This window comes from Chionomys nivalis, chromosome 16 (assembly GCF_950005125.1).
Source record: "Chionomys nivalis chromosome 16, mChiNiv1.1, whole genome shotgun sequence".
NCBI lineage: Eukaryota > Metazoa > Chordata > Mammalia > Rodentia > Cricetidae > Chionomys > Chionomys nivalis.
The window spans coordinates 38420915-38493003 of record NC_080101.1 but is presented as its reverse complement, the minus strand read 5'-3'; positions in this window follow the sequence as shown (position 1 = coordinate 38493003).

The following is a 72089-nucleotide window of genomic DNA, read 5'->3' as shown; positions in this document are numbered from 1 at the left end:
GTTCACACAAATTGAAAAACTGGTGCTAATACGATGCCACTGAAATTTTCTAGCACAGCAAAATTCTGCCCTTTATTGTTTACACATGTGTCAAAGCTATTTAGTAGCCAGGTAGCATTTCTTTGAATACCAAGTTATCCACAAACAGGTCAGGCTAACATATAATCAAATTATTTTAACAATTGTGCTGGAAAGTTGAAAACATATATAAAAAGACAAATACTTTAAAAGTCTGACATTCTCATTAACCAACGTCATAACATTGAAAACGCACATTGTTTATAAAATGTTGTTAATTTTATGACCCTAAAAAGTCAATTAAAACATAAGATATCATTGCTTTAGAAAATATGCTTTTTTTTTTTTAAAAAAAAGTAAGAATTAGTTCTAGAAACAAAGGAAGAAGTAAACATCTTCAGAGTATTTCCTTAGAGCTTTACCCAGGGAGCTCCTGGAGGAACCCAGAGCCTTTGTGTTTTCCTTCCTGAGTGGAGCTCAGCAAAGCACTGTCATCTTCAAGGTGTGCTTGTTTGAGTTATCTGGAGCTGAGTTATGAGAGCAACTCCATCATTCAAGTGTTATTGCTCTTTCTCTCTGCCTCTTCATTCCCCGTCTCAGCCTCTGCTAAGGTACTTCAGTGATTATAATGAAGTGAATCCAAATTAATAGTTTGAGGTGACTAAGAAACCTGACATGCACATGAAATACTCTTTTGCATTTCCGTGACTGAAGAATCATCCTAAAGTATTTAGGTGTCTTTTAGAAATTCTCACTTGGCTGTGATTTTCTATATTTAACTGGTTTTACCAAGAGAGTTTTAAAATGAGAAAATGAATCCCAAATGAGGTTATGACAAAATATTTCTGATATTTGATTTAACTGATGATTTAAAACTTACTGAATATGTAAGGAAGTTTATCAATAAAATGTTAACAGTGCTCATGCTTTCATTTACACACCCAAACTATACGATGCTTTCTGTGACTATAAAACATGGAAAAACCCATGACAAGAGTATAAAATACCACTTCCCAGGTCACTCTTAACTGGTAAAAAGTATCACACTAGTTTTATGGAAATTTACTGAAGATATTAAATCATGTAAATTATAGTTTCTAACTTTTAAGGATTAAATTAGAATAAAAAGTAATTAGTCTAGTATTTTATGGGTTAAATAAATATCATTGCAATATTTATTCCTCAGCTGTTGTGAAACCTTAGAAGATGGGCATGATTAATGTGGAGGTTACCATATTGCTTCTACAATGGTAAAGAATAGATCCGATAGTAACTTGGCCATGTAAGCCATCAGGCTTGCCAAAACACTAATGCTAAAACAGTAAGCACACTCGCACATGGGCACAATTGACAACTCTTTGCCTTCCTGAAGAGTATTGCTTCTATAGAGGGGACTGAAATCTGTAGTAGAAAATGTGTGCCCACCACATAGAAAACAAGAGTGAAAGAGTGTTGATGAAAGAGTCTTCTCTCTTAAATTGTCCCTTCAGATAAATTTCCTACCATAGTGGAGGAGAAACAACCCAAACCAAGTGATAAGACTGAAGTTGTATTTTAAATAAGTAATAATAATTAATAATAATAATACGAAACAGATGCATATATCTCTTAAGAATGACTTTATTTAAACTTTACAGATCTGAGAATTTTGTGTCTGATATCAGACTGCACTTCAGATAAACTGAAGAATATTTTGAACTTGGCCCTTTTCCTGGACTCACCTAGTGGGAAGATTTTAAAATTGGGTATGGAATTTTACTCTCCAACGACATTCCTAGATTTCAAGTGCCAAGATAGTTTTTAGTCGACTTGAACAAAGCAAAATCAGCTGAGAAGAAGGAGCTTCAATTAAGACTTTTTCACCATAAAACGACTATAGGCTAGTCTATGGGGCATTTTCTTGATTAATGATAGCTGTGGGGGGGGGGGTCTAGCTGACTGAGGGAAACACTACTCCTGGTAAGGTATTCCTGGGTGATACAGAAAATTAGGTTGGGAAAGACACAATTGAGTAAGTCAGTAAGAAGTACTCCTCAATGGCCTGTTTTAGTCGCTGCCTCCAGGTTCCTGCTTTGAGTCCTTGCCCAGACTTTTCTCAGTGACAGCCTAGATCCTATGAGGTAAAAGATACAGTTTAATCCCAAGTTTCTTTTGGTCATGGTCTTTATCAAAGCATAGAAAGCAAACTAACACAAAACTTGGTACTAGGAATGGGGTATTGTGTTAGGCTGCCCATGTTATGTTGAGGAAAATTTGCGGAAGTGTTTGGTATTTGGGTGCTCAGAGATTAATGAAATATTGTTGGAGCTTGAAGCTAAGAAAGCTGAGTGCAATGCAGAGAATGTAGGTCTTGTTTGTGACCTTTCATGTAGAGTTAAAGATTGTACCAGCACCATTTGTGTGCTGGTCTGAATGAAGAACCTATGGTTTCTGGTCAGCTGGGACAGAAGTGTCAGTTCTGATTCTCAATGGAGCCTCACCACTGAAGTGTAAAGCTTTGTTTTACTGGGACAAGGAATACTGGTCAACTGAGGGTGAGACATCAACTGTGATAAAAAAAAAAAAAGTTAAAAATCATTGAGATGAAATCTTTTAGGATAATTCAGAGTCAGTCAGCATTAAGATGATGAAGTCCAGTGAAGAAAATGGTTACATTTCATACTGGAAGCTGAAATATTTAATTCTTAAGAGACTGGCAATGTTACTAGTAATGGCAGCATGAGAAATGCTGGACTGAGGGAATCGCGGAGAGAGTAGTTGAAGCTTGTCACCATGATAAATCAGGAAAACTGCTGGTGAAGTTGTAGCCTCGGTTGCAGTGCAGACAGTAAGTAAAAGGGATCATGGAAAGAGACTAAATTTTAGCATCAGGCAACAGATTCAGTATCCCTGATGTCCAGGAGACCATTGCTGAAGGTGCAGCCTGTAGAGATCCCAATATAGTGAGGATGACAAAATCATGAGATGACCACTGTGGCCAATTGCAGGTGTAGGGTTTCCCAGTCAGAACCTACAAGACAAGTTACCTGTACTGGGAATGGCGGAGTCAGAGACTGGAACTGGCCAAACCCTTTAGAACAAAAACATTGTGAGTGAATCCCAGACTTTAGACATAGAGTTATATGATTGTTTTTAAACTGCTGGATAGTGGTTTTACATTCATTTGATTGTAAGTGCACCCTGGTTCCTCCTCTTAGGAATGAAAAAGTATGTAACTTATATCTACTTTCAAGAGATAACTGTTGAGAGACTTTAAAATAGACATTGACTTTTATAAACAGACTGAATTACACTGTGATATTGTATGACATGTTTATAGCATGAGACCTTGGGGTTAAACAGAAACAAAGGGCTATGTTTTAATGAAAGTGTATTGTGTGCCAATTTAACAAGAGGCCAGTTGTATTGGGATTTTCATTTGTTTATTTGTTTTCCTTTCTGTTTTGTTAACTTTACAGAAACCAGGGTTATCTTGGAATTGGGAACTTGAATAGAAAATCAATCTCACATTGGCCTATAAACAAATTTCTAGGGTATTTTCTTAATTGAATACTTTATGAGAAACTAGCTCATTTGGGCATTGCCACCTCTAAACAGATGACCAGATTAACCAAGCCATGGGTATAAGTTAGTAAGCTTGTTCCCTCATGGCCTCTGCTTCAGTTTCTGGCTCCAATTCCTGCCTTGAATTCCTCCCCCAATTTGCTTTCATTATATACTTTAAACTATGCAATGAAATAAACCCTTACGTTCCCACATTGCTTTTGGTCATAATTTGTATCACAGCAACACAGAGCAGATTATTGTGAATATCTTTACATGACAGGTTGTGCTGGCTCATGAATGGAGAATGATGGAATCAAAGACTTCATGACCTTCCCACAGTCCTGCCTGTTCTTCCACTGAGGAATCCAAGATTTATTTTGGAGCAAAAAAAATGAGATGGGGAATTCTCAGAGTTATATAATTTCAGATGTTAAGTGGGAAATATTTCAAGACTTTGTGTATGTTGCAAAAATTTCATATATGCAGATATGTGTATCTACCCAGGGGGTAGTATTAGGTGTATTCTATATTTTTCTAATGATACCAAAACACAAACATGAGACATTTTACACTGAACTGAGTTGCAAAATTTAGAATATTCAAAATATATAGAAAAGGGTCAATGATGTTCTCATTTTTTTAATGTAAATATTGCTCAATTTTTTTCATCAAGGAAATGGAATTAATCTCCTGTCAAAGAATATTAAGTCATTTTAATAGAAAAATCTTTGAATATGTAGTTGGGGTTTGGTCATTTTACACAGATCAAAAAATTCAAAGAATCATGTCAAGTACCAAAAAGCCCCTTTGTAGTACATCCTAATAGTGTTCATTATATACATCATGCTTGCCTTTGCACACCTCAGTTCTCACATGTCACAGCCTTCATTGTAAATACACCAATTCCCAATTTACATTTTTATTTGTTTATCAAACACATTGCAGCACAACAAAAAATCTGTGAGAAAAACTGTGTGCCCCCTTACGACTCTTTGGCTCTAACCAAAGTCTCCTTGGGACCTTTTATCCAAAGCTGGCTCCTTAAATGAGTTTCTCCTCTAACTTACTCTTCAACTTCTATTGTTGCCTGCTTTGTGACCATTTTCTTATTTGTTTTCCAAATTCTAATGGCACCAAGAACAGAGAAAAGAAAAGAAATCTATTAGGATCTGTACTAGATATACATGGTACAATATAAACAGCCAATAACAAAGGAAAACAAAACCACTAATTTGCATGGTTCAGTTGTCAACAAAACTAAAATCTCCTGAAATGTTCAATGTACTCAAACATGCAATAAAGACAAATTTGGCTAGGAAACACGGTGGTATCATAAACACATAAACTTAAAACATTCAGAGCTGATGGAAATAGCTAATGAGAAAATTGATCTGTTTGCATGGTAGGGAAGTTGGAAATAATTAAGTTCCCATTATACAAATCAAGGCTTCATAATTGGATTTGACACAAATACAGGTATGGTACCATTGCATTGGGACAGTAGGTTGTAAAAGTAATTTAAGTTGAAAATTTAAGTTCTGTTAAGGAATGAATTCATCAATCTAATAACACTGGGAGTATTTTCATGGTAAAGAAAAGAAATATTGCCAATTTCCAGGGAGCAGTGAGGTCATGGTCCTTAAATATTAATCTACCACTGTGTTGCTAGTACAAGGAAATTCCTTACAGCATTCTAAATCTTACCCTTCTAACCACAGATAAGTGTAGCTACTACACCTCATGAATGAAGCTTTTCTTTACAGCAAGTGGAGACAACCACAAAAACTACAACTAGACACAATGCAAAGATTAACGGATAATGGGGATTCCAGACCCATCAGAGACATCGACATCACAGCTCCTATTTATGCATCTGGCTCAGGGAACATCTGGGAAGAGGGCAAGCAAAGATTGTTAGATTCGAGCCAGAAGAAAATCTGGAGTAAGCCAGTCTCTCTTAGAAATGACTGCTTAAACAAAATTGGGACACTGTCAATGTCAATCAATGTGCATGTGAACATGAAGGGTGGAATTTTTTTCCACCCTTATATAAAGAGATACGGTAACTAACGAGTGCTTGGAGAAGGAGATGAGCTCTTTCAATAGTTTTCGTAGAAAGAATGGTCAGATCTGAAATCGTATACAGACAAATCCCAAATGCAGACCTAGTGGGTTTTATTTATATACCACCCCCAAACACACCCTTCCCACACATGTGGATGCTCGCTTACTCTCGTGGGGGGTGTCTGTTGGGGGAAGTATGTGAAAGAGGCAGTCCACTTCAGAGCAAGGGGGTACATGGAAGCAGTTACAGGAAGAAAAGAGATGCAAAAATAACACAATTCTATTTTAATTCAAAGTCGCATCGTAAAAGTCAATAATAGATTTTCTGATATAAAAGTTTGAAGTAGACTTGGGAGGAAAAGTAAAAAATAAACTTTAAATCTAAGCGTATTGCTCTACTGGAATAAATATAAGCAACAAACTACCAAGATACAGATAAAAATTGAAGTGTCATTTTTATCGTTTTATTTCAGAAGAGTTACAGCATATTTACTGAGTGCTAATTTACCATAAGCAGAGAAGCAAGAGGCTAGCACTTCCTGCGTATCTGAGATGGAAAGTTACTTGCGTCAGTACCTTCCAGTTTTGTTTTCCTTATTAGATGAGAAATTTAAAACGGTTCCACGGGAACATGGGATGAATGACTATGGTGACGGTATGTTCCAAGTTGTAGAGCTGGACTTAAGAGCAAAAGAAAAAAGTATCTTTGTTTGGCTTTATTTTTTATAAAAAGATATAATATTGTATCACTTGCTATGATTTATTCCTTGGCAATTAAAAATGATAACAGAGACGTTTCTTTAGAATTATGCTCCAATTATGTAGCAAATAAAACTTTGAACCTTGTCAGTAGAGGGCGCTGCAGAGGCATTAGAGAATGAAATGATTGATTATCCAGTAACCAAAATGAAACTTTTTTTGGTCTTGTCTTTACTCCTGCCTCACAGAAAACCAGTACTGTTTGAGGGAGTTAGGATAGGGGTAGGTGCGGGTGGACAATTTTTTTGTGATGGCAAACCCACAATGCCCTGTCCCTAGTACCACCTTCTCAGAACTTTCTGTGGCAACAATCCTTTCCAACAATCCTTCCCACTGATCATTTGCTACAAATGTGTGACTACATACCTGCTGTAGCCAAACTGTGCTCCAGGGTCTCTCCTTGTGACTCTTCAGAATGACTAAGAAGAGCTTTGAGCCTCCATCTAGATGGTGGCTCTATGCAGTTGTCTGATCTAACCTCAGACCTAGGAAACTCTTCTTTGCCTGTCCCATGGCAGACGTTAACCAGATCAAACTTGAGGTACCCAGGAGAAAATCTGGGCCACTCATTTGTCTGTTGTCATATCTTCTTCAATAAAGTTGAAGTTGGCCTTTGCAGTAGAACTCCATTCAAAGCCAGTACTTTCTCTCTAGCCCAGGGCTCGCTTTCCTTTATTTTAGCAAACGAATATGCCAGAGCTCACTAAATTGAGTCATGGGATCTCAACCCTTATTTGATACACATGAAGGATCATCCATCAATGAAGTCTATTAATAAGTCACAGGTGAGGACTCTTGCCGACACCCCCCCCCACCCCCCATAGGTACCAACTGCCCAGCAGGCGTCAACTTCCAGACGCACAGAGAAAAACATTAAACATATTATTTACATAAAAAATCTGGGCACATCAAATGATTCATATCTGAGAATGATGGAAATATTTCTTAAGCTAAAATTCCCAGAAGTCAGTCAAATACCAACCTCGAAAGCAGGCTTTACCACGGAAAGCAACTGAAGTACAATACGCTAACTGCAACTGTCATCTGCATGTTTTCCACATTTCAAGAATTTTCCATATTAAATTCCTCATGTCACCATTATTGCCTGATTTCTGTCTTTCAATTGTGCTTATACCAATATGGCACATTAGTTATTTTTAGAGGGTGCACATTAAATATTCTCGATGTAAGTAAACTAACTTTTAATCTTCTCAGGAAGTATTTTAGAAATTCTCCTGCATAATTCTGAATATTATCAGAAGGTAGCCTCATGACACTAAATAACAATTCAGCTTAGAGAATTTAGGAAAAGAGATCTGGACAGCTGGTAGCTAGGTTTATGTCTAAACCCAAAAGTCATTTTAGACTAAAGCAAGTAAAAAAAGGAACAAGTGTGAAATCTGCAAAACATGTTCTTGTTTTTATGTGAAAAACTTTTCTTTGAACTATTTTGCTATATTTTGAATATTCAAATATTTTAAAATATTCATTAAGGAAAGGATTGGCTACTTTAAAATTCTATGAGCTTAAAAATGAGAAATGGGAAAATGCTAAAACCGGAGAAAGGAGAAGCAAAATGTATTTCACACATGTCCTAAGAGGCAGGTGGGGAATTGAAAAGGCAATACCATCATCAGGAAATGCATTCTGGGTGCTTTCTGATAATGCAAAGCCGCCATCCAGCCTGGGCAGACCCAGGCTGCTTAGCTGGCCTTTGAGTTTTATTTATTTTGTGCCAGCAAATGCTAAAAAGCAAAACTGGGTCGAAAAGGCCATTTTTGTCTGTGAATTTCAGATTTCTTTAATTCTTTCAGTTCTTGGAAAGCAAAACAGAGGAATTCCTGACTAAAGGCTTCTGGTAAGTAGCTGTGAAGAGTTACGATCCCTTCCTAACAGGATGAAGAGGGACCTGGTAAAGCCTCTCTGCTATTGCAGAGCAGATGAAAGGTAGCATCATTCTACCATCGAAATTCCCCCCGGGGATGAAGCCCTGTTTGGACTTTGCTGGCAGAGAATCTAACAGTTTTGGAAAGTGAATACCCTGTCCTCAAAAGCATTCCAACCTTACTTTATATCAAGGAGGAACTGACGATAGGAAAGATTGTTTTAAGTGTAGGAAGCAGCTAGCGACTCTGTTAGCAGAAAGCTGGTAGAAGCAGTGCCCATTTCATACATGCACCTTACTGCTGTCTTTCTAGAACCCTTGATCATATCAGAGAGAATATGCATTAGAGATTTTGATTCCTAGCTCAGAGAAACAGATTACTGCTGAAACATGCAACTCTGCAGACTGGTTATGTTAAAATTATTGAACGCCTGAAATGTCAGAGAAGGCCTACATACCAGACTTCAGAACCTGTCTTTATTGCTATGTATTGCATAAACATTTTAGAGCTCATTTTAATTATTACAGTTCCAGATTTTCAGACTTATAATCTGCAAGGAAAGAACACAATATGTTTGAGAGTTTTTGCTTGACTATTGAAACTTGATCCATGAGGTCTGATGCATGAAATGCTAAGCAGCATACTTAGTGAGTGTCCTTATCTTACCTTACTACAACCAGCACCTTTTATAGTCTGGATAAGGAACATCTTGTTAGTTTATAGTTATAATCTAACTGTAGCTTTAAGGGAAGGTCACCTGTAGACTTTACAGCCACGGCTTTCATGGTTTAGGGTATTGCAGCTTCCTTTTGTGGTGATTGTATACTGTCACTTTGCATTTAGTGACATTTAATTCATTGAAAATCGTCCTCTCAAACCTTTCTTACGTTGGCAGTTATCACCAATGTGAACTGAGGTGTGCCCCTTATTGTTAGGCTTATCTTTGTACAATAAACATTATCTTCCTATATACAATGCGTGCCTTTCTCACAATTAATGTAGATTTTGCTCTATACTTAGGCAAATATAAACAAGAGAATTCTATATAAGTATATGTAAAGCATATCTTTCTAAAGAAAGGCATATTACATTCACAGCTTACCTCCTCTAAAATGAGCTTTGTTATGTATCTTTCTTTTTATGGTATTACTTTACCTTTTCTTCCTTCTAGACTCTTTAGTACTTTCTTATATTTTCAATCATTCCTCTCTAATGAAAGGTTAAACATTGAACATGATATATGTCACCAATCTCTAAAGTACCATACTCTTTGCATTCCTAAAAGTTAATATCAATTAAATAATGCATGTCCACACTGTTTTAGCCAATTTCACGGCATGCGGAACTACTAACTTATATTTCACACCGACATCTGTATAGACAGGCACGTCTCTTACTATTCATATGGAGAAAATTTTTGCATATAAATGCATGACTTACTTTTTCTCTCTTCTTTTTATTTATTAGATTTTGATTCACTTTAAACCTAAATCCTAATGTTTTAGCTCTGCTAGACTGTTTATATATTTATAGGTTCAATAAAGAAGCTATCTTTGTTCATTGAAAAAATATTATTTTTAGATGAAAGATACGTCACTGGGTTTTGTAAGATATTTTCCAGCTTGTTGATAACATAACCATTTTTTTCTAACATTTTTATTGATTCTTTTTGGATTTATCAACAGGCATCCCAATCCCATTCATCCTCCCCCGATTCCCTTGCCTTTGCCATCTGTCCTCTGCCCTTGTAAATTCCTCCCAAAACAAAAACAAATTTAAAAATGTAGCCAATAAAACAGAACAAAAAAATCTTGGACTGGAATCTGTAGGGTGACTCAGTGAGTTCCTCACTTGAACTATTCCTGGATATCTCGTGGTTGTTCTGTATCATGGAGACCCTGGAGTTTTGGATCTGCCAATCCAGCCCCTTTACTATGAACTCCAGCAGTTCATAGTTGAGGTGAATGCTGGGGCGGGCAAACTCATAGCCATATTTCTGGGGATGGATGATAGCTGGATTTGTCAGTTCTCCAGCTTTCCCTCGTTTTCACCCCTGGGTGAGCTCTCCAGCACTGTCCCGGCTCTCCTTTACCCACTCCAACATATAACAGATGAGGGGTAGGACCAGATCTCCATCTCCAATGCACTTTCACGGGACAGGGTAGGGGGAGGCCATCGTGCTTCCATCCACAGGGTCAGATCTCCTATGCAGCACAGGCTAGATGCAGGTACTGATCTTCTACGTGCTGCAGCCAGTGAGGGGCAGGGCCAGCTTTTGCTCTCTGTGACTCCAGGATTTTACCTAGTAAATTCCTAGCATAAAATACATTTATCAGAGTACAGGAATCATACTACTCATGAGGTCTCCAGAATTCAGTCATCATAAATCTTAAATTCTGTATTTCTGATAAACATCAATCCGTTTTCCATTTTCCCCATTTCAGGTAACTGCTCATAAGCTAACCTCAACAGCATACACATGAAGAAAGAGTGAAGGAAGGCATAGAGAAGGCAGAAATGCAGGATGGCTGGAAGGCTGGCAGGTAAACAGGAAGGAAGGAAGAAAGGAAGGAAGGAAGGACTGTGCCGCGCACCGCGTCCCCGTGTCTGCCTTGTGTGCGCTGGCACCCAGTTCGGGAGCTTCGGGCAAGAGAGCTGGAGGTTAAAATACACAAACACACACAGACAGAGAGACAGCGACACCGGTCATCCTTGAATTCTCCAAGAATGCCCTCTTTGTTGTGTTCAGGGGTAGATTATATAGAGATGGCCACGCCCCAACCAAACACATCAGAAACCACTCTCCTGCCATCAGGAACTCCTGAAGGTCTCGTGCTCAGAGCAGCTGAAGGGACTCAGATCAGGGGAGAACAAGTTGTTTACAAGAAATTCAGGATCTGGGGTCTCACTGCTCCCAACAGGACTGAAAGAAGGAAAGAATGAAGGAAGAAAGGAACAGGAAAGGGAAGAGTAATAAAGAGAGACATCTATCTAATTATCTATTAAATTTACAGAACATATTCAGGCTCGACTGGAAGTTGAGCTCAGGCTTGAACAACACTCATCACTGATTCACACTATTAGACCCAACCAAGCATTTTATTGTTTTTGATGCAGATTCATTTGGTCATCTAAAACTACAACTTCAATTATTATGCTTCTAATAGAAAACAACTTCTTAAAATAATTTACTATATGGTAAAACAATATGTAAATGAAAAGAATAGTCATATTGTTCCGATCATTATTATATTGTTACTGGATTGTACAGTGCAGGTAGAGGACAGCAACAGGCACTTACAGCCTACCAATGAAACAAAAGACACAGAGAAACATTATTTGGAAGTATTTGAGAAAAATATCCTTGTTAACTTCATCTTTCACAATTTATTAAAGGTTGATAAATGCATTTTACAATAAATTCATTCAAAATACTCATCAAGCGTTTACCACTAAGATGTTTGGAGTGATACTAAAATTAATAAATTAATAAATCTTGAGCCCATGAAACTTATAATTTGTTTGACAGCTTCTTTTTTTTCCTTTATTTTATTCTTTTTAAATTAAAATTTCCGCCTCCTCCCCGTTTCCCATTTCCCTCCCCCTCCTCCCACATATCGCCCCCTCCCCCCCGCTGCCCTCCCCCTCTCCCCACTCCTCCCTCCCTCCCCCACTCCATTACCCCCCCCCCCCCCAGGTACTGAAGAGCAGTCCAAATTCCCTGCCCTGCGGGAAGTCCAAGGTCCTCCCACTTCTATCTAGGTCCAGGAAGGTGAGCATCCAAACAGGCTAGGCTCCCACAAAGCCAGTTCACTTCTTTTTTTAACAATAAACCTAGGATTATAGATTCAGTATTTTAAATGTATAATGGAATGGAAGAGTCAAGAGAAGAAGACGAGATGTTTAAAACACATATAATTATAGTCTCGATGTTCTTCTGAATGCTGCGAAAAGATCAAACCCAATACCTTGCCCTTGTAGACAGGGACTCAGTCATGGAGCTGCTGTAGCCCCTCAAGATTGGTTCTGAAAGAATGACATAATTAAGGAGAACAAGGAATACAGGAGAAGGGAGGACACTCTGAAAATGCAATTATCTTAGTATCCTAATGAGTAGTTATTTGAAAAGATGAATCAATTTACTTTCTCCAAGGACTATTTAATCTTCTCTGATTTGTTGAACTTAAATTCATTATTATGATAATTTCTTCATTTTCTCATTGAAAGATAAATGTCTCTCAGAACAAAAGTAAAAAGAAATTAATTTTTTACTAATTTTTTATATTAAGCCATATTTTATTTTCCAAATTAAAGATATACTTCTACATTTTAATCCTATGTTTCAAAAAATTTATATAAATGGAATGCAGAGATATATTACCCTAGGAAAATTATGGAAATTTTATATAAATCTGCAGAAGCTTGAATTTCTTAGGAACCATAAAAGAACAATTTATTTACATAGAAATTAAAAATTTTAAGTGACTTGTGTTTTTATTTACTTCCCTTGACATTATAAAGTCTTGTGATTATTTCTGCTCAGATGACCATTTCACATTTTACAAAAGAATGTGAAACAAACTAAGGAATACTTAATTGTCATCAAAATCTCTGGTGCTTGTTGTATTTGTATTATCAACTCTAAAGAGCAAGAAAATGTTCATGGTCTGATACTATCAGAGAATTGAGATAGCTGATTTCTAAATATCTAATTAAATTCTCCAGTATTCATTTGGAGTAATGAACTACGAGAAAGAAGGATTAAACAGAAGCAAATGTCAATTTAAAAACACAATGGAATATTTTTAAATAATATGAAAACACCACAAGCCAAGATTAGCTCTTGAAAATGCATAAAGATCATGTGTTCTAGAGAAGGATCATCTGACAACAATTGCAATCTAGGAAATATTAAAAGAAATACCACAGGAAAATCATTTATAAATGGAAGAAATGAGAATTGTATAAATGGGACAAAAGGAACTCACAACAGTAGTTCTGCCGTCGGTGAATCACTTCCTTTAAAAGGCAACAGCTCCTCACATTCTAACACAATATCTCGTGTTACTACCTTTTATGGGGTATTTTTGAATTAATGTTGACTTACCGTTTATAAATTTTCCTTTAACTTGACATAAATGTGTGGAATACCGACCAAGACCTCAGACTGTTCTGTCTTGTTCACAGGCATCTAGCTGATTTATCTGTGAGCACTAGCTGTGCTAGTTCTGATATCATGTGCAGTAATGATCAATGAGAATGAGATGTGTTTCCTGACCAAACTTGTATAAAATGCTAGAAAATGATGCACTGCAGAAGGGAAAGTAATTTTTACTTCTCTTTGGGAAAAAAAAAGAAAACAGTATACTTCACTGCCTTTGACCTTTTCTGTCTTCTTGGGATTAGTCATCACATCATCCAATTCTACAAAAAACAATCATTCCAAAGTGGCATAAAATAAACGAAGATATCGAGGAGAGGATGAATGTTTTCAGCAATACACACTACACGTCAGAAACGAAAACTGCATACGCTTACTGTACTGCACCCTTTGTCTAAAGTTATCACTATATCAAATTTTAAATAAACATTTAAGTGCCAACTCATTATTTCTGCCCAGGACTGATATTCTACCGTCAGACATATTTCTGGATTTTCATGCAGAACCAAATATCCACAAAGATAAAAATGACTAAATTTGTAAATTAGCTCTTATTTATTTAGATTACTGTGAATGTGTGGAATCCAAAGACTTCTCAGGAGCTCAAGGTCATTGAATGTGTCTCCTTACCTTCCTTTGGCGACCTTGCAGTAGAACATGATGTGTATATATCTCCGTAGAATTTATTCACTGAACTTGATAATGTGTCCTTTTAGACAAGTATGAAAATACAGAATTCTTATTACTTAAGAAAACATTACTCATGATATTAGACAGAGCAGCTCAATAGTTTGTAATTCTGGTCTAAAAGTGATCATGATCGATAAGTTTTATACATTTATATGATCCTGTATGGCACTGTATGTGCCTCAGACTTGGAGGAGGGTGCTGTTTGTTGGTTCCCACTCTAAGCACCAACCTGCTGCAACAAGCTGCTTTAGTTTCCTGCCTTGGTACTGGTTAAATACTGAGAAATATGCTTTGCTTGACAAATTAAAAGCAATTAAATCAATTCCATACGTGGAGCAAGAAACCCAGAACTCATGGCCAGGGAGCACAAATTAGCAGCTGCACAAGAGACACCATGTGGCACATTAATAGTAATCACAGCCTACAGGGGGAAATCCCACATCACCTCAGTGGAGGAGTGGATGACAAACCTGAACAAGATTTTCGTTGAAATCCCTACTATAGTGAAGAAATAAACAGCCATAATTAAATCTAAAATATTATCACTTACTAAAGTTGTCCGAGTACCAGAGACTGTAGAAAAGTTGCATATGTTTCAATTCCACAAGCCATCCAGTACTGAATGTATTGTGGCTATGTAACTTTCAGATGTGTATATTGAGACACATAAATTTTGGGTAGCTGTCAGATCACATAGACAGAAAATGGTGAGCCACCACTATCACCAGACTGCCCTGTGTTACACATTTCTCTGTCCCACTGTGTGTCTTCAGTCAAAGTGGAAAATGTTTGTAGTGAATGGTTACCAATATGTTTACTTACATGTTAGAGAAAAAAAATCTTCAAGAAATTAAACAATGGAAAACAAAATAATCAGAAACGTAATACTCTATTCCAGATGCAGCATTTTATCTCAAGGAGCATTAAGTTTCATTCATTGCAATTTGAGTAGTTTTTGATCATGATATTAAAGGAGAAAGCAGTATCATTCATTATTCTCAATTTAAAGAGTCAGATATAATACGTAGTTTTATATGGAAAAGAGTTGATCAAGAATCTCTCTTAATTGTCAAAAAGGTGTTTTAAGTCCCTGATTTTGTGGCTCCAAACACTTTAAGAACAAACTTGGTCAAATAGTGACTATTTGTGCCTTTGCCACTACTGTGCTCAGTTGCCAGAAACATGATGTGGTCATAGCTAAAACAGACTGTATTCGGTTCTATGACCAGAAGCAAAATTGTTGGGCTAAATTTATTTCAGGTCCTGTACCTTGAAGCCGGTAGGACAGAGAAAAGCCTGGCTTGAGTTCAAAGGATGGTCTCAAATCCATGGAGGGGGGATGAGACAGCAAAATCTAGGTAGATGCCCCTCCAGACAGAGGCTTGGCTGTCTCTCATTGGCAGTAAGTACCCCTACATCACAGGATGTCACTTAAGCTATATAAGCTGGCGCTCACAGTAATAAACTGAGTTCCTGCTCTGCTTTAACTTGACTTCCTATCGCATAGGATGGTCCTGCAATGTAAGGCTGTGGATCTGATTGTCCGGCTTCATGTGTCTGGAGAATGGGCAGATAGTGCACTCACCATTCCCTGGGGAATATGGTTAATAAGGCCTGAAACAAATCACAATCAGTCATGGAAATTCAGTGCCACCAATCTGCCAGTGAACTGGTCATGCCCTTCAACTTCTATGCATGCCCCCCCCAGATACATACACACATACACACACACACACATACACACACATATACACACACTACACATTATTGCTGCACAGTTACATGTTTCTACATATACAGGATTTTGGGGGGTAATTTTCACATGATAACAAATATGGGTGATATGGCTCTCAAGTCAAATTATTTATCTAATACACTTCAATTTTCAAATTTTTATAATAAGCATAAACTATTTCAATAATCAGAGGTTGAAAAATATATCCAAAGAAAAGTAAAAATATGATGTTAACAAACTATTTGCAAAATACAACCTCATTATTAATATATTTTTAATATTAACTAAAGAGAATCATTGTCTTACAATACAAAATAAAAGCATTTTGGAGGCAAAGCATTGATTGTAAACTCTTTGTGCTTGTTATAGTTTAATTTACATGACTAATTGTGAAAGAAAATGATTTTTACAATATACCTATAAAAATATTTATTTCTTTGCTAATACTAAGTAATGACCTTTCATTTTAGTATTTATATGCAAGTACAGCATAATTTATCTATATTTCATATTATTATAAAGTAAGCTGTGAATATTCTGCCATCATTATTAAAATAAATAATAAATTCAATTTAGTATAAGCAAATGAGGTCAGAGATAAAGAGAAATTAATAACTTAAATGCAGATGATACTTCATAATATGGCTTATCTGGGGAATATTTTACATTAGAAGCTTTCATTGCTCTAGAGGACTGAAACAGCATTAAAATATATTTCTTGATTACAAAATAATTACAATTTTTCAGCACCATAGAAACACTTTACTGAAAATGTGGAAATGAGAGGGAATTGAACTGCTTATAGCATGTACCCAAGTACTTGTGAATTATCAAAAGGTAATCACACATTCCAAATAGTCAACTAAGTAAGAAAGTTTATGAATAATATGAAAATTAAATATGATTATTGAGATCATAGCATTTATTAAAATAACTGTGACAATGCATATTTTGTACTAATAAAATACAAATGTGTATTAAAATATTTTAAATGCAGACCTCAAGAGCTCTAGAATACAACTCACACATCCACATGTCCCTACAGGAACATGATGATGCACTGTTAACTGAGGCTGGGTCTTGCTTCTGTATTAGAATAGAACATATATAGCTTTAAACTTTGAGTTTTTATTTAGAATTCATTTTTTTTGGTTTTTTGATAGAATTCATAATTTTATCAACAGGTTAAGAGTAAAAGGTTTTTAAAGTACTCTATGGAATAGAGTAGCATTTTATACATTAACACAATTTTAAAACACATATTAAACTACAGAAAAATACGATGCATGTTTTAATGTTACAAAAGGGAAAAAAGATGAAAGAAAGAAAGAAAGAAAGAAAGAAAGAAAGAAAGAAAGAAAGAAAGAAAGAAAGAGGGATTCTTTCAGTTTAGAAGTTCAATGAGTTGCTTGGTATATTGAATAAAATTATCCATGTAGAAAAAGTGAAAATAAAACATTCCCTATGCTAGCACAAGTCATTTAAACAGTAGCTAATTTATAGATTCATAATTCTGATAGCCAGAAGAAACATTTCCATCAACTAAGAGTAATAATTTACTTAAAAATTTCTGTCCTTTCAACTCCCATGAATCTTTCTCTACTTTAAAATGAATATTTTGCATAGAGCATCACAGCAAGAACAAGAGTGTACGGATACGAGTGCATTGAACTGAATGGCAAAGGATACCCCTTTCTAAATATAACCCTAGTAGCACAGACACTGAGAGAAACAATTAATAAATGGGACCTCCTGAAACTGAGAAGCTTCTGAAAAGCAAAGGACATGGTCAACAAAGGACAAAACAGAAGCCTAAAGAATGGGAAAAGATCTTCACCAACTCCACATTGGACAGAGGACTGATCTCCAAAATATACAAAGAACTCAAGAAATTGGTCAACAAAAGAACAATAATCCAATAAAGAATGGATACAGACCTAAGCAGAGAACTCTGAAAAGATGAATCTAAAATGTCTAAAAGACATTTATGAAAATGCTCAACACACTTAGCCAACAGATAAAACAAATCTAATCAAAGCAAATCAAAACACCGCCGAAATTTCATCTTATACTTGTAAAAAATAGCCAAGATCAAAACATTGATGAGAGCTTAAGTTAGAGAGGATGAGGGATAAAAGGAACACTCCTCCATTGCTGATGGGAGTGCAAACTGGTACAACTGTTTTGGAAATCAGTATGGCAATTTGTCAGAAAATTAGGAAACAACTAACCTCAATACCCAGCAATCACACTTTTGGGTATACACCCAAAGGATGCTCAATTATACCACAAGGATATGTAATCAACTATGTTAATAGGAGCATTAAATTTCATAGCCAGAACCCCAAAACAAACTATGTGCCCCTCAATCGAAAAATGCATAAGGAAGATATGGTAAATTTACACAATGGAAAAAATAATGATATCTTGAAATTTGCAGGCAAATGAATAGATCTCAAAAACATCATATTGAGTCACATTGAGTGTGGTGACCCAGAACCAGAAAGACAAATATAATATGTACTTACCTATAAGTGGCTTTTACACATAAAGCAAAGAAAAACCAGCCTACAGTTCACATCCCAAGAAACCTAGACAAAAAAGAGAGGGCCCTAAGAGAGACATATATGGATCTAATCTACACAGGAAGTAGAAAAAGACAGGATCTCCTGAGTAAATTGGGAATGTGAGGATCATGGGAGAGGATGTGAGGGGAGTGGAAAAAAATATATATAGTTCAATAAAACAGTAAAAAAGCCAAAAATAAAAAAATAAAATAAAATGCCTATTGAAAAGTCACTATGAGTTTTCAGTGTAGTATAATGTTCATATCTACAAACTATTTTTAAACTTCAAAGTTAGTCTTAAAGGTTCTTTTCACACCAAAAAATAAAATCATTATGACAAATAATGATAGTGTTAATTCATTTTATCTTGTGTTTGAGTGTAGAATATTGTCACATTGTACCCATAAATACATACAGATTTTATATTTCAGTCCTCTAAACAAGTCTTAAGGGATGTAGTATAAAATACTTCTTATAGGTAAATGCCAAATAATTTAACTGAATATTCTCCTTCAAATACTGTATTATGAACAGTAAATTTCTTTTTATTTCCTTTGTGCTGTTGTGCTTTGTTTTATTTTGTTCTTTGAGACAGGATTTCTTATATAACAGCTCTTTCTGCTTGTTTTTTTTTGTTTGTTTGTTTTGTTTTGTTGTTGTTTTATGTTTTTTGTTTGTTTGTTTTTTTGAGACAGAGTTTCTCAGTAGTTTTGGAGCCTGTCCTGGAGCTAGCTCTTGTAGACCAAGCTGGCCTCAAACTCACAGAGATTTGCTTCCCTTTGCCTCCCAAGTGTTGAGATTAAAGGTGTGAGCCACCACCATCTTGCCTTTGCTCTGACTGTTCTAGAGCTCACAATGTAGATCAGGCTGTCTTCAGAGTTACAGAGATGCTCCTCTCTCTGCCTAACAGGTACTGAGATTAAAAGTATGTGCCACAGGCACAGTGAATTCTTCAAGTTGTGTATGGAAAAGAAAAACAGCAAATTTAATTAAAATTCAAACAAGCACCTACCATAGTGACCAAATCTAGCATCAACAGTCTTGAGCCGTCCTGATTCAATGCACCTTGGTATAGTACAGTAGGAATTACATTTTACTCCTACATTCTTCCATTTAGTAGTCTAAAATTCCTGTTTTGTCATGGAAAAATATAGACCTTGTTTTACAGTGTATCAGAACAATAGTCTTCCCATGTGTTAATGCTCTCAAAGAAAAGAAAGACTCTAAATCACCCAGATGTTAAGAAGAGTGCTAGTAGTTTCTAAAAAGCTGTAAACAGAAGTAAAGAGAAATACTAAGGGCATTAAAAAGTTATCTTACAAATTTTGTAGCAACTGCTATGTGATTTTTTAAAATTTATTCAGTACACTCAATACTCAATTTGGTACATAGATCTAGCACACAATCATGAACATTCAAGTTAATAGAGTGCATCAAGTCAGCTTTTATCTCAAAATTATTTGACATAATTTACCTTTGACTCTGAATTTTGTTCTGAGAATCACAAATTTCTCCTGTAAGGCCTTCCTCTAATTGCTTGCAGCATGGTGAGTTGTACTTCTGGCTATGTGAGACAAAGATTTAATTAGAGCAGCAGCTGGGTATTGCTTCTGAGTTTTGAAAGTGTTGATGATGAATATCCAAATATAACAGGACTATTGCTAGGGCTTCTGCGGTCTGCTATACTATTACACAGACTCTGTCTTTAGTGTATTTTCTGGCATTCCCTGAGGAAAAGGGAAATTCAAATAAAATAGCATATAAATGTATAAAGAATGATACTGGAAAAAACTTATAGGTTCCTAGTACAGCAGGAATGAGAACCCTCAAGTTAAGTGTCAAAAGAAAGACATTCTATGATAGAACTTAAAACAAAAATTTCCTGTAGTACACATCTCAGACATAGATGATGTGTACCACTAGGAAAATATTTTGTTAGCTTAGGGAAAATGCCCCCTTGCATTGAAGACAAATTCCTACTTTCTCTTCTATCAGGTTCAGAGTGATGAGATTTATATTGCAGTCCTTAATCCATTCTGAGTGACATAATGCTGGCCCAGAAAGATGAGCATGGTATGTACCTATTCATAGGTGAATACTAGCTATAAAGCAAAGATTTAGGAGCCTACAGTTCAAGACCCCAGAGTAGCTATGTAACAAGGAGAACTCTAAGAACAACATGCATAGGTTTCCCTGAGGAGGGGAAATAGACAAGATCTCCTAAGAAAATTGGGAGTTGGAGGTGGGGAGAAGGGAAGGTAGAAGGGGAAGAGGACAGTAGATGATGTGGGATTCCCCCTCTGTAGGCTGTGATTACCATAAATGAATAAAGAAAACTGTCTTGAGCCCATGATAGGGAGGAACTTAGGTAGGCAAGAAAAATTAAACTGAATGCTGGGAGAAAGAAGGGCAGCATAAGAGAGAAGCCATGTAGCTCTGCCAGACAAAGATGCCAGAACTTTACCTGGTAATCCACTGCCATATAATGATACACAGATTAATTGACATGGGTTAAATTAAGATGTAAGAGTTAGCCAATAAGAAGCTGGAGCTAATGGGTCAAGCAATAAATTTATTAATACAGATTCTGTGTGATTATTTTAGTTCCAGGTGGCCAGAACACAAACAAGCAGCCTCCTCCAACAAATTGACACCCATGTGTCCAACTAAAATCCATGGAAAACCTAAGAGCTGGAAAAGGAATTCTAGACACAAAAATACAGAGTTTAAAACAGCTTCTTGATATTTGCTGGTGGTGTTCCACACCTCCTTCTAGAGATGTTTTCCTTATTCAGCAATAGCAGAGAAAGCAGTGTGGTCTTTAAATGCCAGCTTTCTGGGCCATGGTGTCATGGCTCTTTCAGGAGACTGAGAATTTAAATGGTGTTTCTGAACACAGTGCTACAACTTGCTTAATGAAAACATAGACTGGCTGTATGCTAAATGTGGGCCAATGTACATGACTCTCAGCAACACTGAACAGCTCCACCATGTCAGACTGGGCAGGGCAAGCAGGCAGGCAGTGCTGTATTTGCTCTAGCAATGACACAGTTTAAGTTTTTAAAAAGCACTTAGCATTTTAAGAAGTGCTCCTGGACAGTAAAGAATTACAGATGCTCTTTGTACTGGAGAGGGAGAGGGAAATGAGTGGGTGGAGGGGGAGGGAAATGGGAGGTGGGGAGGAGGCAGAGATTTTTTCAATTAAAAAAACACACACAAAAAAAGAATTACAGATGCACAATAAAACAGATTGAGACATAAAAGGCCTTTAAATGAAAAACAGTGTTTAAAAAAATGTACGTAGGCTTGGGAGAGATAAGAAGAAGAGTAAACAGAGAGTAAATATAATATAAAAGAGTATAGACAGTAATAGATTAAAGAAATAAAGTTAATAAAATAAATATTAAACTTGTAAAAAAAAGTAAAATAAACCACTTAAGGATGAAAAATAAACAAAGAGTCTGGATTATTTATATTATTGTGTTGCTTTTAAATTTTTTGACTGTGGGGGAGCTAAGTACAGAGAGACATTTCATTGTATGGGCTGCTAAGATAAACCAACTTATATATTTTGAAGGTATCTTGATTCCAGAATTTGAGTCTAAGGATATATTGCTTTGGAAAAGAGGTTCTTCTTTTGTTTTCACAGATGATGAGAACCTGTAGAATTCTTCCAGACTGATGTGGTTTGATGGAAAAAGATTCCCTGAAAGGTTGCCTTGAACACCCCCCAAAAATTAGTTCATCCAACTGCTGACTGAGTCAAACCTAGCACACAGGATACACCATGAAAGACATGATTAACAGTGCCCTGATCATCAGGAAGTATCTAAAGAAATACACCCAAATTCTTAAATATTGTTTATAAATGTTTCTTTGCATTTAAAGGGGGATATGCTATAGAAATTTGCATTGATATGGATCTTGGTTTATTGATATAAATTTAAGGTCAATTTTATTATATTGTGTATATTTATTTCTGATATTGATTAAGATATTTGTCCAGCTAATTTAAAATTGTAATGTATAAATAAGAAATATAGATTAATAGATAATCATCTATAATAGTCAAGCTTGTAGTCATTTTAGTTAGATTTTCGAGATTACAGAGATGTATTTCAGATGAATAGGCATTCTTCAAATCTTTCAAAGACTATAGAGTATGGCATTTAAAATGTTTAAGAACTTAGGACTTTTCATGACAATGAGACACATCTGCTCCTGGAAGAACCAATCGACATCAAGAGAGTGGTGGGCATTGAAGAAGCTCCTTATGTAGTTTGTTAGCTGTTTGGGCAAGAAACTGTTCTTGCCTGGACTGCTTGATGAAGTCAGTATGTCGGAACTACAGAGAAATGACTGCTAAACTTGCCTAAATGTGAGACAATTCTTCAGGGTTCCTGTTTCATAATAGAGTCTGCAAGACATTTTGCAGGGCACAAAAGAAAGTGACTGACAAACTGCCAATATAGGCAGAATTGTCTTTGAATCTTCCTGCTTAATGGAAAAGTCTGATGAATACTATGGGCTTGTGGGTCAAGGATGGTTGACTCTCCAGGCAGCAAGGTGTCTCTGTCAATTCTAGAGTTTTAAAATTTTCTTACAATGTACTTCCTTTTTACTTAGGTAATATAAAAATTATATAAAATTGAAAGAAGGCCACTTCTATCCTCTGCACCACAGCTTCTTTGTTTTGTTTTGGTACCTTTGGTGCTGTATTTCTCCTTCATGCTAAGTCCAGCAAACTGACAAGAAAAGAGTTACTTAAAACACCTCATTTCTCAAAGCACAGAAAACACAATCTACATTTTTACAGCACTCTACTAATCTGACTTCAGCCAGATGGGGTTTACAGGGTGTCCTGAATCAAAAGGAAAAAAAAAAAAAAAAAAACTAAACCAACCAAACAAACAAACAAACAAAAAACAAATTTCCCACTACTGGCTCCTGAAAATCAAAAGAGTGCCTGGGTAAGCAATGCCAGTGACCATAGGGTCTTCAATTCCAAAACTAGATTCTTTGTATAGCATTCCTAAGTTATTATTTAATGATTCCTTTTTGAAGATCTGGGTAATATATTATAGTGTGGGTAAAATTGGCCCCAGGTTTGCTTTTTACAAATAAGCAAATGTTTGATACATCAGTCCCTGTATGAAAATAAGTGAATCAAATTAGGAGAATTCTGTAGTTCATTTGGAAGTGAAATATTAAAGACAATTGAAATTTTTACAACTGGACTCATAACAATTTTTAGAACATAAATCAAATTGATTCATTAGAAACAGATACAAATTACTTTATTGGCCTAATAGGATATACATATTTTTGTTTTGTCCCTAATTTAAGATAAATTTACAATTGAAAAGCAGGTGAATAATTTTCCAGGGAATTTATGATTTGCTTTGTTGCAATAGTTCAATTTTTAAAGAATAATCATGATACTTTTATGTTTTAAAAGTTTTCTAGAGTCTGAATAAACTGAATAGTGTAATTTTTGCCATATTGTGCTGTGGGGTTCCCATGGAAGCAATGCAGTTGAGGCTGTCCATTTACATTCATAGACAGGGAAGTTAAACAGCAGAGAGGGCCAGCTTTATGGAAGACACGAGAAGACCAAAAAACAGACATGCCTATCACTAGTGGTTCTCTGATTTTACAATTTGTCAGAGTTCATTTTTAAACACTATAGCAGAGACATAGTTGAAGTCTCTATGGTTTCTACATTATAAGATGAAGTATAAAAACAGACATTAAATAATTAATTGCACACAAACGATTAATGTATTCTTGATCAGATAGGTTCTTATTCACTTTTTACTCTTGTACACAAATACATACACAAGCACATGGACACACAGGCAAACTGGCTGAAAGCAAGTCTGGAAAATGGAAAGTATGAAGAAACACGTAGAAAGTAATGACCAGGAATATGTCTTAGAGATTCAGGGCAAAGGGGACATACAGGTTCTACCCAGAGCTACAGTCTGGTGTAGGAGGTCCTTCTGTCTACGAGTTGCTTTCGTTGGTTAATAAGGAAACTGCTTTGGGCCTATAGCAGAGCTGTAGGGAAACAGAGCTAGACAGGGAAAACTAAATGGCATGCTGGGAGAAAGGAGGCAGAGTCAGAGAGACACCATGGATCTGCAGCCAGAGGTAGATGTGTTAAAACTTTGCTGGTAGGCTAAAACATTGAGAGGACTTTTTTTTAGATACAGTCTATTTAGTGTTCTGCAAACTTATTGTATCTTCATAGGCATATCTTTCTTTAGGTAGGGAAAGTTTTCTTCTATGATTTTGTTAAATACATTTTCTGTGCCTTTGAGTTGAACTTCTCCTTCTATACCTAATATTCTAAGATTTGGCCTTTTTATGTTGTCCTATATTTCATGGTTATTTTGGGTTAAGCTTTTATTAGATTTAATGTTTTCTTTAACTGATGAGTCTATATCCTCTATTTTATCTTTAGCACTTGAGATTCTCTTTCCATTTCTTGTATTCTGTTGTTCATGCTTGCACTTGCCATTCTTGATCTTTTTCTCATGATTTCTGTTTCCAAAAAAAATCACATAATCCAATAAAAAATATGGAGTACAGACCTAAATAGAGAACTCTCAACAGAGGAATCTAAAGTGACTGAAAGACACTTAAGGAAATGTTCAATATCCTTAGTCATCAGAGAAATGTAAATCAAAACAACTCTGAGATTCCATCTTACACCTGTAAAAATGGCCAAGGTCAAAAACACTGATGACAACTAATGCTGGAGAGGTTGTGGGGTAAAGGGAACACTCCTGCATTGCTGGTGGCAATGCAAGCTGGTACAAACCCTTTGGATGTCAGTGTGGTGATTTCTCAGAAAATTAGGAAACAATGTTCCTCAAGACCCAATAATACCACTTTTTAGTATGTATCCAAAGGGTGCTTGATCGTGCCACAATGACATGTGCTCAACTATGTTCATAGAAGCTTTGTTTTTCATAGCCAGAACCTGGAAACAACCTAAATGCACCTCTACTGAAGAATGGATAAGAAAAATGTGGTACATTTACATGATGGAGTACTACACAGCAGAAAAACATAATGACAGCTTGAATTTTGCAGGAAAATGGATGGATAGAAAACATTATTTTGAATGACAGACACAGAAAGACAATTCTGACATGTACTCACTCATAGGTGTTTTTTTAAACATAAAGCAAAGAAAGCCAGCCTACAAACCACAATCCCAGAGAACTAGACAACAATGCGATGCTAAGAGAGACTTACATAAATATCATCTACATGGGAAATAGAAAGTGTAAAAAGACAAGCTCTCCTGAGTAAATTTGGACCATGGGGACCTTGGGAGATGATTGAAGGGACAAGGGGAGAGGCAGGGAGAAGAGCAGAGAAAATTGTAGATCTCAATAAATATCAATAAAAAAATAAAAAAAAGAGTTAGCCAATAAGAAGCTAGAGCTAATGGGACAAGCAGTGATTTAATAATACCTTTCCTGTGTAATTATTTCGGGGGTCTGGATGGCTGGGAAATGGCCAAGCAGCTCTCCTTGCAACAACAGCCCACTTCACAACTGTTCCTGGAGTCTGGCATAATTTTAAAATATTCCAGTTTGGAGTAATAAAAACCATGTATTCCACACAAATACAAAAAAAAAAAATGAAATAAGCAAACTACCCAAAAAAGCATTGTATCCATTCCACTGTGTTATATGCCTTATAGTAATGAGGCACTGAAGAAACAAAAGTTAGTAAACTACTCTCCAAAACATAAAAACTATTTAATTATAGTGGGAGAAGTAAACAGGAATTTGCATTGCAGATGCATTTCAATCTTGAAGGATAAATTCATTTCGAAATGTGTCCACATATAGCCTTATAATTTTTCCAATAGTCTTCTAATCATTTGTATTTGAGCATTGAGCTTGCAGCCATCAATTTAAATGATTAAAATTACCCTGCATCACCTTTGGGGAAAATTACCCTGAAAAACTCTGCATTGTTTTTATAGACATTTTATGGTAATTCTGATGCTCCATGCCCTCTGGTACTCCATTATAGAATACAATAGACTATTCGACTTGAAAGAGAAATCAGAAAAGAATGACTAAAATTTTCTTATTTCATAGACAAGAAAATTCTAAGAGTATTTCTTAAATAAGATCACAGAACTTGCTACACCATAAAAATGAATAAATTAAATAAAAATTATTCAAATACAAATATATGTAACTAGATAGATATAGAAATAAATGGGAACTAGGTATAAAATAAATAAACAGAAATACACTAAAAGAAACAGCAATGTTTGATGTTGAGGTCATATTTTGTCGTTGTTAAATATTTAAATGTTAATGTTATTCTTTCATGAATCTACACTCTAACCAGAAAAAAAGAGAATTAAAAAAATTTAAAAGCCTTATTGTGGATGTATTGATTTGATATTTTTATGTTATAAATTTGCATTCTAATTCCAGTAATGTGAGCCTACAATGAAACAAAGGCATAAAGGTCACTAATGGAGATTCAGTGACCCTTGGAAAATTAATACAAAACACTGATAATGCATTTGATGAAAAAAATTACTTGGAAGCTAATATGACTCCTCTTTATTTCAACTATGTAGTGTTTATTAGATATTAGGTACTAACTGGAGCATTATCAGTTAAAAACCTGCAAGATGCTTGAGTTTCAATTTAGGCTTAAAATAAATCAGGGTTTGTGGGAATAATTGGTCTATCTATGCTTTTAAAAATGTTACCCTGACTAAAATGACAAATTATAAATACAGGCGATATCTGATAGCATCTTGGGATGAATTACATAATCTTCTCCTATGCTCAAAGTGAGATTTTTGTCTCGAATGAATTACTGAGTCATATTGAAGGCATGTGCAAGAGAAAGGAAAAACAGGAGTCTTTCTGTCTGGTGGATCAGCATGACCCTGTAGAGTGAGGGCAGAGATCTATACATTTAAGTATGATGCACTTCTTATTATGTTATATCCTTGGGTCCTTTAATGTATTAAGGTGATTGATCATTCTAAACTCTGACTCTATGCCAGTATATCTACAGAGAAGATACACTCAAAGTATTCTCAAATAATTTACACACAAAAAATGTTTATACAAATAAGCTGCCTATTTACTTGTATGAGTCTTTACAGTCTACAACTGCTTTTAAACTATAAATGATTACTGACACTTTAAGAACTTTGTTAATTGTCAATAAACACAGCATCCTCACATGATCTGCTGCACAGGTAGACCAACACACAAATGGAAAATAACAAAAGAAGTTAATTCTAACAATAAGGTTGTTCACAAAATTCAGCCTGCCACACAGAAAGGACTCTGACGCCAAGGAATTGTTTCAAGTGGAACTAGAATCCTGGCTGAGCCAGGAAGGATTTAACACAGTTCGTTAACCCTTAGAGTATGGGTCTTGCAGTAGAGAAGTGATTTCTGAAGAATGAACGCCCCGCTAAGCAGAAACTGTGCTTTCTGTTTTTCCCAGAGGATCACTTATGATTTGTTAAACATGTTCAGTCCTGATGAACTTATTATGTTTGGCTCTAGCAAGGAAATCATCCTTCTGGACCTAAAAGCAAATAATTCATCTGCAAAACATCGAGGCCACCGGCCAAACTATATCCTGTGAGGCCTTGATCCAGCATCCGCTGGTGACTGCAGATAAGTCTAGTCTGGATTGCTTGACTTCTGCTGCAATTTAAGTTGATGATAGACAACATGGCCATGCTTTGAATAAAAAATTGCTATCAACATTTGTCAAAAATATTTGACTGAAACAAACAAGACTGATTTTTATAATTTTTTAACATTTTATGAAACAAACACAGTAAAGATAACTACTAAATTTACATGCCCAATACTCTCTCTCTCTCTCTCTATATATATATATATATATATATATATATATGTGTGTGTGTGTGTGTGTATACATATACGTATATATATATTTAGAGTAAGATACTAAGTGAAACTTTGCTCATTTGCTTCATTTGTGTTCATTTCTCCAAAAGGTCAGACCTGAAAATGAAATACCTGGTAGTTTTGATATTGAAGGTGCAGAAGGAAGAAATATCAGCCATTTATTCCTTATTCCTGTAATGACCAAATCCAATAGACATGCAGTATCATTTTATGCTCAATTAAATCTCAGATAAGGTGACTGATAGATTCTATAAATTGTATCAGACTAATTTTTTATTTTTCCCAATCTTTGGACTATCCTAGGTATTTTTGATATAATATTTTTGGAATTATTTTATAAATAATAATTTAAGTACATTCTATAAAGCTTAAACTTATATTTTCAAGGTAAAAGAATCATCAGTTTCAGAAATACAAGTTGATGTACCTGTGATTATAAAATTCTGGAGGTGAGTCAGAAGAAGTACTAATTGGAGGCAGACAAGGGCTATATACCTCCATCATCTCCTAAAAATGAGATATTATTCATTAAAACACTTGGATGCAAATTAAATCATAAGAAAAACTGGAAATTATATCTTTACCATGTCAGCTCTTCCCATGTCTTCTGCCGATCCAGGTACAACACTATCATTTGTCTTACTATTTTTTCTTATATTCTAAAAGTTTCCATAAAAGAACCTGTTATAAAATAGTAAAATTGAGGAAACATGCATTCTTTATGAAAAGTTTGAAAAGATTCTCAGTATAACTTCCACTCAATTTGGTCAATGTAACCAAAGATTCTTACTTCACTTTTCAGATTTGAATTTTTCCCTCTAAGTATACTTTTGTGCTTTCAAATTTCCTTTTAAATATGTCAATTATAGGTTTTAATGATTTTAACCACAATGGCATATTTTATTTAACCAAAGTTTTCCATGAGAATGTGAGAATTACTATATTTTAGAGTTCAGAAATAATGCTCATATGTCTAGAGTATTCTAGGATGATAGCAAGTCTTTTCATTCTAAGAGTACCAACTACATTCTAAAGAGTACCAACTACTTAGAATAGTTATCTCATTGCATCATGATGCTATCCAATATAGTTCCATTCAATCTAGCCAATTCATATAAACATAAGTTGTCATAAACACATGCATGCACACAAACAAACACACCTGTATTTAATGTTGTCTTCGACTTTCTATATATACATGCTTTACTAAAATACACTTTTTGTTCCAAATACTTCTTATTAATTCTTCCTAAGAAATTGCTTTTAAGCAGATAATTAATTCTAAATAACTATTTGTTTTATCATTTTCAATTAGCCAAGTTATTAGCACTTTTAGCAACAGTTTTTTAGACTTTTAAATTATTATTGAATGTGCATAAGTTTTTTACTTATATTTATTTTTGTGTCCCCTACCCATGGTTCTGTGGAGGACTGATAAGGGGGTTGGATCCCATGGACTGCCCTTTTATAGCCAGTTTTGATCCATCATGTGGACGCTGGAATCAAATCCTTGTCTGATGAACAATAAGAAAAATACTTTTGACTTCTGAACATTTTTTTGGAGCCCATAATTAAATTTTTAATTTGAGATTCAGAAAACCAAAATGGACCTGAAATATTTCTATCCAAGGAAGCTAAAATTTAGACATTGGTTCTTATATCATTAAGAGCAATAGTTCATCTACATAGATGTACTGCAGCAGAATGATCTGGTGTTCAGGGACTACAGTGATAGGTAACAGTGAATTTTCAATTATTACAACAATGAGTTCCAGATTCCCTGTTTTCTTTCTAGTGCCTTAGCTGTGTATTCCATTTTTTTTCAACCAAAATAGATTAAATCAAATGTAATATTCACTGGGGAAATTTAAGATCCTCGTCTCTGTTTGTATAACATTTGCGGTTTCAATGTGATACTTGCCCCACACTTTCCTGTGTTTGAATACCTGCTCCCACATTAGAGGATCTGAAACAGACAGAGTTCAGTGGGTCCTGGGTATGCATAATGTCCCTGGCTCATTCCTGACAGTTTGTTGATGAGCCATAAAGAGGTGAACAAACCTTACAACAAGCTCCTGCAATTATATCTTCCCAAGCACGAAGGAGTGAAGCCCTGAGTCAAATAAACTCCTTAGTGAAAGCTGTATCTGTGGGATAGTCTGTCATAGAAAGGAGAACAGGATAATGCATCCAATGAGCCTTCAGTTTCTTAAGCATAGTGTGGTGTTGAGGAAACTACTTAGGTTAGTTACTATCTAGATTATTACCATACAAATTTAATTTTAAGTGGAATTTGTCGACAGTAAACAAACATCTCCTGTTGAAGAATTTTGTTTGAGAAAATTAGTAGCAATGATGTAATTGTTAGTGGCACTAACCACTTGTCATCATACTAAATTCTACAGATTTCTTGCTACTATTTAAGAGAACAATTCCTATATCCCTACTTTACAAATAATAAAATTTTCAATTTGATAATATAAGTGGATATTATTGAGAGTCATTGTCTCATGTGATGCCAAATGTCTCTTATTTGTTTTCTTTTGTGAGCATAAACAGCAACGATGTGATAATGTAAGAAGTTAATACATACTTATTTCATTTCAATAATAGGAATGCTGGCATAAAGGAGAAGGTACACTAAACTAATACCTAATGTCAATATGACGTTATACACATGTGTCAGAAAGCTGTCAAAAGCAGAGGAATGTTCTGGGATTGGGAAAATGGTACTGTATTAATATGAACAATGAGAAAAAGATAAAAGAAAACAAAAATAAGGCATCTAAGAAAAACAGAGTGAAGAATATTACCAAAGTAAGTCACAGGTTTGTGTTTCTTTCATTTTTATATATTTGGTAAAGTATACATAAAATTAATATAGTATTTAATGTAATTAATGGTTAAATCTATGTTCTGCCATGTGACTTGATTACCTCTTCTTAGTACAACACATCTTACTTGCTCAGTGTCTATTGGCAAATCTGTGAGTCTAGACTTTTTCCTTACAGTTTCTCTCTCTTCATGAAATCCCTACTTATTTTATACTGCCTAGCTATTTGATATTTACCTCTTTATTAAACCAACAAGAAGGTTCCTTAGGCAGAGACACATCTTTACTGTGTGAAGAAATATTTAGCAACAGTCTAGGTTTTCATAGGGCTAAGTATCAATAGATGCAAAATGATTCCTGTCAGTCAAAATAATTCTTTTGGGTGGTAAAGATGTAAAATGATAATGATTGCACAATTCAGCAGGTAAACTGAAACCACGAAATTATGACCTTTAATGGGATAAATGTTATGGTAGGCAAATTATATCTCACTAAAACTATGAAGAGAAATGAAAAGGAAGCAACTCTAAATGTTTTAAGTCAAATGGAGTTGAAGTGAAAAATTAAATTCCACCTGCTGGTGAGAGAATTTGTCGTTCCAAAAACTGCTTAAGCTCATGACTCTGGGGAGAACATAATTAACGTTAATGGAGAAACCTTCTAGAAAATGCCATTGCAATTTTTCAAAAAGCTCTTCTGTACTTCTCCACTATCAAATGGTCTTGAAATAATTGTCTCAAAATATAGCTGTAATCTTCTTTCATGTAATTTTCTCTTGGCATAACAGATAATGAAAAGAAAAGGGCTCACAATGAAATTTTCAGTATAATTACAGTTGGCTTGCTTTATGTATTTGGGTTTTCTGATTGATTCTTTTTGCTACTAATTAATTGTTGTCATAAATTTCTGATAAGGAAATTTTATAATTCATTTCTCTATTCCACCTATACCAGGTTGTTAATATTAGGTAGGAAGTAAAAGTGTATTTCCTCTGATCATGAACGTTATGAAATAGAATATGAAGGTGTAAAATTATAAACATCAAGAAAAGCAATGAGTCAATGTAATGGATGATGTAATGTTTGATACATCAACATATAATTTTACTTCCGTAGTTACTCTTTTCTATTTAATACACATGTATAAACAATACAGTCAGAAATTCCATTAAATTTTTGTGAGTTTGTGCAAAATAAAATCTGGTTAAATAATTCATGATTCATATCTAGGGAATAAAACACTCATACTGTTTGTCCCTCTAATGCCTTTATAATGAACACTAGTTGCTTCCATGCTTTTATTTATTAGTGAATCCAGACTTCAATGATTAAAAAATAGATTAAAATAAATATTCTAAACTTCAGTATTAATTTATGTGTGCTTGTGCAGGAATGAATAGTATTTATAATGGAGACAGCAGCTTGGGCTTGACAATGCTCACTTTTATCCAAAATAAGCTCTGCACACTCAGATTCAGCTCCTCACTTCGCCTCAGTTTACTCACATGTAAAATGAGGACAGCAATTCTAACAGAATGTTTGCTTGTAAATTGTAAATAAAATTGTATGTTTCACCTATTGTGTTGATATATATATATATCAAATCAAAAATAAAACACCAACAAAAAGCATGTGAGACAGTAGTGACCCATATCTATAATTCCAGCACATGGGAGGCAGAGGCAAGCAGATCTCTCTGAGTTAGAGAACAGCCTAGTCTACAGAATGAGTTCCAGGACACCCAGAGCTACAAAGGGAAACCTTAACTTGAGAAAATAAATCAAATACAGCCCTCACCCCAAAGAAAACAAATATCATCCAAAAAACTATAACCATGTAATTTCATTAGCTCTTTAAATGTATCTACAAGATGTTCTGCTACGGATGTTATTTCTACTGATGACCACAAGTCATTGAGAAAATCGGAAACTAAACCTTTTCTTTGCTGCATTGTAATATAATGCTTTTCTTGGGTCATGCTCCAAATGAGTTTTCCATCAAACACAGTTTGTTTAGTTACATAAGCTCTTAAAACTACCCTATCCATAAAGTGCTAAGGCGTTGTGATTTGCTGTAGCCAACAATGACCAGTTAGAGAGGTTTTCATCTTTCATCATTCCAAATGTGGCATAAGCCTCCAATTTCTGAGACATAATTTCCTAGAAGTGATTTTTGTGCTGACTCTGTAAACTTTTTTTTTTTTCCAAGAGGGTTTCTCTGTAGCTTTGGAGCCTGTCCTGGAACTTGCTCTTGTACACCAGGCTGGCCTTGAACTCACAGAAATCCAGCAGCCTCTGCCTCCACAGTGCTGGGATTTAAGGTGTGAGCCACCACTGCCCGGCTCTTTGTAAACTTTAAGGAGATTGGCAACAGCAGTTGCCTCTCCAGTCATTCTACAAAGACCATGCAGGTTCTGGAAATTCATTGAAAACAGAACTAATCGACCATTCCACTAAGACCATTTCCAAGTCACAGTTGTTCCTAGGAGCTTGAGCCCTGCTTACGCTGACATCAGAGCTATAATTTTGGGACTCCTGTGACAAAAGAAGGAGTTTGTTTACGAGTTTTGATTAAGCCGCCAAATCTGTGAGTAAAGATGAATGTCAGTTTAAGCGACTACCTTTCGTAACTGTTTAACGTAAACCATAATTAAAACTTTTTTTCGTTTTGGATAACTAAAACTTCAATTCATAAAACAACCCATGCCTTTGGAATTTACATTCTCTGACGAGGATATCTCTTTCCACTCTATTAAGAACTCACAAATGCTTCTATTAAAACCTTTGCAAGTTTTATTGCAATGATCTTCCAACAGCTATTTTTGTTACTTAATTTGGGTCTTTCTATAGAGTTGTGTTAATCCAGATGCCAAATTAATTCAAATTTCAACCCAATATGAAAGATTTCATAAGAATCACTGCATTTGTTACTTTAGATGAGAAAAGAGAAAATGATTGTTAAAACTTGAAGTTGGGGTTATCACATTCACCTGACAACGTGAAATTAACATCAATAAATCAAAACAAGAGCATTCCCTTAAAAACAATAATGGTGATCGTGTTCTAGGTAAAGGGAATCAGCTCTTAATTAATTACTGTGATACAAATATTAGAAAAATAACTGAGCACAAAAGAAGGACAGCTCATTCAGATGTAAGAGCTAACTATAGTTTTCTTTTCCTGCTACATCTTCCAAAATTTTTATTTTAAGAAATGAGCTTCAAAGTTTTCAGGATTTCCATAACTTAAACAATAACTAGTTCCTTATAATTAGCAGCAAAAAGTCTGTGTGCTGAGTTGTTATAACATACAGTCATTCCATTAGGTGCACAACACCGTGTGGTGTGAGGCGGGAATAATTAGATACCAGATGGTGATACCAGCTCAAATAGTGAATGCCGATGCATTATGCATGAGAAGTGACTTTATTGTTGTTTTTATCCATTTGGTACCATTATGCTGCTCTTGGACCTCAATCCCTGTCTCAAATGAAAAAAGCAGTTCTTTGGATCTGGCATTTTTCTGTTCTAAACAATTCGTAACATCACTTTGTCCTAAGCTAATCAGTTCTGTTTCTACTCTGCTTGCAGGACAGACTCTGTTCCAGCAACACCATGGAGCAGCCCATTTGTATGTCTTGAAGATCTGAGGTGAGTGGGGATAAATACGTGCCTCTGCGCAGCATAATGCTGGAGAATAGTATCTTTGAAAATGGAATCTGATATTTTTTTATGATTGCATGTCACACTTCTGGGCAGAGGTCCTTTTAAAATATCATTAGTGGAAATGTGATTAATCATGTTATGTCTTCAGAACACTAAAAATATCTTTTATTTTCATTACAGATGAAATGAATTTGAAACTAGAAATGAGTGAGAATATATAGAGATTGGATAATAGATCTCATTAATGTTCTTAATTCTTTAATGGAGAGTTCCACAGAGTGGTTGTTTATCTTGATTTTCTTACGAAAATAACAACTTTTAATGTTGAGGGATGTTGTTCAGGTTCCAAGAATATGAACCTCAAAGGTCACAGACTCCCTACGGTTGACCTATGACCTTTAGTCTGAAAAGAAATCAGCAAAAGTACAGTAGTTCTTGTGTAATAAATGATTGTAATAGACAGAACTGTTCTAACAGTAAGATCTTATCAATAAGACAGTCACTGGAGGAATGATGTGCATATGATTTATTATATGCTCCATGGGAACTAAACAGATTACATCCCTGTATTACTTCAGCCCCTCTTGGTGCGCTTGAAGTTGGCAGAGGAGGAAATAAAAATACAATCTGGCATCTATAAAAATGACCTGAAATTAGTTGATCTCCGACTCCACACAGCCAGATTTCAGAGTGGAATGCTCGCAGGAGAAGTCTATGTCCTTTATTGTAGAACAGAACACATTCATGACTCAGTAGCAAAGATCCCAAAGTAGGGAAGTTGGAAGAATTTTCAGCAAAATTAACTTATGCTCATAAACACACTTCAGGTAGAAGGTCAATATTGAAATAAGTCATCTGCCAGAGTGCCTGGTACCTTGTATCTATTGTCAACTTCAATTATGTATGTGCTAAAATCTAAATTCTACATTCCCAGAGTTTACACCCAAGTTGTCTCCTTGTCGCTTTACTATATTGTTAAATATGCTACATTTTCTTACAAGTCAATGAATTATCAGTAATAATTCATTACTTTTCAACTCTATATTTTGGATTTGTTATTTTTTGACATTGGGAGTATAGTTAATGAGTTTCAAGAGCAGTTGAAGAAATCGTACAACACATATAGTTCCATCTCTTTAAAACCTTCGTGAGCGGTTTAATACCTTACTTATGGAAGACACCATTCACAGTGATGGAAGGCATTGATCAGATATTTATAAAACTTCCCATAAGACATTCTAATGATCTCATATCTAGAACAGCAGATATGACTCAAAAATCATGAGCTCACCACTAAGAAAGAACTTTCCTCTTGTCACTATTTTAAAGATCTCTACAATATCTCTGACTTTCAATTAGCATATATATATATTTTTTTTTTTTTTGGATTTTTCGAGACAGGGTTTCTCTGTGGCTTTGGAGCCTGTCCTGGAACTAGCTCTTGTAGACCAGGCTGGTCTCGAACTCACAGAGATCCGCCTGCCTCTGCCTCCCAAGTGCTGGGATTAAAGGCGTGCGCCACCACCGCCCGGCTACAATTAGCATATTTTTATGCCTGCAAAATTGCTTTGTTTATTTCCTCCATACATTTAGAAGGTGTTTCTAGTCTCCTGTCTGCTTTTCTCTCCTAGTTTTATTTTTATTCCTCTGAGAAAACACTGGGAAAAAAAGAAAAAAAAAAAAAACCAAGTGAAGGAATGGGTTGATTTCACCTTGAACCTCCAGGTCCATCACTTAAAATATCAGGGCAAAAACCATGGAGGACCTCTGCTTCATGACACACTTGAAGATCCATACTTATACTGCTTAGGACCACCTGTCCATGGATTGGTGCTGCCCACTTTGGAGAGGACTCAGTCCTGTTGCATCAAATAAAAATCAAGAAAATTTTTTACAAACACACACACACAGAGAACAATCTGATCAAAGGAACTCTTCAAATGAGGCTTCTTTTCTCAGATGATGCTAAGATGCATCAGCTTGACAAATAAGGCTAACTAGGACAGGACCCTTTATATTACTATATCATATTCCTTGATTAGTGTACTAGGTATCTCTAAAGTAGTATTAGCTTTTGTAATAAAAGATACCAAACGACAGTGATTCCTATGAAGATGTTCTTTGTCTTCCACTAGTATAAATTGTCCAAGTGGCACCAGGTATTTCTGTGACACCCAAATCATCTGGTACTCAGAACATGTTCATGTATTTGTTTCTTTTTATCTGTAATCCCTGCTCCCATTTAACATCAATAAGAGACTCTTAAATAACTGCCCTTCTTTTCAAGGATATAGGTACCAAGCATTCATTTTCTGCTAATCTCCAACTGACTTGATTTCATTTTCATAACTACCACAACTGAAAGAAAAACTCATAGATAAAATCTTATTCCAGTGGAGCTTTTTTTTTAATGCATGAGGTCTTTTAACAAATACGCAGTAAAACTGTGTATTATGTAATAGTATCAACAATTACTTCTCTTCTCATGAATTAGGTGATTTACCGTATTTTATTTTTACCTATTATCAGTTGCAGTGGTTTGAATAAGAAATTTTTCTTATAGGTATGTATATTTGAATACTAGGGAGCTTCTTGGTAGTACGGATTGGAGAGGTTAAGAATCCTTAGCGACTGTGGATCTATTTTAGAGGAAGTAAGTCACTGAGAGTAAGCTTGGCAATTTAAAGCCTTGCTACACCATCAATTTGTCCTGTGCTTCATGCTTGTTCTTGACAATGAGACTACTCATCTTTCTGCTCCACCCATCTGCTGTCATGCTGCCCTCAGCTCTATGAACTCTCTCCCCCTGGAACCTTAAGCCAAAATAAGCTCTTGTCTGTATGTAACTTTCACAGTGTTTTACCAAAACAACCAACAATAACTAATGTATTAGTGCTGGCATAATTATCATTCTCAAACAAGGTATTTCTGTTGACAAATTTCCTTAATAAAATATCAATAGAATGAATTGTATTCGGTGATTTGACAAACATTAATAACTGGCTCTGTAGATATGTGTGAGCAAGATGACATTCCATTAGCATTGCATGAGAGAACTGCAATATTATTTTAAAATTCTCAGATTGCTTTGTTTATACACATCCTTTCATTTGTAACCACTTGATATTCCTATTATTTTTATGAGTTATGCTCATCATTCTTTTGTGATTTTTATGTGATTTATGAGAATTTGTATGTGTTCAGCTTGATGATAACCCAATCATGCTCTCAGGATTAGAATGCGTAATCATGCCCTCCTGAATTGGGGTAACATTTTGAGGAAAGTGTTCATCAGTAATATTATGAAACAGTGGTAAGGTACATTATAATTTCTAACACCAGACATTCAACAGCACATATATGAAAATTCGCAACAGTATTAATGATAATAAACTACTTGAATGTTTTATATTAATAAAATAGAAATGTCTAAATCATAGATTTATATGTGCTGATTGATTCTAAAGCTTTGAAAAAACATTTTCTGAAATCAGTCTGGAATTCATTTTTTATTATCATATGCATATTTTTATTCCACTTAAACAATGTGCATGTAAAATCAGAGTATTAAATACCAGTCAGGCTGAGTGCATAAGATAAGATTATGTCACTAAATTTATTAACATTTATCTCTGGACTTTCTTTAGAAGTATTGAAAAATATAAGCTCAAAAACTTTAGAAGTGTTCTTCTAAAATATCTTCTCAAAAGAAGAAAGAGGATGTGAACTCACATTATTACACATAATCTTATATGAAGAAAGTTAAAAGTAGAAAAGAAAATCCCTTAGTAATTTAATATTTTATTGTTTATATTCAATTGAGATTTATTTTTTGACTCTTCCCATCAATAGCTCAAATAAAATCTCTTGTATAACATATTTAAAGTTATACTTACAGTTATAGGAGAAAATGATTTTTCATGATTTTTTTTTTTTTGGTTTTTTGAGACAGGGTTTCTCTGTGGTTTTGGAGCCTGTCCTGGAACTAGCTCTTGTAGACCAGGCTGGTCTTGAACTCACAGAGATTGGCCTGCCTCTGCCTCCCGAGTGCTGGGATTAAAGGCATACACCACCACAGCCCGGCGAAAATGATTTTTCTAAGTATTTGGAGACATCAGTCTATCTTTATGTGAACTAACTTGCTTTATAAACTCTGTAGCTGTTATTCATAAGCAAAATTATGGTAGTAATGATGAATACTGAAAAATTACTCACCATCACAAAGGCTGCCTGCTCATAAACATAAGGTATTTCATGTTTTCCTTGCTGAAATAATGCCAACCTGAGGTCAGTGATTAGTCACAATTGTAATTATGCAACACCTACAAGAACAGTTCTGTTTCATACCATGATCTATTAAAATTGTAACACACGGTATAATTATCCTTTGTGAAAAACAGGAACTGCCATTTTGTTGACACAAACTGTAGAGTTTAGATTAAATTACATTCATCATTTTTTCAGCATATCCAATTTTTCAAATTAATTAGGTTTTATAATAGTAATGTTCAGACCCGAAAAAAAAATCCCTAGAGAATAAAACCACCAATGTGCATTTATCTTTAGAAGACCATTCGCTGTCCATTTATTTTTGCACCTGTGAGCTTGTATTTCTGCATTCTTTTTTATTTCAGTAGCACTAAGTACTCTCTTAAGAAAGAGGTATTGGATGTATAAAAGAATGTTCCATCAGAAGCATTTACCAAGTTGATTTAGAATCATAGTATCAAACCATCATGGTCTTGGTCTCTTTGCTCATATTCTCATTCCTCCTACTCTTCAATGGACTTTGGGAGCTCAGCCCAGTGCTCTGATTTCTGCCTCCACATCAGTCCAGATCTCTGCCTCTGTTTTCATGAAGGTTCTATGGTGATATTTAAGATATTCATCAGTCTAACTACAGAGCAAGTCAAGATCAGGCCCCCTCTCCCCTATTGCATAGGGTCTTAGCTGGGGTCATCCTTGTGGATTCTTGGGAAATTCTCTAGAGGCAGGTTTTTGCTAAACCTATAATTGCTCCCTCAATCAAGATATCTCTTTCCTTGCTCTCTCCTCTGTCCTTCCTCCATCTCAACTATCCCATTCCATCAAGTTCTTCTCAGCCCTTTCCTTCTTCCCTCCTCTTCCCCTTCATACTCTCTTCTCCTGCTACCACCATGTTCCCAATTTTGTCAGGTAATCTTGTCTGTTTTAAATTTCCAAGTGAGGGCTGGAGAGATGGCTCAGTGGTTAAGAGCATTGCCTGCTCTTCCAAAGGTCCTGAGTTCAATTCCCGGCAACCACATGGTGGCTCACAACCATCTGTAATGAGGTCTGGTGCCCTCTTCTGGCCTGCAGACATACACACAGAATATTGTATACATAATAAATAAATATTTTTAAAAAAAAGAAAAAAAATAAAAATAAATTTCCAAGTGAATTTTCATATGTTTTTCTTATTTTCACCTTATTACCTAGCTTCTTTAGGACCACGAACTATAGGCTCAATGTCTTTTGTTTATAACTAGTATCCACTTATGAATAAGTACATACCATATTCATCTTTTAAGGTATGGGTTACCTTACTCAGAATAGCATTTTCTAGTTCCACCTATTTGCATGCAAAATTCAAGGTGTCATTGTTTTTTTTTTTATTTGTTTGTTTTTTGTTTTTTGTTTTGTACCACTGAGTAATACTCTATTGTGCAAATGTGCCACATTCCAGAGGCATCACCATTCCTGACATCAAGCACTATTTCTGAGCTACAGTAATGAAAACAGCTTGATATTGGCAGAAGAACAGAGAGGTTGACCAATAAAATTTAATCAAAGACCCGGATATTAATCCACATACCTCTGAACACCTGGTTTTTGAAAAGAAGCTAAAATTATTCAAAGAAAAAAAAAGAAAGTATCTTCAACAAATGGTGCTGGCATAACTGGATGTCAACCTGTAGAAGAATAAAAATAGATCCATATCTATCACCATGCACAAAACTCAAATCCAAATGGATCAAAGACCTCACTATAAATCTAACCAAACTGAACCTGATAGAAGAGAACATGGAAAGTAGTCTTCAATGCATGAGCACAGAAGACCACTTCCTAAATATAACCCCAGTAGCACAAACACTGAGAGAAACAATAAATAAATAGAACCTCCTGAAACTGAGAAGCTTCTGTAAAGCAAAGAACACACTCAATGAGACAAAGAGGCAGCCTACTGAATGGAAAAATATCTTCACCAACCCCACATTAGACAAAGGAATAATCTCCAAAATACATAAAGATTTCAAGATATTAAAATTCTAAATAACCCAGTTTAAAAATGGGATACAGAACTAAACAGAATTCTCAACAGAAAAAATCTCAAATGGCCTAAAGATACTTAAGAAAATGTTCAACATCCTTAGCCATGAAGGAAATGCATATTAAAACAACTCTGAGATACCATATTATACCTGTCAGAATGGCTAAGATCAAAAACGCCAATGATAGCTTATGCTGGAGAGGGTTTGGAGTAAGAAACCACTCATTCATTGCTGGTGAGAATGCAAAATTGTACAGCCACTTTGGAAATTAGTATGATGTTTTCTCAGAAAATAGGTAATCAACATACCTCAGGATTGAGCAATACCACTCTTGGGCATATACCCAAAAGATTCTCAATCATACGATAGAAGCATCAGTTCAACTATGTTCATAGCAGCAGCGTTATTTGTAACCTGGAAGCAACCTAGATGCTCCCCAACTGAGGAAAGCATCAACAGTTTTTTTATTATTATTTTTATTTATTTATTTATTTTTTGTTGTTGTTGTTGAAAAAATTTCTGCCTCCTCCCCGCCTCCCATTTTCCTCCCCCTCCTCTCACTCCTCTTCCCCTCCCTCTCCAGTCCGAAGAGCAGTCAGGGTTCCCTGCCCTGTGGGAAGTCCAAGGTCCTTCTCCCTCCATCCAGGTCCAGGAAGATGAGCATCCAAACAGGCTAGGCTCCCACAAAGTCAGTTCATGCATCAGGATCGAAACCCAGTGCCATTGTCAGCTGAGAACCTTACAAACTACAAAACCAACCTGCCTGGCAAGATGTGCCTACCTTTGCTACAGTGGCATGACAGTTAAAGCAAAACCAAATATCTCTGATTTTTAGATGGACTCCAAGGCCTTCATAGTTAAGAAAAATTGACTGAGAAAGTATTAAATCCCATGATAGTGTTTACTCCTCTATTGTTTACCTAAGTTAGCACAGCACCAAGCTGCCTTTTAAATATTTATGGTTATATCCACAGACAAATGATACACTTAATCTCAATAAGAGATACTTCTCTTCACATTGAAAGATAATGAATCCAGAAATACATTGCTGCCCCAGAATCTGAGAATAAGTGAAGGCAAGTGCTAATCTTCAATAAGATATCTTTCTAAAGTTCAGGAAACAAGATGGTAGAAAGTGCTAGAAGAATAAAAGACCTAAAAGATAGGAAGAGAAATCTGAAAATGCTACCATGAAGACATTAAAGTCAATAATTCATGATATCAGAGCAGCAACAGCTGCAAACTCTGGGCTGGTATAAGCTACGTCTGTTCAAGAGTCAGCTATAGATCAGAGAGGAGCTATGTTGCTCTATTTCTTCTTACTAAACGGATGGATGCTGTGGGAGGGCCAGACATTGTCAACATTTGTGTGCCAACTGATGACCTCATGATGGTCCAGTGAATTATAACAGACCCATGAATAACATGTGTTAAACTTAGAAAGTCACAAAACAAAAAGACATGTGGATGGACGAGGTACTTGTTTGTGGAGTTTCCAGGGAGAAGGCAGAAAAGGAGAAATTGAATGTCACAGAAAAGAAACTATGATTTTCTCAAGTCTTAGTGATTTCATAGAGATTCTAAGAGCTGTATGAATTGCTCTAAGGGTAAAATACGGATTTCTATAACAATATCTAGAGTTTAAATGGCTAAATGTTTCTTTTGGTTTCCTGTTTTTAAATATTACAAACACAAATCTATTGGCATTTCATTTACCCTTATGAAGTTTCTCAACCCACTTGATTAGATTTGATTTTTTTCTGATATACATTACTATAGTCAGATGCAGTATTTACAATATGCTGTAGCCTGTGAAGGGTTAACACATTTTTTGTGAACACGTCTAGAGGAGAATATTTACTAACCCCGATTGAGCCCCATTATTCTTTAAATTCCAATGATTTAAGTTATTAAAATTTAAATGATGTGTAAATAATTGGCCTGATGATCAGACAAAACGAAGCTTGCTGAACAAACATCTATTCTGGAGTATAGAAATAGAGGTGGATTAAAATAAAAAGAGCACAGAACAAATTGACAATATTCATTCTAGTCAGTTGATTTGAAAAGGATTTGAAGGATAATGTATTTCAAGTCAAAGAATTGTATAAGGCGATCTAAGTCAGAATCACACAATAGGAGTGAATGGAGTCAAGTAATGAGAACTTAACTTTCTTTTGTTTAAGCACACACTGTGAACTATACCTTAAAGAATTCATGTGACTTTATAAATATACATCATAATATTGTAAGAACAAAATCACAAAATTATTGTATTGTATAATTATTCATGTCCTTTTATGGATGGTTATGTTTACTTTATCTGTACCTATTTTTTACACAGTTGAGCATATTTGCCTTTGCAATGAAACAACAGAATCTCTTACTCATACTGTCATTTTTGAGAAGATTAAAAATTTATGAATTTCTACTGTGTTAGGAAAACATATGGTGCAGAGATATACATTCACTTACACACATAAAATAAGTAAATATAATGAGTAGTTCAAACGTTCTACTACTGAGTTCTTAAAAACAAAAAATATCAATCTTCTAAAATATTAACATTATTTATGAATTAGCTAATTTTATTGATAATTATTAGCAAACATTTCTAAAGGTTTTAAAAAGAATCCCTACTCTTCATAAATTATAAAATAACCAATTAAGCTGCTTCTTCCATAAAATGCTAAAATTCCAGGTATACTATAGAAAGACAAAATTAGATTGAGTTATTTTTATTTAGCAAGAGAAAAGAAAATAAATATTTTGAGAAAATAAGCACTAACTAAAGCCAAAAACTGCATATCTCATTCTAAGTGGTAGTGAATATGCCCTCCTGGAAGGACTTCTGGGACAAACCTCTTGACATCCTCACAAGACTGCAACATTTTAACCTCCACATTTGGAGGTGACTGGTAGGGTTGGGTGTTACAAAGCAAACAAAACCTCTTTGGGGATCATGGGGAGCTAGCCATGCACATGATAGGATGCCTCTCACCAAGGATATACTAACTTAAATGGCTAACAGTTATGGAGAGGGAGATTTTTGTCACCCATATAATAAGCTGTGCTTCTGTACAGAACGACTTACTCATACTCCTATTAGTAACCTCTCACCCACACTTCTCTAGATAACCCTTCATTCATGTTCTTGTAGGTGGCTCTTTAACATTGTTTTTGTAGCTGTACCCCTCTATTATGCTCTTGTTATCAAGCCCAGTTAAATTCATTGACTCATCAATCAAGATTGTGATAGAATCATTTCTTTTTTTCTTTCACTGTTACCACTTTTGAAGTGGACAAACATTTTTTAATATCTTCCCAATAAAATGTCATGCAACATAAAGAAAGAATAAATTTTTATATGTATTCTAATGTGATATTACCATTTTAATGCACTGTTTGTTGTTCTTCATTTTTATTAGGTTGTTTCTCCACTTATATTTGTTTTGTCCACAAAGTTTTTTAAAAAAAAAAACATTAAAGGACTGGAAATTTACTATATATAGCCATATTTGAATTAAATACCTATAAGATTCGACATTTAGGGTACTAACATTAGTTAATATTTTTCTCTTCATTGTACATGATACAAATAATATAAAAGGAAGATAGCCTTGACAGGTATTATTATCCAGAACTTATTTGCAATATTTAATTTGCTGATAAGTGAACCTGGAAATAAAGAAATTACAGAAGCAACAGTAGCTTAATCAACAGTGTGGGTAGGGAGTCTGAATAGTGAGTCTCAGAAGGTTGTACTGCTGAGCTGAAATGACTACATAAAACTCATTCTATGTGAAACATAACATGCTCAGCAATTCAGCAGATTATACTAGTATCTTTTATATGAGAAAAGATCAAAGCAATGTGTTCTTAATGGTAGAAACTCCTGTAATTAACATAAAACATAACTGAAGGTTTTTTGTTTTTTAATAATTTTAGCACATAAAACAAGGATACTTTTCCATTGACCAAATCTCATTACAAAATAAAGTATTTCATTGTCATATGCTGAAATAGGTGCTCCACCTACAACCTCAGATTTATATAGTGAAGGCCCAATGAATGGGCTCTATAAATAAGGTTCAGTGGGAGCAGCTGAATGAGGCTTGCTTAAATTGTAATGAGTTTGGTGGTTTCAGAAGAGGGATGAGAAAGAGAAAAACAAGAGGACAAGCTTTCCTTTCTCTCTTCCCCTCTACATGCATGTACCAAAGAATGGCCTCTGAAACCAAATAAGACAATATTCACCAGAGAGGGTTCATCCTGCTATCTTGCTTTTAGAATTTCAGTTTTTAGAACTCTGATAAAATATTTTTTCCCGAGATATAGTTTCTTTGTAGCTTTGGAATGTGTCCTGGAACTTGCTTTTTGACCAGCTGGCCTCAAACTCAGAGAGATCTGCCTGCCTCTGCCTCCGAATTTCTGGGATTAAAGGTATGCACCACCTCATACCAGCCTGGTTAAATAATTATAAACCAATAATTTGTGATATTTGTGGTGGCCTATAGTGATTAATTATAAGTGTCAGTTTTAATGAAGTTTATTATAATATTTTCAGAAAAGTATAACAAAGCAGGGAAAATCCAACATGAATCTATTTTATACCATTCCACTGATTTTGATCTCAGATTGAATACAATGGAAAAATCAAGATGAGAATCAGTATTCTCCCCCCTCTGCTTCTTGAAAGCTCAATGAGCTACCTTAATGTCCTGCCATCTTAAGTGTACTCTTTAACTACAAACAAAAATTAAACTCCTTCTTCCTTGAATTTCTTTTGTCACCTATTTTGTCCCAGAAGGTGTAAAATCCACCAGTACAGAAGAAAATGAGTATGTGGAAGTGGAGAAGACAACTGTCATGATAAACCTGACTTTGTGCTTCTGCATTACTGAAAGCTATTTTTGGGGAGGAACTTGAAACTCTGGGCTAGAAAATTTCTAGTACGCTGTAAGCAGAGCTTAAGGAACCATTCAGATAGGAGTTCAGAAAACTACTGTGCTGAGAAGAACAGACAAACGGAGGCCTACTATATGGCTTCAGAGTGGAATTGCGAGTCCATCAGAACTAGGCTAGACGTCATTCCTGCTGCATTTTGGCATAGAGTCTAGCCATATTATTACTACTTTCTGAAAACTTATGTGAGGCTGAATTTAGAAGTAATGGACTAATTTGGTGGTGGGGGAAAGCTCAAGACAGAATAGCATAGTTACTGCTCACTGTTCTCATCCAGCTTAACTATGGGAGAGAGAGGGGCAAACTGAGCAAACAACACAGAAATTACATATTTTAGAAAGAAAAAATACGAGTTTAAAGTTACCAAAAAAAGCAGGCTTCATACCACTAAAGAAAAAGCCAGTATTTTGTAAAGACATAAATTGCTAGACCCATTCGTTAAAAGCTCTGAATTCATTTAAAAGTAGTCATCCTGAACTAAGATTTTGGTTAATGGGGTTCTATGTTTGAAAACTATCTAGGGAAGTGTGTCCACAACATCACGTTCAAAGGCCACTATTGTTGCCCTGGGGAACTTGATTAGAGCAGAATTTAGCAGTGTTATTCCCAAAATACAAAAATGGTAGGTGCAAGCAGCGAAAGTTCGTGAAGTCCACCAAAGTTCTAGAAAGCCACTGAAGCCAAAGTATACTGTTCAGAGATATTAATTGTGAAGAGACTTGAGAACTCATTGAGCAACACTGTGAATATAAATCCTAAGTTGTAATAGAGAGTTCATAATACTAGAGATGACAGAACCATGGGATATCAAAGTTATAAGCCCAGAATGGAACTGTCTCCAAAGGGAAGTGTATGTATGACTGGAGAGACAGGGCTAAGCTCTTTGGAGCCCAGTTGATTCCATCACTGCCACAGATACCTGACGTGTGAGAAGCTGAAAAATACAATATTTTCTTGCTGAACTGTAGCCTTGCTGTGTTCCTATCTTTCATTGCTATGTTTTCATTTCTCCTTGGGAAACAGGAATATTTAGTCTATGCTGGAAATGCATGCAATGAAATTTGTGGTTTGTTTTGCTTTGGCTGCAGCTCATAGTCTAAGTCTCATAAGAAACTAAGCACTTTAATTAACACTTTATCCTATTGAAGTTAGACTAAGTGTACTTTGCATACTGAGATGACTGTAAGCCTATGGGGTCTAAGATTTTACTTGTGATAATTATTCTAGATTTTTCAACTTGATAGGATTTAGAAATGCCCATCTATAAGTATGTTTCCAGAAAAGTTTAAGAGAACAAGAATATTTACCATAAATGTAGGTGGCACTATTCCAATGGCTGATCTCCTAAGCTGAATAAAAAGGAGAGTGTAGACTAAGTACCAGAATTTATAAATATTTGATTCCTGACTTGAGATGCAGCATGAAAAGCCTCTCAAGCTTATGGCTTCTGTCTCCATTATGTCCTCACCATTAGGGACTGTGTAGCTCAGAACTGTGAGTCAACGCCTTTGCAACAACATTTGAATTTTTTCAGATAGTTTTTCCAATGATGTTGTAAGTAACTAGTACATAGTCCAAGACTTGATAATCTGGAGAAGATAGGGATAATTGTCACAACAATTCTCTTCCTATAATACAAACTAAATTAGAAACCAAAGATATTTATCATTGGCCTATTATCTCTAACTAATTTTTGGTACGCAATTTAATAATTACATATCGGATTTAGACATATTTAATTCTCAAAATTACTTAATAACTAAACTATATAGAAATTAATTTTGTTAAACTTTCTGTATGGAATTTTGACAGTGGATATTACATATATGACTGAAACACACAATAAGTTCTTCCTTTCTTGTAAGCTAAAACCCAGATTATTTTATCTCTTGATTGATCTATTCAAACATTTTGTCTACTTTAATAAAAGGTTCTTAAAAAGAACCAATATGTGATCTCCAGAGGGAGAGAATAACATCAGCAAAATGACTTATCCAATGAGATACATGAATAATATTTAAACCTGAATAAAATTTAAGTCTTTGGAAGGGAGTTGTAGCTCTTTCTGAACACATACCTCTACTAATTTTAGTGGAAAATCAATGGAAAAATAATTTCTATAACAACCACTAATTCACTTACTCAAAGTCATCTTAAATTTTCTTTTTCATGATTTACCCCCATCTCTAGATTAATTTTTAAATGTGCTATGTTCTGAAATGACTTGCTACACTTTCCCCACAAAAGTAACTGATTTGAAAAAAATCAATATACTCTGAAGATTTGATAGAAATTTTGAAATTATTGTGCCTGTAAACATCTACTATAAAATGTTTTATGAATAATTAATTAAAAATCTTAGTGGGTAGATTTTCTTTTTCAAAACATTGTATTTTTGTGCACATTGAGAAGATTGCATAATATTAAGGTGACTACTAATGACTTATTTCTATACTCATAGTTCAAAACATTTCTCAGAGTTCATCAGGGTTACTTTTCCTATTAGTAAATAGCAATCAACATGGAGACCAGAGAGACTCATCAACATGAAGGAAATAAAAGACTTTGGAAGGCCTATATCTTGAGGGCCATTCATATGGAATCTCTCTACCCAAGCCTCAGGTATCTTCGGATCTTCGTTGAAGAGGTGCCATGAGGGTTATAAGAGCAAATGTGGTTCAAAGCATTGAGAAAAAGCTTTTGAAACACAGCAGGGAAGAGGCACATGAGAAGTCATAGCAATTATAACATGTGCAAGAATGTGCAAGCTCCCACAAGATAGTATACCACTATCAATGAAAGAAGGTGCACATGAACTATACAACTAGCTTCAGATCCATTAGATTTTGATGACTGTTTTAATAGCCAATCAATAGGGCAAATTGAACTCCTAAGACTAACTGGGCAAAATAAACTGGACTGGAAGAGGAAAGGAAAAAAAAAGAAGTAATTTCAAATTTGTGCAGAAGGTATTGTAGATTGGGGAGGGCATTTGGGAGAGCATATACATCCAGAATATAAGATATGAAGCTTTTAAAGTAGTAATCAAGAAATGAAATAATGGAAATGAGTTAAATGTGATTGTAAATATATAATTTTATATTGGAAGGTAGACTCAATATCACACTCTCTCCAATAGATGGATTACCTGGACAAAAATAAACAAATAAACATATTTCACATCACACATCAAAAGGACCAAAGAGATATTAAACAAAATATGGACAAGAACCTTACATGATAATGACAAAAGCAATGGAAAGAAAATACAGAACTAATTAAATCTGGATGTCCTGTCATGGCATTTTATGCATAAAGATACAGTGACACACAAACATAGACAGGCACACACACCAAAAGAAATGGATTTTGAAAAAAAAAAAAAAACTTTTTCCCTTCACTAACCACATTTCTGGAACCAATCACAGTGCCTCATTTTGGAACATCATTTGCTTTTTTATTGAGTTTCTTCTGCTAAATTTTGTCACATCCGATTAGAGCTGATACTAACAAGTAGATGTCTCTTCTGTTTCTATCCTAGCTTACCACTGGAGATGGCACTATGATAAATATTTTTGGCTCTATGGTTTTTTTTTTAGTTTTTTTAAACTTTTTAAAATTTATTTTTCCTCATATATTGCATCTTGACTGAAGTTTCTTCTCCCTCCTTTCCTTCCATTCCTTACCCCTGCTTCACTCTGTTTGCCTTCACCTCAGAAAAGGGCATAGCCCCCAGGGATGTCAAGCAAAATGGCACATCAAGCCACAAGAAGATTAAGCACACACACCCCATACTGAGGCTGGACAAAGCAACCTAATAAAAGCTAAAGGGTCCCAAGATCAGACAAAAAAGTAAGAGACACTTCTCCTCTTATTGTAAGGAATCCTACACGAAGATCAAGCTGTACCACCATAACAAATGCACCAAGGACCTATTTAGAATTCACATCAACTCTCCCATTGAGCCTTGACCAGTTGTGGACTAATTTGGAAGGTGTTCTTGAACTTTCTGATTAATATAATCCTCCCTAACACCTTTCTGCGGAATTCCACAAGTTTTACCTAATGTTTGTCGATGGGTTTCTGCAACTTCTCCCATCTATTGCTGGTTGAAGTCTCTTGGATGACTCTGATGACAATTAGGTTAATCTCCATGATCTGTAAGTATACCAGAATATCATTAGGATCATTTAATTGTTGTTTTTCTATCTATCTATCTATCTATCTATCTGTCTGTCTGTCTGTCTGTCTGTCTGTCTGTCTGTCTGTCTATCATATATTTATTTATTTATTTATTTTACCAGTTGTGTTTGACTTTAGCCTATTCAGATTCTGGTACTTGGCCCTCCAGGCAGTGTCAGGTATGAGTTTAATCTCCTGGTTTGGGTCTCAAGTAGGACCAGTCATTGTGGATCAGTCGTTTCCACAAGATTTGTGCCACCTTTACCCCAGAGAATCTTGTAAGCAGGACAAATTTTATGTCAAAGGTTTTGTGGCTAGGTTGATGCCTCTGTCCATCCACTAGATGCTTTGCCTGATTATAGAAGATAGCTAGCACAGGCTCCATATCCTCCATTTGTAGAAATATTCACTAGGGTTGTAGTTAAGGATTCCTGGGATTACAATTGCACTAGGGTTCTTCCTCACTGTGGAATGTTCCCCAATTCTAGGCATCTACCCCAGTATTCTCCCTCCACAATTCCTACCTAACCACTCTTGTTCCCATCCCTACCAGCAGTCAGTTCACCTGAAAAATAGATTTTATTTCTCCTTCCCAGGGAGATCTACGCTTACCCTCTTGAACTATCCTTGCTACTTAACTACTCTAAGACTATGAATTGTAGACAGATTATCATATATTTTATAGATAATGTCCTCTTATAAGTGAATATATTCCATGTTTGTTTTTCTGTGCCTGGGTTTTCTAACTCATGATGTTTTTTTTTTCTAATTCTACTCATTTTGCTACAAATATCACAATACTGCTTTATTTCTATTTTTAACAGCTGAGTAGTAGTCCATTATGTCAATGCACCATATTCCTTTATCCATACCTTGATAGAAAGACATATCAGTAGTTTCCCGTTTGGGCTATTATGAATAAATTTGGTATGAAGATAGCTGAGTAAATGTTATTGTGGTAGGTTGGAGTCCCTTTGGATTGTATGTTCAGAAGGGGTATAGCTGAGTCTCGAGATATATCTATTTCCAATTTTCCGAGAAACAACCATATAGATTTCCAAAGTGGATGTAAAAGTTCATACTCCCACTAGCAATGAAGCAGTCTTCCCGTCCCTTCTCATCTTCATGGGGATGAGCTGCCACTTGTGTTATTAATCTTAACTCTTCTGACATGGGTAAGATGGAATCTCAAAGAAGCACTGATCAGCATTTGAAAGATGACTAAGGTTGTTGAACATTTATAGTGTTTCTTGGCTATTCGAGAATCCTCTGTTGAGAATTATCTGTTTAGATCTCATCACATTTTTAATTGGATTGTTTGGTTTGTTGTTATCTAGTTTCTTGAGTTCTTTATATAATTTGCGTAGTAGCCTATTATTGTCTGGGGGAGGGGGCAGTCTCCAGCAACACAGGGCTTTGGAATCCATGAAGTTAACACTTTTATGTCTGAGGGACTTAGGGGAAAAGACACACACAAATTCTCTTTGTTCTCTTTGTGATTTCCTTATTTATCCTCTCTCTTTCTTTATTCCCCCTTTTCTAATTTTTTCACAACATTTATGCCATGCACCAAAAGAATCTTTTTTTTTTGTTTTGTTTTGTTTTGGTTTTTTTTTGTTTTTCGAGACAGGGTTTCTCTGTGGTTTTGGAGCCTGTCCTGGAACTAGTTCTTGTAGACCAGGCTGGTCTCGAACTCACAGAGATCCGCCTGCCTCTGCCTCCCGAGGGCTGGGATTAAAGGCGTGCGCCACCACCGCCCGGCATGCCCCAAAAGAATCTTCCAAAGGTTGCATTCTATTTCTCAAGTGAATGATTAACATACAAACATATTTTTCACCCCCCTCATATGATTAAACAGTTTGTGTATTACAAGTGAAAAACAAATTATCCCACGAACCTACATACATTCATAACCAAGCAACTTTTTATAGACTATGTGTGTAGGCAAGCAAGCATTTTGCAGTTACAAAGAAAGGGCCAATTACTTTATTACTTTCTTGAAAGGTAATCCTATAAAGAATCTTAAAGGAATGAAAAAAATTAAGCTTTTCTATATGAAAACAAAATCAGTCAGCTCTACTTTAAATCTTTTAACCATTGGTCATCACTTTTGGTCATCAACCAAACCTAGAAAGGATAGTACAGCAGTCAGTAATAATTGGACTGTTTTATTCTTGAACATTGACCTTAAAAAATTCCTCACTCACCTATGTGTCCTTCTAAAACTTTAGATTGTCTTCTTGTTTTTCACCTCAAAGTTATTTAACAAAAAAAAATTTAGTCTAACTTTGTTCTTTTCAAAGCCTTTTTCAGCTGTGGTGCACTCTGAGACTGTGAACATATCTCCAACCTTGAAGCTAAAAGAATTTAAACTACATGGGCTACTGGGACTCAATTGTTAGTCATTAACTTGAGCTATAATCTTATGCAACTCCTTAGGTGCGACTCAGACCCTGGTTGAGAAACATATCTTTGTTTTTATTTTTATTCATCAATATTCTATGCAAACTATCATTTTTATTATCAAATTAGACTATACAGCTTAGGGAGGGTTCATATTCTTCACAGTCAGCAGGTAAAAATAGCCAGTAGAATGGGATGTTTCCAAGCAATAAATACACTATATTACAGGCAGTGGAAACCTCCTCACATCCACTCACACCATGCTTGATATCAGAAAAAGATAGCTGCAGCAAACGTAATCGCAGAGCAGAAGCAAGACATTCCAGGGTCTGCAGTCCTTTGATCTTGCCTAAATGAGATTGGCCCATCAGAGGATTCCCTTCTGGTTGGCTGATACCTGAAACTTCAGTTGCAACTTGCTGTTCCTCTGGCATGGCCAACAGCAGTAGCCCTCTGTCATATGTGGAGTTGGTAAAAATCTTTTCACATTCTGTAGGGTGCCATTTATTTCCGTTGATGGTATCCTTTGCCTCACAGAAGCCTTTCAGTTTTATTTTTCTTTTTAATTTTTATTTATTTATTTTGGTTTTTTGAGACAGGGTTTCTCTCTAACTTTGGAGTCTGTCCTGAAACTAGCTCTTGTAGAACACACTGGCCTTGAACTCACAGAGATCCACCTGCCTCTGCCTCTCGAGTGCTTGGATTAAAGGGGTGCACCATCACCACCCAGCTGAAACTTTTTAGTTTTAATGTCCCATTTTTTAATTGTTGATTGTCTCCTGTACCAAAGAGTTCAATGCTATTCATGTTTCTCTTCTATCATTTTCAGTGTATCTGGTTTTATGTTGAGGCCTCTGTTTCATGTAGACTTAAGTTTTGTTCAGGGTAATAGATATGTATCTATTTGTATTCTACAAGGTTACATCCAGTTATATGAGCACCATTTGTTGAAGACACTTTCTTTTGTTTTATATAACTTTGACTTCTTTGTCAAAACTAGGTGTCCATGAGTGTATGGATTTATGTATGGGTCTTTGATTAGATTTTCCTAATGAAATTTGATGAAAAATATTCAATACAATACTAGCAAACTGAATCCAAGAACACAACAAAAATATCCTCCATCATGATCAAGCAAGCTCCCTGCAAGAGAAATCCCTGTCAGTGAAATCCATCATTTAAATAAAACTAAAACGCAAAAAAAAAAAAAAAAAAAAAAAAAAAAACATGATCATATCATTAGATACTGAATAAAACCTTTGACAAAATCTGACATCTCCTTCAGGATAAAAGTCTTGGAATGATTAGAAATCCAAGGGACATATCTAAACATAATAAATGCAATATGCTGTAAGTAAACCAATAGCTAACATCAAATTGAAAGAGAGAAACTCAAAGTAATTCCACTAAAATCGGGAACAAGACAGGCGTGTACACTCTCTCTCCATACCTATTCAATATAATACTTCAAGTTCTAACTAGAATAATACAACTAACTAAAGGATATCAAGCAGATAAAAATCGGAAAGGAAGAAATCAAAGTACCACTGTTTGCAAATGATAATACAATGCACATAAGTGACCCAAAAAATTCTACCAGGGACTTCCTCCAGTTTATCAACACCCTCAGAGGAGTGACTGGATACAAGTTTAACTCCAAAAAATCAGTGTCCCTCCTTTATACAAATGACAAACCAGCTGAAAAGAAATCAGAAAAACACCCTTCGTAATAGCCACAAATAATATAAAATATCTTGGGATAACTCTTACCAACAAATGAAAAACTTGTATGACAATAACTTCAGTCTTTGAAACAAACTTTGAAGAAGGTATCAGACAATTGAAAGATGTCCCTTGCTCATGGATCAGTAGGATTAAAGTAGTAAAAAATGACCATTTTACCAAAAGCAATCTACAGGTTCAACACAATTCTTATGAAAATTCCAACACAATTCTTTACAGATCTTGAAAAACAATGTTTAGCTTCACATGGAAAAACACAGGATAGGTAACATAGTTTTGTACAATAAAAGAACTTCTAGAGGTTCTGTGTGTTTTTGAGAATGCATCAATTTAGCAGAGCTCGTCCTAAGATATTCCCATTGCATTTCTTATATATCAGATCCCTTCAGAATGGAGTAGAAGGAGAACAATTTTGGAAAATCCATCTGGTTATATTGCAGACAAGAATGATATTAATTCCTACATGCTAGCATTTTCCTATTGTTGATTATCATCATATTTGTAGTCACATTATAAAGTAGACAATACAAACATACAAAATATGATGACCATCATCATAATCATTTATTAAATTTTATTATACTAATCATAGTCTAAAATTTATTAATTATATTCATTTCTCAAAACACTTCATGGGTGAAGTACTACAGATAAATGAACAAAGCCCAGAGTAATGTCATTACCAAGTTCTTCTGATAGCAATTTATAGAATCCAAAAAGATTCTGATTACAGAGTTTAAACTTTCATGTGTTGATACTTAACAATCTGTCTACAAGAAATTAACACTATGAATATTCAGAAACCTTTATGTTTTGATTAAGTTTTGTAATGGAATGTGAATATATTCTGTCGAAAAGTTTAGATTATATTAGAATATTAAATTATACATATAAGCTTTGAAATATTTGTTAATTAGTTTTATCATGGACATATTTTGAAAGAATTCAGTTTTTATTTAAGGACCAAATAGTTTTCCTGGTGAAATACAGTTTTGTAAAGACTCAATTTAGGGAATTTTGACTTTTCCTCATACCAATAAGATAAAATATACACTGTAGGAATAAACAATTTATTGTTTAGATTCTAATAACAGTGACATTTTTATAAAAGAAAAGAGTGAATAGGAAGTCTCATTATTTTTATTAATATTAATTAAGTTTATTCATTTATTTTATCTCCCTACATCTGTTTCCTCTCTCTTTCCACCTCTCATTCCCTTCCCCACCTCTCATCTGTACCCTGCCACCACCACAATAAATTCACTTCTCTGCTTCTGTTCCTAAGGGTGCAGGCTTCCCATGGGTGTCAGCAAAACATGACATATTAAGTTGAGGTAGGACTAAGCTTCTTTCCTCATTTCACCACTTGATAAGGCAACCTAGTATGAGGAATATATTCCCCAAAGCCTTCAAAAGCCTCAGGGACAATCCCTGCTCCCCCTGCTAAGAGTCACACAAGTAGACCAAACTAAACAGCGGTTACACACCTATAAAGGACCTACATCCCATGCGGGCTCCTAAGCTGTTGGTCCATTGTCTGTGAGCTCCTATGAACCCCCGTCACATGTCTCTATTGGTATCCTTGTGATGATTTTGACCCACCCCCTCACCTCCCATCCCCAGCACGTACAACCCTCTCTTCCCTCTCTTCAACAGGATCCTCAGACCTCAGCCCAGGGCTTGGCTATGCATCTCTACATCTGTTTTCATCAATTATTGGATTACGGCTCTTTGATGACAGTTAAGGTCGTCACCAATCAGATTACAGTAGACGGTCAGTTCATGCTACTTATCCACTATTGCTAGAAGTCTTATTTGGGGTCGTTCTTGTAGATTCATGGGAGTTTCCCTGGCACCAAGTTTCTACTTGATGCCGAAATGCCCCCCCCCTCAATTAAGACATTTCCATCATTACTCTTCTGCTCTATTCTGTTCCCTAACTTGATCCTGCATGTTCCAGTCCCCAGCTCACCAAGAAGATCTCTTACATACCCTTCCCAGGGAAATCAATGTGTCATTCTTTGGGTCCTCCTTGTTACCTAGTTTCTCTGAGGCAGAGGATTTTAGTCTGGTTTTCCTTTGCTATACAGATAGTGTCCACTTACGAATGAATATATGTTATATTTGTCTTTCTGGGTATAGGTTACCTTACTCAGAATGACTTTTTACTTCCACCCATTTTTTGTTTGTCATTTTCTTGATTTCTTTAAGGATTTTTTTTCATTTCCTCTTAAATGGCCTCTATAATCTTCATAAAGCTATTTTAAAGATCATTTTCTTGTGCTTCAGCCGTTTTGAAATGTTCATGTCTTGTGTCATTGGAACACTGGGATCTACTGGTGCCATATTGCCCTTTCTGTTATTGAATTTGTTCTTTTGGGGCATTTGGCATCTGGATTTGGAATGATTATAGGTCTGGATGTTAAATCTTGTGTTGTCTTTGTTGGAGTCATGATTTTTTTCCTTTCTTTTCTGTTTCTTTTATCGTCTTCTGGCCTAAATGACAAAGGGTTCTGCTTTCTGGCAGTTCTTCAGGTCCTGTAGGGTTTCTCAGCTGAGGTTTGTTGGGATTTGGGTGCCCAAATCCACCCTAGCCTCATATGCCTATGATGGGAGAAAATCTTCCCAAGGGAGGATGTGGAGGTCAGTGGAATTCTGTAGTGGAGTGGGTTTCGGGTGAACAGAACTCAGTGATTGCAATACAGATGGTCTATCTTGCAGACATGTTTCTCACTTACTTTCTTGATGGAGTTGACTACACCAGCGGAGTTAAATTGCACCAAAGTTGTGAGCAGGACCCAGCTGCCTTGCTGATTCTAAGATGGGAGGAGGGCACAGGATATACAATGGGGCTTCAAGTATTGAGACTGGGGCAGCTCAACCTGGAGGCCGGTCACTCACTTGTTCTTCAGACTTGTGCGGGCTGTACCTGTGGGTGTGGAGTCTGCTGGAGTTGTGGAGAAAGCCTGGCCACAGGGAGGATGATGGTGTAGGTGGTGTCAGAATGGAGAATGGGTCTGGCGGAAGGCTCATAATGACAGACTCCAGTGGGTGGTTGGGGTGGAGGACAGTAGGTAGGATAATCTCCTACCTATTCTCAGGCTGGTGAGGACTGCCAGGAAGTCTCATTCTTAAAGGATGACAAAAGGATAATAAAAGAAATGTGTACAACTGTTTCTTTGTGTTTACTTGTCAAACCTTGTAATCATTTTAGATTCCTCCACTCTCATTATTTATTCCAAAGATATTTTACTATAACACTTGACAAAAACTTGGGTCTATATAGATAACAAGATGAAATAAGCTGGAGCCCTTCTAAATTCGCGCCTATAAACTTCAAGAAAGTAGTTTATGTTCCAGTGTCTGATCAGTATTAATTAATTAATTTGTGTCTTATAAAACACAACACTTTTCATGGAATCCCTGGAAATTCATATGATCATATCTCTCTTGCTCAAGACATGAATTATAAACCACACACTTGTGTTAAAATACTCATGACTAATTGTTTCATGCATTTGGTGTTGAAATTTAGACAAGGGTAAAGGGCTTATCTTAGCTTTGCAACCTCTCTTAAAAGGTATAATAGACTCTGGCTGCAAATGACAAAATATTGTTCTCGTAGCTTAGAAGTTTAGCTTGAATGTAGCTAAGAACCTAGGAAGGATGCCATCAGTGGGGGAGAGTGCATGTTTACTTCATGGCATTTGCATGTGGCTGCCAGCCAAAACGGCAGCTCCATTCTGAAAGAATAGAAAGAGAAGCTTTTCATGAAATAGGCACAAATGCTGGTGGTGGTGATGGCATACAACTTTAGCCCCAACACTAAGAAGGCACAGGCAGGTGGACCACTGAGTTTGAGGCCAGCCTTTTCTGCAAAGCAATTTCTGGGACAGTCAGGGCTATATAGACAAACCTTTTCAGAAAACCAACAAAACAAAACAAAAATTAAACACAGAACTGGAACATTATCACACCGATCAATTGCTTTCTGTCACAGAAGCGAGCCATAGAGTTCAAATCCATGGAATATAGAATTTGTGTCATTCTCTAGGAGGGTTTCAACTGTTTCATCTGCTTTTAGGAATGATGGTGGTGTGCATTTGTCAAGCAAATATAATATTGGAAATAATTAAGAAGGTTGTACAACCTTGCTTCATTTAAACCCAGAATGGTTCATGTAAAACTACAAATTGCTAATATGACACTAAAAAAAAAAGGAATATCTGTAAGGCAGACTTTCATTCTAAAGGTAATGAAGAAGACTTACCAGAAGATTTCACCTAAATCAAGCTGGTGTCTCCTTAATGAATTCTCCTAACTGAATTTTTAGTACCAGACGACCAGCATCTTAGCAAACTTAGAAAGGCAGTTTTCACTTGAATGATGCACGTCTCTTATTAATCACAGCTAATTCTTCAGCACCATCTGAACAGAAATCACAAATTCTTAATTCAAAATGCCATAAAAATAGAAATCATAGCCTCTTTACTGCCTTTTGAAATGTCAGAAGCCATGCTTACCAGCTTATTTTTCAGCCAGAACTGACAAACATGGTTGGTCTTCCCCTACAGGTTTGACTCTGGTGCCTATTGCATGCCTCTGGTTCCAGACAGGCCAGCTGGAATACTTTGGGGTAGACAACTCCTGATTATGCAAGTGTCACACTTGTAATTTGGCCCCAAGCCTAGTGTCACCCAAAAGTAACAGGTGACATGCAGCTTATAGGTCCTTTTATACTTGACCAAGTTTCAGACACATCCAAAGCCTGCAGTAAAGGCCATTACAATTTGTTAGCTACTTGACCCAATTTTCAACAGAAACTGGATGTTTATACCCATCTTTCCTTCTATATCCAAAGAAACGATAGGAGGGTGGATTCTCAACAGGGAGAGGGCTAAATCCAGCACTGGTGGTCAAGGGCATCTAATTGAGAGGAAGATTTGTCAGAATACAAAGGAAAAAAAGGTTCATGGTATAAGGACAATCTTGGCCAACAGAACAACCATCTCTGACCTCTGGAGATTCCCTGGGCATAGTGACTAGGCCAGGGTCACATACATGGGGTAGTACCTGTCTAAGCCATAACGTAGAACTGGAAGGTACACTTCCCTCTTAACCATGAAAAATGAGGAATTAGAAGGAAAATTATCTCAGGCACTCAGAAACTAGCATGCTGACTTCAGGGTCCCAGTACTTAACCCCCCATTTGCTACCAACTTTGCAGAATTGAGTAGTTTCTACTAGAACTGATGGGGCCTTCTGTTGCCTCTAGGGGATGCACTAAAAGTACTTACTTTTTAACAACACTCGGCAGGACTTATGAAGGGCTTGGAAATTTCAAGGTCCTGCATAACCTTGTAAAGTTTGCACAGCAAGAAGCCAGTTCATCTATGTCTTAACCCATGCTGGGATCTGCTCATAGCTGTGGAAGACTTTCTACCCTGTTGGCTCTCACACACTCTAATTGAAATTCCCCACTAAAAGCCACTTTTAGAATCTTATAGATTTTATTTAGCCAAGGCCCACGTGAAGAAATCTTAAGAGTTCCTCTCTTGGGGCCCATGGACTTCAGAGACACTGATGAGTAAGAATACCATCTAGAAGAATCTTTACTAGTAACCAGTCATTGTGAGACAAATGAAGAGATATTGGAATGTCTTCATTGTGGAGGAAAAAAAAATGACGTAGACAACCAAGAAGGAAAGTATATTTCTTCTTAGAGAAAAACAGAATTGGAGATATGGTCCAGAAGGTAATGAGCAGTAATTAAGACCCAGTGAAGTCCTCATCTCCAGCCACTCCAAGAGTGCTGACCCTTCTTTGTCTTTAGATCTTACTTGCAGTAGCTTGTTAAGCTCCTGGACCTGACCTGGCTCTAAGTTCACTAACCAAATTATTCTCTAAGTTAGGAAACTAATTAATATTTCCAACTTATTCTATGAAGCCAGTATTGCCCTGATACAAAAACCAGACAAAAGTCCCCCCCCCCAAAAAAGGTAAAAGGTATAGGCCAATATCTCTATGACCATGGGCACAAATATTCTCAGTAATGTGCTGCTTTCCCTGGGGATCTAGGTTCAATTAGCAGCACCCACATTTTGGCTTAAAACTGTCTGCAATTCCAGTGTCAGGGATCCAATGTCTTCTCTGACCTTTGTGGGCAACAGACATGCACATGGTGTACACACACACACACACACACATATAGAGAGAGAATATAGAATTAGGATATAGAATATAGAACATATATGAATTCAAAACACACAAACACAAAAATAAATAAACAAATATTCTAAAATATATTTTTTAAATTCTCAATAAAATACTTGCAAAGAAAAGACAAGGATGCAGAAAAATAATCATCCACGAAGACCAAGCTGGCTTTATCCCAGAGATTCTGGTATGGTTCAATGTATATAAATCAACAAATGTAATAACCCACATAACTAGCCTCAAATGAGCATCTCTTTTATTGGACATAAAAAGACCTTTTACAAAATTTAACATCCTTCATGAAAAAATCCTAGAGCATCTAGGGACACAGGAAACACATCTCAGCAAAATTAGGTCATTATACAGTAAGTACGCAACAATTATCTTCATAAACAGAAAAACTTGAAGCATTTCCATTAAAATCAGGCACTGTTCTCATTATTCTTTGGATCAACTCCAGAAGTTGAAATGTGTAACAATTGACCTGATCATTTTATATTTCACATAATGACAAATTATCTCTAACACTGAGTACCCATTTTGTACTTTATTACCGAGAGCTCATGGATGCTTCCGTTTTGCATCCAAATCCTCATATTTATTATCAAATGTCCTTTGAACAGTCATACTTCAGATGAAAAACTGTGCAGAATACAAAAAATGATTATTTAAAAATGTAATCAAACGCTGCTTTCGGATGGGAAATATATGCAAAGCTTGTATTTAGTAATAGCAGGAACCAGAGTACTGTCAATTTACAGTTGTTAAGCTGACATCTTTGACACAATGATGGTCCATTGTGATGGTGCCTTTGAAAGTCTGTGTTGTTTTCCTACTGTTCAACATTGCCCCTTGCTCCTTAGTGCTTTTCCCTGTGATGTGGGCAGTTCTGTGCCATTGCTGATACTCATGCAACTTAGTGAGCTTAGAAACTGAGTGGAAATGAAATTTTTAGTATCTACATTACAAAAAAAAAATCAGGAATTATATTTTGTGCTGTTTGGATTTTTTTGTTTTGTCTTCCTTTTGTTTTTGTTATTGTTTGCTTTCTCTGTTTTGATTTTGTTTACATCTTGAGTTGGAATCTACATACATAGTTCAGACTGGCCACAAACTCATGATCCTCTTGCCTCTGCTTCCTGAGGGCTGGTACATCCCAGCAGAGTGGTAAAATCTAGAATTTGTCTCCATGGAGAACAATAGATTTTCTTGAACAAATGATGTTCTCCTCCTTTAACTAAAAAGCTTCTCAGAAAACTTACTCTGTTTCAAACCTTTTCTTGACCAGCTGTAACAGGTACCAGGGAGTTTGGAGAATGTGTTTTCTCATCACGCTTTTGAATAAAAGCCAACCATCACATAAAAATGATTCCTTTCATGTTGACATTTGCTGAAGTATTATGAAAATTGCAAGAGCAAGAAGGTGGCTTCCAAGCTCTGTGCTGCCAAACATATCATAAACTAGGAGAGTGGTATAACTCACTGCTTTGGAGGCCACTCAGTCTTTAGCTTCATACAAAGCCAGATCTGATTGTCCCCAGAATTATTTAAACACACCTGAGAAGGAAATATTATTGTTCTGGAGATATGCCATTTCATCTTCTATTTCTAGATAATAATAATTTTCCCACCTGAAAAAATTTCAATCTGTCAATCAAAAAGTATGCAAACAATTTTATCTAGTTAGATGCATAGCAAAAAGTATGAGAACCAGATAGAGAGGTGGCATTTCCAGGTCTATATTCCTTATCAACCACCACTATAATTATCCCCACATCAAATTAAGGGACAGAATATAACTTTAGCAAAAATATTTCAGTTCTAAATTGTATTAACTGAATTGTTTGGGTACCCTCTGCTATAAATACATGGCTTTCAATGCAATTACATTTTATGTTTTTATGTATGTAAAACATGAACAAAGAAAACGATTACAGAAAAGAAAGAAACATTCAAAAATCTTAAAGAATTGTAACTCCTTCTCACAGGTGAATAACCCCAATTTCAGTAATAAATAACAACTTCCCCCTTAAATTATCTAAATATCTTTAATGTTTAGGTATAACAGTTTATGAACTGTTAATCCAACTCTATTTTGTCTTTTTAATCAAAGCAAATTAATTTTAATTATTGTTTTAAAAAGTTAATTGTTATATTGGGGATCTCTAGAGAAACTGAAAGGAAAGAACGTACACATAGACATACATATGTTTGTGTATGTCATAAAAGACGCTTATTACAGCAGTTTACAAAAGAGGTGCTGGATGGCTCAGCTGTGACTGATTGCATGCTATAAAGAGGCTGAAAACATGCAATAACTATTCCTGTCACAAGCCATATGCTTCAAAAATCTCAATTTGGTGTTGAAGAGCTAGATGATACCTGAAGATCTTCCTGACTTGAGGACATACCGAAATGCTGAAGAAGATGGATTTCAAAGTCAGTGAAGGAGGCTAGAGGCAGCAGCAACAGAACTGATATTCTTACCAGCAAGAGGTGGGCACAGGCTGGAAAAGAAGTACTATTTTCTCTTTGGACTGCCTATGTTAGTATGGCTGCCTATGTAGAGCCTGCCCACTCTGCATTGGGAATTCTCTCTAACAGTTAATCCTTCCTGGTATTGCCCTCATAAACCAATCTAAATACATGCCTCATAATTGATTCCTGGTAGTAGATCTAATTAAATTGACAATTAAGTTAACAACCACACATTATTTTTAATTGAATATTTTGGTCATTCACAGTCAGTGAGATAGGAATCTATCACTAAGTTTCATTTGTTTAAGTCCATTTAAAATATGATGCTTGCAATATAATTTTCTGTCTTATATATTCATAACCAGCATAACCAAAATGGTAGTAAAAGTGCAAGATCAAACCATCCTCTACTTATCGCAGCTAGAAATGAGCAGCCAAATTTCTGCCAACCAATGGAAACATGCCAACTTTTTACCAGACACTATTCTGGTAACATACACTATTCTCAAGTAAAGAGAGATTTGCCACAATCCACCTCTCTTCCATGCCTAGTAGTGGTAAATGTCTCAATGTAAAGAAAAAAAAAAAAAGATATTAGGAACGGTTTGATGACTCAGCATGTCAGTAGGTAAAAACATGGGCAGCCAACCTGAAGAGAGACAGGTCAAATCATGGGACCATGGTAATGGAAGGTAAGAATAGATTTCAAACTCTGACCTCCATATATTGTTGCACTTACAAACATATGATAGCTAAGACACACATACATACATACAATTAGTTAAAAAGTAATAAAGAGGTTACCTATCTAATCTCTCCTTGAAACAATAATCTCTTCAATAAGCTTGGACCCTTGGTTGCAATTTTCCCATGAAGAAATATAGGAAGTAATCTCATACAGTTGCTGAGAAGGCTTGTTTATGATTAAGAGTATTGTGATACAGTATACATAATTATAGTAAGGATTTTGCAGGAAACATTGTTAGTATGAGGCACTAGGTTCATTGTCTTTTAGATAAAAAGAAGTAAAACTGGCAGGGAACACAAGGGTGCTTTATGAAAGGCAGAGAGAATGCAACAGGGAAGACAAGCTGGAGATCATAGCAGCTATCAGGGAAAAGGAAACAGAAGGGAAGAAGACAGAACAGCAAACCTCACAGCAGAGGTAGCTAGTGGGGCATCGAGGGATAGATATGTGTGTATCAGTTAATCCTTCCATGTTCTTTTCAAGCAGTGTTTCATTTTCGGTGTCTTCCTTATCTTCTTTATGTTTTAAACAGAATTTCCTTCATAATGGAAGAGGTTCAAAGGCTTTCTATGGTATATAGAAAACTTCTACAGAGTACATCAAAACACTATTATAAATCATTGATGGGAACACTAGTTAAACACTTTATTGACCATTATCCATGATGTTTGCATCAGAGGAAGTCTACATATTGGTATTTCTGTGTCTCTAAAGTTATACTTAACATGAAATGTTCCTGTCTCTAAATCAAAACAGACAGATTTCACTACTAAATCATGAGAGTAGTGTCGAAGGATGCTGTCACAAGTAATCAAACTTCCAAAATATTACTTGGAAAGCACATGGTTACAAATAAATCTTTCCATTTCATCTTCCAGTGTAACATCTCTGAACAACCCTAGGAAAATCACATTTCAAATATTATTTATAGTACATGGACTTTTGTTTTCAAATAATCAAATAAAGAAGTTAGAAATAAAAATATGTTTTTTCAGAGCTTATGTTCTTTGATTTAGCAGGAGACAACAATGGTGACAGTTATTTAGAGAAAATGAAGATTAAGTGGAAAACAGAAGTAGGGACAGGTCACAGGTAGACAGACATGATAGCAGCTGGCAGGGGCAATTATGAGACGTTTTTGAAAGTAAAAATTAAAACCTTTAATCCAACTTAAAAATTAATAAAATGAGTTTATTTGAATGTTAATTCCTAAAAGGCACAGAGAAGATGTTGATTCTCACCAAGACAAAGAAGAATAGAAGGGGAATAGAACAGTGCCACAAAGGAAGTGCTGTACCTTCCGGTGAACCTCACGACTTCTGAGAGCTCTTTAAAGCATAAAGCATGATGAGAGGGGACTGGGGTACTTACAGTTCAGACTGCTAGGAACCTACAGAGGAAGAGGTGGCTTTAAGGACACTGAAGCTATACCACCTCTATCATGTTTGGCTTCACACATCACCTTGTATGGAAATGCAACATGAGAATGCTCAACATCACAACATTCCTCCTTAGAATTTAAATTAGCAAACAAAAACATGAGATAGCTCTTCGGGCTTTGCTGGGATCAGCTGTGGCAAATCTATTTTCTCCTAGGTAATAGACTAAAGCACTTCTATCCTTATGGTGAGATGGGATATTCTGATCTACTCCAAATATCAAAACATTACAAAACACTAGCTCTCCTTTTAAGAGGGCTTGTCAATCACCTTGCCAGGAGACCACCCCACGAAAAAATATTATTCTCCTGAAAACACAGTAATGTTGTGGGAGGAATTATTATCTTCGTAATGAAATACCTTTCCTGAAACTTCTCCTTGGGTACTGTGACCTACAGAGTTTTCAGTTTAGTAAACTGCTATGCCTGTTCCTTTCTCTGAGTTGTCACTCATACAAAGTTACTTTTCCTTTGTTCTATTTGTCAGATACTGGGCAAATGTCTAAGCATGATTCCCTCACTCTCAATACTTTCTCACTTTTTCTCTAAAGCTTTCACTTCTCCTTCCACCAGGCATATGCTTGCGGACCGGAGATCCTAAGTCAAAAGCTGCAACTTATTTACTTTTCTCCATCTCCCTAGTCTAAGCTGTTGTCGGGATTTGTGGCTTTTTTTTTTCTCCCAAAGTTATCCTTGAGCTTTTTTAGGAGTCGTTTTCTAAATTCTTTTATTAGCAAGACGAAGACTACAAAAGGGAACCGTAAATCCTCCTGTAACAAAATTATTAAAAACACTGAAAAATATTAGATATGGTTGTAGAATATAAGACATGAATCATTCACAAAATTGCTGTAAACTGCATGAGAAGAGATCGAGATAGATGACTGAAGATTCACGGGATTAAAGTATGTATTTTCTTTTCAAGTAACTTTTGGAAATCTATTTCACTGTTTGCTATACATACAACGATAAATTCAAAAGATAGAATGACATCCATACACAGTCAGGCTTTTTTGCAAGAATGTTGTCATAATTGATCTGGGATATTAAACTGTGGAATAATAGAAATAAAAACCAAAATATTAATAATTTGAAAGGAAATTGACACATTTAAAGTCATACTATGGTATGGTATGATAATATTAGAACCACAAATATCTAAAAAAACGACTAAAGAAAAGAAAGATTATTGACAAACCCAAATTATTTAAAATAGCCAGTGTTCAATTTATTTTGCTGTAGATTGTAAGTTCTTTCTCTCCCAGAAGTTTAATATTAAAGAGAACAATGGACTCTTCTGATTTTAACAAGCATAAGTACAATTAGCGGTTGAGGAGATGTGATTTGCATCTTATAAGCCAATTGTAGATATAGTCAAAATATTCTAATCTATTAGGTTTAAGAAAAGAGATCAAAATCAAAATAATATAGAATAAGATTAATTTAAATGGAAAGGCACAGATTACTTTAATTGAGATTGTTCTAGTTAGCATAATAAGGAGATAAAATGTGTAAAACCATATGTAATAACAAGAAAACTACAAATTTTCACATAAATTATTCGCAATAGTTTTTACTGATATTCAAATTATAACATTTAAATGCTATTTTATTATTTGTTAAAAATTAAATATAATTCTCGATATTAGCAAATAAAGGATTGAAATAAACACTTCCACACACTTTATATAAAAATAAATTTGATGTATTTCAAAAGAATTTTTTCCAATATGTGTAAGTGCTTCATATAACAACAGATATATAAAAAATATAAGTTCTTAAAACTGTATTCATGAAAATACTAATCAAATTATGCATTAATAATTACATTTCTGCCATTTGTGGTAGAAGTAAATATATCGGTTGAGAATGTATTGTCACAAATTGCATAAAAAACAGAGAAGAGAGTCATCATTTTATACGAATACAGGAATAATATTTTCCCTTAAACATTTTAGTGTTTCTAATATATTAATATATGTTAAATGAGACCTAGGAACCATATGACCAGAGAGTTCAAGAGAAACCAAATTCTTGACAATAACATTTAGTGTGTTTGTGGATAGCTTGTCTCCAATACATGGATCTTCAGCAATAGGGTCATACTATCAAATACTAGAGGGTAACAAAGGAAAATGGCAAGAACCTGTAATTTTTGGAGATTCTTGGAAACCTATTGGATAAAAGTGGTAAACTATTCCTGGCATGAGGCTTTTTATTGGTAGATTTTAGCTTCTTATTATATGGTATCTCCATTTTTAAACTCTTTACATACATATACATAAGTAAGACAAGTAAAGGCTTATAGTATGTTGTTGTTACGTTGAGTTACGTTGTTAGTGTCCCTAGATTTTTTAAAATTTCCAGCATGAAGAGATGTTGAATTTGGAACAAAGAACTTTTCTAAATCTAATGAAATTATGTGTGGTTTCTCTCCCTGAGTCTATTATTTAATGGGTTACATTTATCCAATTGCATATGCTAATCCATTCCTCCATCTCTGGGATGAAGCTGACTTGATCAATGTTCTTTTAAAAGAACATTTTGTCTATGTTTATCTGACAAATACATTGGTCTTTATTTTTATTTGTTGTTGTCATCTGAGTATGGTATCGATGTGATACAAGAGCTAGTTCCAGGACAGGCTCCAAAGCTACAGAGAAACCGTGTCTCAAAAAGAAAAAAAACAAAACTCAGGACCGCGAGGGGTGCACCCACACACTGAGACAATGGGGATGTTCTATCGGGAACTCACCAAGTCCAGCTGGCCGGGGTCTGAAAAAGCATGGGATAAAACCGGACTCCCTGAACATAGCGGACAATGAGGACTGCTGAGAAGTCAAGATCAATGGCACTGGGTTTTGATCCTACTGCATGTACTGGCTTGGTGGGAGCCTAGGCAGTTTGGATGCGCACCTTACTAGACCTGGATGGAGGTGGGTGGTCCTTGGACTTCCCACAGGGCAGGGAACCCTGATTGCTCTTAGGGCTGACAGGGAGGGGGACTTGATCGGGGAGGGTGAGGGAAATGGGAGGCGGTGGCGGGGAGGAGGCAGAAATCTTTAATAAATAAATTAATTAATTAATTTAAAAAAATTCAAGTGTTCTTACTTTTCTATTTTATGGAAAACTTTGAGGAATGGTTTTATTTCTTTGGAGTCGCATTATAAGTGGTATTCATCTAGCCCTAGACTGTATTTTAGTTGTGATATTTTAATTATTGTGTCTACCTTATTTTCTTTATTGATCTACTTAAATTATTGATTTCATCTAGATTTAAATTTTGGAAGATCACATATAAGCATATATATATTTGTTTATTCATGATTACATATATTAGAAAATCAAAAAGAAATTAATGAATTTTCCTCTCTATGCATACAGAAAGTAAACTTAATATGATTTAATTTCTTTAAATTATCATTTATATATGATCATACATATACATATATAGAGGGAGAGTAAAAAAGTGAAATTCATTAATTTCTTTTAGATTTCTAATTCAGAAATACGTGCCTTTTTAAACTATGTCTTTACAATATTCTAAATTTCCTCAGCATCTGGTGTAATAATTTCCTTTTTGCCTGATTTTATTAATTTAGTTCCATTCTCTATTTGGTAAACTTGTTTAAAAGTTTGTTAATCTTGCTAATTTTTTTCAAAGAAGTACTCCTCAATTCGTTGACTGCTTGAAACATATTGTTCCATGTTTTACCACAAGATGGTGTCTATTGTTGATTATAAGTTATCTTTTATGGAAGCAGTGCAAAGATACATCCTGCTATTGATTTCAGTCTGTTCATCTGTGCTGCTTTATTAGGAGAATTGAGACTGTTAATGTTGAGAGTTATTATGAAACCATTATTAAAAATTCCTATTATTTTGGTGGTTTTTTTAGTTGTTAGTTTTTCTCTGTATTTTGTTGTGCTTAAGTTCCTTTTCTGACTAAACTCATTATTCTAGACATCTCTATGATGGCCTTTTATAAATAAATATGCTTTATTTATGATTGAAGCTACTATTTATTCCTCTTTAGATTAAAATTAATAGTGTTGCTGGATTATAATTTTTACTAACAAACATGGTCATCTGCATCTTGTAGAATATCAGTCCCGGCCTGCTTGGCTTTCAAAGTCTTCAATGAAATGTCAAATATTATTCAGACGGACTGTCTCTCTATCTCATGCCTGTGGGTTAGATATAAGCTCTGATATACTGTTAAATTACCATGTCCATCTGTCTGTAGTCATGCTCCATGCCAAGATGATCATGGATACTAACTCTTTGGAACTGTAAGCATCCAAATTAAATGCTTTCTTTTATAAGTCATTTTGATTATGACATCTTAGCATAGTATTAGAATAGTAGCTAAGGAAAAAGTTGGTGTCAGTGAGTGAACTGTTTCTGTTAGTGACCTGACCATGATGGCTTCTTGAGAAAGGTGGAAGATGTGCAGACTTTGAACTAAAAAATACTTGATGACTGTAAGAGTGTTTTCATTCCATCCTAGTAGGAATTTGGAAGACAGCAGTGCTAAGAGCAATATGGACTATGGAAGTCAAACTCAAAAGGTTTCAGAGGGAGACGGTATTAGCAACTAGGACAGAGATCAGTGTAACAATATTTCTTCAAAAAATGTGACTGCTTTTTGACTGTCCTAAGAGTCAGCCTGAGGCTAAATAGAAGAGGGCTGAACTATTTTTTCTGGCAGATGAGACTTTATACAGACAAAAACATATACTAGAGCAAAGAGGGCATCTTTAATAAACGGCAGTACTGAAAATACTCTGCCCTCGTGTAGAAGAATTAAATTAAATCAGTATCTATCATCTTGCACAAAAGCCAACTCCTAAATTTGAGGCTTTAGTAAAACTGCTTTCTAGGGTTTTTTTTTTTTTTTTTTTTGATTTTCGAGACAGGGTTTCTCCGTAGCTTTTTGGTTCCTATCCTGGAACTAGCTCTTGTAGACCAGGCTGGCCTCGATCCCACAGAGATCCGCCTGCCTCTGCCTCCCTAGTGTTGGGATTAAAGGCGCACACCACCACGGCCCGGCTGCTTTCTAGGTTTTTAAGAGGAGAATCATTAACCTATTAGAGTATGGATTGTTTAGAAGGAAATGTTTCTCTCTGTATGTATCTCTGGGACTTAAAAAAAAAGTCACTCAAATAGCACATCATTATGTGAAGAATTGCCTCTCAATACCAGAACCTGTTTAACTGACATCTATAGAAGAAAACACCCTGCTCCTTGCCCCACATGTGCTAGGGCCTTCAAGCTCATAGTACAGGCCAATTGAGAAAATAATTTTAACCAAAGTCAAATTATTCTCTGAACCACTGATGGTCTCAGAGCACCCAGAACATTAGTGGGCAAAGAGCTTTGAAGAAATCCAACAGCAGCATGGAAACCAAAGCAACATTCTAATCCTTTAATAAAACTCACAGTTTTGAAACAGAAATAAAACAGACAAAAAAATGGTAAGGATGGGAGTTGGGCTTGTAGAGAGGGAAATTAAGTAAAAAAGATAGTAAAATTTATATAAGTGTCGTGAAGTTAGTAAAAAAATATTCAGGTGCAAAATGAGAGTGTTTTTCCCCAGGAATGTGGCCCTTCATAGATTTTCAGTTCTGGTGGGTGGTCCTACACCTAGCATATATTGGCAGCAGTAGTTGGACTCAGTAGGTCACAACAAGAACTTAAGAACTTGGTATGGGAACATGTACAGAGGTACTAGAGAAGTTGCAGAGAAATGCCCAGGGGATAGATTTGTTGAGAACATGTCGTGTATGTATGGAATTCCCAACTTATTAATTCAAATAAAATGCAGTATTCCAAATGCACCTTGGAAAAATATGATTATTGATTAATCTTGCCTTAAAGGGAAGATACCCCTATTTAAATAGTAACAATGAAATACTTTAAGTAACATATAAAAATAAAATGTCAGTGCTGCCTCCAAGGTATGGAAATTTAGGAAAGGAGATAAGATGGAATGAAAACAGGAAAAAAAATAGAAATGGGATAAATAATTCCTAATATGTATATGAAAGTTATTAAAAGCTGAAGATTCTGGAAGAGGAAATGTATGAAGAGAGATAAGAATGAAGGAGCAATTGGTCATGTCACAATGGCTCCCTGAGTGTTAGACCACAGGTTTTGAAAACCATAAGGAAGCTTCTTGTCAGAGGGCTTCAATGGTGGATCTCTTCCCATACAGTTCTGAAGGCTGAGACATGCAAACTGAAATGCTAACAAGATATTTTTGGTTCTGGGATTCCTTCTTGGGGTTTTGGTGTTGGGTTATCATCACATGATTTTTTCTTAATGCATGTGTGGAGGACTCAGAAGAATATTGATCCTTGGCATCTCTTTCTGTATGTGTGTTCATTCTGTAGAGACAGAGAATTGCTTTCACTGAATCATGTAACATTATGATTTTACTGTCACGAATGGTAAATGCTTCAATAAATGAAGCTTCAGCCAGGTGATGGTGATGCTTTAATCCCAGCACTCGGAGGCAGAGGCAAGCAGATCTCTGTGAGTTTGAGGACAGTCTGGTATACAAGAGCTAGTTCAAACTTCATGGGTCATAGACATTCAGTTTCTAAAATCAAGGTAAGGAGACCTTTAGTTTCCAGATAGAAGGTCATATGCTATATTTAAAGGAAAATGGTGTTGATATGAAAAATTTCTACAATACTAGGCAGTATAAGCTTCCATAACATTTTTAATTAGCCATACTGAGTTGTTTTGT